The following is a 70,234-nucleotide window of genomic DNA, read 5'->3' on the forward strand; positions in this document are numbered from 1 at the left end:
CGCTGTGTCCCTCCCCCTCTATGTGTCCCCCTCTCTCTGGCTCTCTTGCTGTGTCATTCTCTCTCTCTGACCCACTCTCTCTCGCTGTGTCCCTCTCTGTCCCACTCTCTCTGTGTCCCACTCTCTCTGTGTCCCTCTCTCTCTGTGTCCCTCGCTCCCTCTGTGTCCCTCACTCTCTCTGTGTCCCTCGCTCTCTCTGTGTCCCTCGCTCTCTCAGTGTCCCTCGCTCTCTCAGTGTCCCTCGCTCTCTCTGTGTCGCTCGCTCTCTCTGTGTCCCTCGCTCTCTCTGTGCCCCTCTCTCTCTGTGCCCCTCTCTCTCTGTGTCCCTCGCTATCTGTGTCCCTCGCGATCTGTGTCCCTCGCTCTCTGTGTCCCTCGCTCTCTGTGTCCCTCGCTCTCTGTGTGCCTCGCTCCCTCTGTGTCCCTCGCTCTCTCTGTGTCCCTCGCTCTCTATGTGTCCATCGCTATCTCTGTGTCCCTCGCTCTCTCTGTATTCCTCGCTCTCTCTGTGTCCCTCGCTCTCTGTATCCCTCGCTCTCTGTATCCCTCGCTCTCTCTTCTATGTCCCTCGCTCTCTCTGTGTCCCTCGCTCTCTGTGTCCGTCGCTCTCTGTGTCCCTCGCTCTCTGTGTCCCTCGCTCTCTGTGTCCCTCGCTCTCTGTGTCCCTCGCTCTCTGTGTCCCTCGCTCCCTCGGTGTCCCTCGCTCTCTCTGTGTCCCTCGCTCTCTCTGTGTCCCTCGCTCACTGTGTCCCTCGCTCTCTGCGTCCCTCGCTCTCTGTGTCCCTCGCTCTCTCTGTCCCTCGCTCTCTGTGTCCCTCGCTCTCTCTGTGTCCTTCGCTCTCTCTGTGCCCCCCGCTCTCTGTGTGTACCCCGCTCTCTCTGTGTCCCCCGCTCTGTCAGTGTCCCCCGCTCTCTCTGTGTCCCCCGCTCTCTCTGTGTCCCCCGCTCTCTCTGTGTCCCTCGCTCTCTCTGTGTCCCTCGCTCGCTATGTCGCCCTCTCTCTTGCTTTGTCCCTCTCCGTCCCCCTCTCTCTCTGCCCCCCACAATCTCGGAGTGTCCCTCACTCTCTCACTGTGTCCATCTCTCTCACTGCGTCCCTCTCTCTCTCGCTGTGTCGCTCTCTCTCTCGCTGTATCCCTCTCTCTCTCGCTGTGTCCCTCTCTCTCGCTGTCCACCGTCTCTCTCGCTGTGTCCCCCTCTCTCTCGCTGTGTCTCTCTCTCTCTCGCTGTGTGCCTCACTCTCTCGTTGTGTCCATCTCTCTCACTGTGTCCCTCTCTCTTTCGCTGTGTCCCTCTCTCTCTCGCTGTGTCCCTCTCTCTCTCGCTGTGTGCCTCTCTCTCTCGCTGAGTCCCTCTCTCTCTCGCTGTGCCCCTCTCTCTCACTGCCCACCGTCTCGCTCGCTGTGTCCCCCTCTCTCTCGCTGTGTCCCTCTCTCTCTCGCTGTGTCCCCCTCTCAATCGCTGTGTCCCTCTCTCTCTCGCTGTGTCCCTCTCGCTCTCGCTGTGTCTCTCTCTATCTGTGTCCCTCGCTCTCTCTGTGTCCCTCGCTCTCTCTGTGTCCATCTCTCTCGCTGTGTCCATCTCTCTTGCTGTGTCCCTCTCTCTCTCGCTGTGTCCCCCTCTCAATCGCTGTGTCCCTCTCTCTCTCGCTGTGTCCCTCTCGCTCTCGCTGTGTCTCTCTCTATCTGTGTCCCTCACTCTCTCGCTGTGTCCATCTCTCTCGCTGTGTCCATCTCTCTTGCTGTGTCCCTCTCTCTCTCGCTGTGTCCCTCACCCTCGCGCTGTGTCCATCTCTCTCGCTGTGTCCCTCTCTCTCTCGCTGTGTCACTCACTCTCTCGCTGTTTCCCTCTCTCTCGCTGTCTCCCCCTCTCTCTCGTTGTGTCCCTCGCTCTCTCGCTGTGTCCCTCTCTCTCTTGCTGTGTCCCTCTCTCTCTTTGTGTCCCTCGCTCTCTCTGTGTCCCGCGCTCTCTCTGTGTCCCTCGCTCTCTCTGTGTCCCTCGCTCTCTGTGTCCCTCGCTCTCTGTGTCCCTCGCTCTCTGTGTCCCTCGCTCCCTCTGTGTCCCTCGCTCCCTCTGTGTCCCTCGCTCCCTCTGTGTCCCTCGCTCTCTCTGTGTCCCTCGCTCTCTCTGTGTCCCTCGCTCTCTGTGTCCCTCGCTCTCTGTGTCCCTCGCTCTCTGTGTCCCTCGCTCCCTCTGTGTCCCTCGCTCCCTCTGTGTCCCTCGCTCCCTCTGTGTCCCCCGCTCTCTCTGTGTCCCCCGCTCTCTCTGTGTCCCCCGCTCTCTCTGTGTCCCTCGCTCTCTCTGTGTCCCTCGCTCGCTATGTCGCCCTCTCTCTTGCTGTGTCCCTCTCCGTCCCCCTCTCTCTCTGCCCCCCACAATCTCGGTGTGTCCCTCACTCTCTCACTGTTTCCATCTCTCTCACTGTGTCCCTCTCTCTCTCGCTGTGTCGCTCTCTCTCTCGCTATGTCCCTCTCTCTCGCTGTCCACCGTCTCTCTCGCTGTGTCCCACTCTCTCTCGCTGTGTCCCTCTCTCTCTCGCTGTGTGCCTCACTCTCTCATTGTGTCCATCTCTCTCACTGTGTCCCTCTCTCTCTCGCTGTGTCCCTCTCTCTCTCGCTGTGTCCCTCTCTCTCTCGCTGTGTCCCTCTCCCTCTCGCTGTGTCCCTCTCTCTCTTGCTGTGTCCCTCTCTCTCACTGTCCACCGTCTCGCTCGCTGTGTGCCCCTCTCTCTCGCTGTGTCCCTCTCTCTCTCGCTGTGTCCCCCTCTCACTCGCTGTGTCCCTCTCTCTCTCGCTGTGTCCCTCTCGCTCTCGCTGTGTCTCTCTCTATCTGTGTCCCTCACTCTGTGCGTCTCTCTCTTGCTGTGTCCCTCGCTCACTCTGTGTCCCTCGCTCACTCTGTGTCCCTCGCGCTCTCTGTGTCCCTCGCGCTCTCTGTGTCCCTCGCGCTCTCTGTGTCCCTCGCGCTCTCTGTGTCCCTCGCGCTCTCTGTGTGCCTCGTGCTCTCTGTGTCCCTCGCGCTCTCTGTGTCCCCCGCGCTCTCTGTGTCCCTCACTCTCTCTGTGTCCCTCGCTCTCTCTGTGTCCCTCGCTCGCTGTGTCCCTCACTCTCGCGCTGTGTCCATCTCTCTCACTGTGTCCCTCTCTCTCTCGTTGTGTGCCTCGCTCTCTCGCTGTGTCCCTCTCTCTCTTGCTGTGTCCCTCTCTCTCTGTGACCCTCGCTCTCTCTGTGTCCCTCGCTCTCTCTGTGTCCCTCGCTCGCTGTGTCCCTCACTCTCTCGCTGTGTCCATCTCTCTCGCTGTGTCCATCTCTCTCGCTGTGTCCCTCTCTCTCTCGCTGTGTCCCTCTCTCTCTCGCTGTGTCCCTCACTCTCGCGCTGTGTCCATCTCTCTCGCTGTGTCCCTCTCTCGCTGTGTCACTCACTCTCTCGCTGTGTCCCTCTGTCTTGCTGTCTCCCCCTCTCTCTCGTTGTGTCCCTCGCTCTCTCGCTGTGTCCCTTTCTCTCTTGCTGTGTCCCTCTCTCTCTCTCTGTCCCTCGCTCTCTCTGTGTCCCTCGCTCTCTCTCTGTCCCTCGCTCGCTGTGTCCCTCACTCTCTCGCTGTGTCCATCTCTCTCGCTGTGTCCATCTCTCTTGCTGTGTCCATCTCTCTCGCTGTGTCCCGCTCTCTCTCGCTGTGTCCCTCACTCTCACGCTGTGTCCATCTCTCTCGCTGTGTCCCTCTCTCTCTCGCTGTGTCACTCACTCTCTCGCTGTGTCCCTCTCTCTCGCTGTCTCCCCCTCTCTCTCGTTGTGTCCCTCGCTCTCTCGCTGTGTCCCTCCCTCTCTTGCTGTGTCCCTCTCTCTCTCTGTGTCCCTCGCTCTCTCTGTGTCCCTCGCGCTCACTGTGTGCCTCGCTCTCTCTGTGTCCCTCGCTTTCGCTGTGTCCAACTCTCTCGCTGTGTCCCTCTCTCTCTCGCTGTGTCCCTCTCTCTCGCTGTCTCCCCGTCTCTCTCGCTGTCTCCCCGTCTCTCTCGCTGTGTCCCCCTATCTCTCGCTGTGTCCCTCTCTCTCTCGCTGTGTCCCTCTCTCTCTCTTGTTTTGTCCCTCTCTCTCTCTATGTCCCTCTCTCTCGCTCTGTCCCTCGCTCTCTCTATGTCCCTCCCTCTCTCTGTGTCCCTTGCTCTCTCTGTGTCCCTCGCTCCCTGTGTCCCTCGCTCCCTGTGTACCTCACTCCCTGTGTCCCTCGCTCTCTGTGTCCCTCGCTCTCTGTGTCCCTCGCTCTCTTTGTCCCTCGCTCTCTGTGTCCCTCGCTCTCTGTGTCCCTCGCTCTCTGTGTCCCTCGCTCTCTCTGTGTCCCTCGCTCTCTCTGTGTCCCTCGCTCTCTCTGTGACCCTCGCTCTCTCTGTGCCTCTCTCTTTCTCGGTGTCCCTCTCTCTTGCTGTGTCCCTCTCTCTCACTGTGTCCCTCTCCCTCGCTGTGTCCCTCTCTCTCGCTGTGTCCCTCTCTCCCGCTGTGTCCCTCGCTCTCTCTCGCTGTGTCCCTCGCTCTCTCTCGCTGTGTCCCTCGCTCTCTCTCGCTGTGTCCCTCGCTCTCACTCACTGTGTCCCTCGCTCCCTCGATGTGTCCCTCTCCCTCTATGTGTCCCCCTCTCTCTGGCTGTCTCGCTGTGTCCCTCTCTGTCCATCTCTCTCTGTGTCCCTCTCTCACTGTGTCCCTCTCTCTCTGTGTCTCTCTCTCTCTGTGTCCCTCGCTCTCTGCGTCCCTCGCTCTCAGCGTCCCTCGCTCTCTGCGTACCTCGCTCTCTGCGTACCTCGCTCTCTGCGTCCCTCGCTCGCTGCGTCCCTCGCTCACTCTGTCCCTCGCTCTGTGTCCCTTGTGTCCCTCGCTCTGTGTCCCTCGCTCTGTGTCCCTCGCTCTGTGTCCCTCCCTCTGTGTCCCTCGCTCTGTGTCCCTCGCTCTCTGCGTCCCTCGCTCTCTGTGTCCCTCGCTCTCTGCGTCCCTCGCTCTGTGTCCCTTGTGTCCCTCGCTCTGTGTCCCTCGCTCTGTGTCCCTCGCTATCTCTGCGTTCCTCGCTCTCGCTGTGTCGCTCGCTGTCTCTGTGTCCCTCGCTCTCTGCGTCCCTCGCTCTCTGCGTCCCTCGCTCACTCTGTCCCTCGCTCTGTTTCCCTTGTGTCCCTCGCTCTGTGTCCCTCGCTCTGTGTCCCTCGCTATCTCTGTGTTCCTCGCTCTCTCTGTGGCCCTCGCTCTCTCTGTGTCCCTCGCACTCTGTGTGTGCCTCGCTCTCTGTGTGTGCCTCGCTCTCTGTGTGTCCCTCGCTCTCTGTGTGTCCCTCGCTCTCTGTGTGTCCCTCGCTCTCTGTGTGTCCCTCGCTCTCTGTGTGTCCCTCGCTATCTCTGTGTCCCTCGCTCTCTGTGTGTCCCTCGCTATCTCTGTGTCCCTCGCTATCTCTGTGTGCCTCGCTCTCTGTGTGTCCCTCGCTCTCTGTGTGTCCCTCGTTCTGCGTCCCTCGCTCTGCGTCCCTCGCTCTGCGTCCCTCACTCTCTCTGTGTCCCTCGCTATCTCTGTGTGCCTCGCTCTCTGTGTGTCCCTCGCTCTCTGTGTGTCCCTCGCTCTGCGTCCCTCGCGCTGCGTCCCTCGCTCTGCGTCCCTCGCTGTGTCCCTCGCTCTGCGTCCCTCGCGCTGCGTCCCTCGCTCTGCGTCCCTCGCTCTGCGTCCCTCACTCTCTGTGCGTCCCTCGCGACTCTGTATCTCACCCCGTGTTGTCCCTGCCCTGGGAGTGTTTGATGGGGACAATGTGGAGGGAGCTTGACTCTGGATCTAACCCCGTGCTGTACCTGTCCTGGGAGTGTTAGATGGGGACAGTGTAGAGGGAGCTTTACTCTGTATCTCATCCCGTGCTGTACCTGTCCTGGGAGTGTTTGAGAGGGAAAGTGTAGTGGGAGCTTTTCTCTGTATCTAACCCCGTGCTGCACCTGTCCTGGGAGTGTTTGATGGGGACAGTGCAGAGAGAGCCCTGCTTCATATCTAAAACTGTTTTGTACCTGCCCTGGAAGTGTTTGGTGGGGACAGTGTAGATGGAGCTTTACTCTATCTAACCCCATTCTGTACCTGTCCTGGGAGTGTTTGATGGGGACAGTGTAGAGGGAGCTTTACTCTATCTAACCCCGTGCTGCACCTGTCCTGGGAGTGTTTGATGGGGACAGTGTAGATGGAGCTTTACTCTATCTAACCCCGTGCTGTACCTGTCCTGGGAGTGTTTTATGGGGAGAGTATACAGGGAGCTTTACTCCGTATCTAACCCCGTGATGTACCTGTCCTGGGAGTGTTTGCCAGGGACAGTGTCGAGGAATCTGTGTCTAACCCCATGATGTTGCTGGTCATGTTTGATGGAGTTTCAAAATCTCAAATAAATGTCTTCTATTAGTTTCTTCATCTCTCTGTTTCTACTTCTCTCTCTGTCTGTCTGGGAATATTGTCAAAACAAAATCCACGATCAGCAGTCAGCCATTTTAAGTTACTTAATGGTGGCCATTTTAGGTGAGCACAGCACAGTCATTTCTGACATTTGTACACGTTGGTATAACAAAATACTGATGGAAAGTGTCTGATTTAAACAGTGATTTGTTGGGGAATGTGGATGTAGAAAGAGAGCTGGCTGTCCTCGTACACCAGTCACTGAAAGTAGAGAGGGGGTGCAGCAGCAGTTAAGAAGACCAATGATATGTTGGCCTTCATTGCAAGAGGGATTTGAGTTCAGAAGTGGCGATGTCTTACTGCAGTTACACAAGGCCTTGGTGAGACCACACCTGGAGTACTGTGTACAGTTTCGGTCTCCCTAACATAGAAAGGATATAGTTGCCAGAGAGGGAGTGCAGCGGAGGGTCAATTGGCTGATAGTGAGATTGCCAGACTGTCCTAGGAGGAGATATTGGTTCAATAGGGCCCGAACGAGCCCTGTTTCTCCAACCTAACCCTGGAGATCAAATCCCACATTCCTGGTGATTTCTCCACTCTCAAAGATGGAAAGCTATTGATTAAGTTTAATGCAGAAATTGACTGATTTCTAAATGCCATTGACATAAAGGGATATGGGGATAGTGTTGGGGAAAAGACATTGAAGTGAAGATATTTCACAGCTGGATTCACAGAATACAGACAGCAAAGTATCATAAATTTTGGATGTGCCACAAATGTTGTCAAACATTTGGGAAATGATTGGAAACAGTTTGGACTGAGATCTCCTCAGTGACCTGTGTACAGACCCCACCCCCGACGTTCTGTCAGGAATGTCCCCCTCGGTGTGGTTCCTGTGTCTGCTAAGGAAGACACTTGTCCTGTCTATGGTTATGTTAATTCAGCAGTCAACAAGAGATTCAGCAATGTCCTGTCATTATTTCTGTCTTTGGTTTAACATTTGTTTCCCTCAGAATTTCTGATGTTTGGAATAACCATTCGTCTGTCGCCTTAGGAAGGCTTTCCATAGAATGAGTAAAAACCAGCAAGAAATCACAGAATGTGAGTTAAACACAACTTCATTTCTGCCTCCATTTTAAGAGAAGATTCCTGGCCACAAAAACAAAGCTCATTGCAAAGTTTCACTTCATATTTTACGTGTTGTTCACAGACAGATTTCTTCAATGAGTTGCTCTGTAAATATGGATTCAATTTGACTTTTTCACACTGTGAGATGTAAAGTTTATTCCTGAATCAATACACGGTCATCGGCAACAACATCATTTTATTAGACAAGGGGATGCAATGGGATTTTTCACTGAAATGCTCTGATGTCAATTCCTGAGATTAGAATTTACTGAAACAATTTGGATTCAATGAAAACGGTCATTTTGATAACCTCAATGTCCTGACTGCCTCACGTCCTGGCACCCTCACACCATCACACCCTCATGTCCCCTAACCCTCACATCCTGACCCACTCACGTCCCCGAAACCTCACATCCTGACCCGCTGTGTACCTCTTTCTCTGTGTGTCCCTCAATCTCTCTGTGTGCCCACCTCTCTCTGTCCCTCTCTGTATCCCTCTCTCCCTCTGTGTCCCTGTCTCTCTCTGTGTCCTCCTATCTCACTCTATCCCTCTCTTTCACTGCGTACCACTTTCTATCTGTGTCACTCTCTCTGTGTCCCTCTCCCTCTATGTGTCCCCCTCTCTCTGTCTCTCTCGCTGTGTCCATCTCTCACTGTCTCCCCCTCTCTCTTGCTGTGTCCCTCTCTGTCCCCCTCTCTCTCGCTGTGTCCCTCTCTGTCACACTCTCTCTCTCTGTCCCCCACAATCTTGGTGTGTCCCTCAATCTCTCGCTGTGACCAACTCTCTCGCTGTGTCCCTCTCAATCTCGCTGTGTCCCTCTCAATCTCGCTGTGTCCCTCTGTCTCTCGCTGTGTCCCTCTCTCTCTCGCTGTGTCCCTCTCTCTCTCGCTGTGTCCCTCTCTCTCTCGCTGTGTCCCTCTCTCTCTCTCGCTGTGTCCCCCTCTCTCTCTCGCTGTGTCCCTCTCTCTCCCTCGCTGTGTCCCTCTCTCTCTCTCTCACTGTGTCCCTCGCTCGCTCTCTCGCCGTGTCCATCGCTCTCTCTCTGGCTGTGTCCCTCGCTCCCTCTATGTGTCCCTCTCTCTCTGTGTCCCTCGCTCTCTGTGTCCCTCGCTCTCTGCGTCCCTCGCTCCCAGTGTCCCTCGCTCCCAGTGTCCCCCGCTCCCAGTGTCCCTCGCTCTCGTTGTGTCCCTCGCTCTCTGTGTCCCTCGCTCTCTGTGTCCCTCGCTCTCTGTGTCCCTCCCTCTCTGTGTCCCTCGCTCTATGTGTCGCTCGCGCACTCTGTGTCCCTCGCGCACTCTGTGTCCCTCGCGCTCGCAGTGTCCCTCGCTCTCGCTGTGTCCCTCGTTCTCGCAGTGTCCCTCGCTCTCTCTGTACCTCTCTCTCTCTGTCCCTCTCTCGCTGTGTCCATTGCTCTCGCTGTGTCCCTTGCTCTCGTTGTGTCCCTCGCTCTCGTTGTGTCCCTCGCTCTCTGTGACCCTCGCTCTCTGTGTACCACGCTCTCTGTGTCCCTGGCTCTCTGTGTCCCTCGCGCTCTGTGTCCCTCGCGCTCTCTGTCCCTGTCTGTGTCCCTCGCGCTCTGTGTCCCTCGCTCTCTGTGACCCTCGCACGCTGTGTCCGTCGCGTGCTGTGTCCCTCGCTCTCTGTGTGTCCATCGCTCTCTGTGTGTCCCTCGCTCTCTGTGTGTCCCTCGCTCTCTGTGTGTCCCTCGCTCTCTGTGTGTCCCTCGCTCTCTGTGTGTACCTAGCTCTCTGTGTGTCCCTCGCTCTCTCTGTGTTCCTCGCTCTCCGTGTTCCTCGCTCTCCGTGTCCCTCGCTCTCCGCGTCCCTCGCTCTATGCTTCCCTCGCTCTCTGCGTCCCTCGCTCTCTGCGTCCCTCGCTCACTGTGTCCCTCGCTCTGTGTCCCTCGCTCTGTGTCCCTCGCTCTGTGTCCCTCGCTCTGTTTCCCTCACTCTGTGTCCCTCTCTCTGTGTCCCTCTCTCTGTGTCCCTCTCTCTGTGTCCCTCTCTCTGTGTCCCTCGCGCACTCTGTGTCCCTCGCGCACTCTGTGTCCCTCGCGCACTCTGTGTCCCTCGTTCTCGCAGTGTCCCTCGCTCTCTGTGTACCTCTCTCTCTGTGTCCCTCTCTCGCTGTGTCCCTTGCTCTCGCTGTGTTCCTCGCTCTCCGTGTCCCTCGCTCTGCGCGTCCCTCGCTCTCCGCGTCCCTCGCACTCTGCGTCCCCCGCTCACTGCGTCCCTCGCTCTGTGTCCCTCGCTCTGTGTCCCTCGCTCTGTGTCCCTCGCTCTGTGTCCCTCACTCTGTGTCCCTCTCTCTCTGTCCCTCTCTCTGTGTCCCTCTCTCTGTGTCCCTCTCTCTGTGTCCCTCGCGCACTCTGTGTCCCTCGCGCACTCTGTGTCCCTCGCGCACTCTGTGTCCCTCGCGCACTCTGTGTCCCTCGTTCTCGCAGTGTCCCTCGCTCTCTGTGTACCTCTCTCTCTGTGTCCCTCTCTCGCTGTGTCCCTTGCTCTCGCTGTGTTCCTCGCTCTCCGTGTCCCTCGCTCTCCGCGTCCCTCGCTCTGTGCGTCCCTCGCACTCTGCGTCCCTCGCTCTCTGCGTCCCTCGCTCACTGCGTCCCTCGCTCACTGCGTCCCTCGCTCTGTGTCCCTCGCTCTGTGTCCCTCGCTCTGTGTCCCTCGCTCTGTGTCCCTCGCTCTCTGTCCCTCGCTCTGTGTCCCTCGCTCCCTGTGTCCCTCGCTCCCTGTGTCCCTCGTGCACTCTGTGTCCCTCGTGCACTCTGTGTCCCTCGTGCACTCTGTGTCCCTCGTGCACTCTGTGTCCCTCGTGCACTCTGTGCCCCTCGCGCACTCTGTGTGCCTCGCGCACTCTGTGTCCCTCGCGCACTCTGTGTCCCTCGCGCTCGCAGTGTCCCTCGCGCTCGTAGTGTCCCTCGCTCTCGCTGTGTCCCTCGCCCTCGCTGTGTCCCTCGCTCTCTGCGTGTCCCTCGCTCTCTGCGCATCCCTCGCGCTCTGCGCGTCCCTCGTCTCTGCGCGTCACCCAGTGTCTGAGTGTGTCATAGAGTGAGTGAGTGTAAGAGTGAGAATTGGTAAGAACTAGTGTGTGTGAGAGTAAGAGTGAGAGTGAGTGAGTACGAGTGAGTGTGTGTGAACAGTGTGTTTGTATAAGAGTGAATGAGTGTGGAAGAGTGAGCGTGTGAGTGAATGTGAATGAGTGTGAGTCTGTGGGAGTGAGTGTGTGAGCGTGGCGGTGTGTGTGAGTGATTGGTGACTGAGTGAGTGATTAGTATGTGAGTGTGAGTGATTGCAAGTGTGGGTGAGTGTGTAAGAGGGAGCAAGTTAATGTGTAAAAGTGAGTGAGTATGTGTGTAAGAGTGTGTGTGTATGTAAGAATGTGTGAGTAATAGTGAGTGTGAGTGAGGGTGTGAGTGAGAATGTAAGAGTGAGCGTGTGTCAGATCATGAGTGTGAGTCAGTGTGTAAGAATGAGTGAGTGTTTGTGTGAGTGTAAGAGGAGTGTGTAAGCGTGAGTGAGTAATTGTGTGTAAGTGAGTGTGAATGATTGTGTCTGAGTCTGAGAGCGAGTGATTGAGTGTGTAAGAGTGAGTGAGTGAGTGTGAATGTGTAAGAGTGAGTGAGCGTGTGAGTGTATGAGTGAGGATGTGAGTGCCTGAGTATGTGTGAGTGAGTGTGAGTGAGAGAGTGTGTAAGAGTGAGTGAGTGTGAGTGAGAGAGTGTGTAAGTGAGTGTGAATGAATGAGTCAGTCTGTGTCTGAGAGAGAGTGATTGATCGTGTAAGAGTGAGCGTGTGTGTGTGTGAATGTGTAAGAGTGAGTGAGCGTGTGAGTGTATGAGTATGTGTGAGTGTCTGAGTATGTGTGAGTGAGTGTGAGTGAGAGAGGGTGTAAGAGTGAGTGAGTGTGAGTGAGAGAGTGTGTAAGTGAGTGTGAATGATTGTGTCTGTCTGAGAGAGAGTGATTGAGCGTGTAAGAGTGAGTGTGTGTGAATGTGTAAGAGTGAGTGAGCGTGTGAGTGTATGAGTGAGAATGTGAGTGTCTGAGTATGTGTGAGTGAGTGTGAGTGAGAGAGTGTGTAAGAGTGAGTGAGTGTGAGTGAGAGAGTGTGTAAGTGAGTGTGAATGACTGTGTCTGTCTGAGAGAGAGAGTGATTGAGCGTGTAAGAGTGAGTGTGGGTGAATGTGTAAGAGTGAGTGAGCGTGTGAGTGTATGAGTGAGGATGTGAGTGTCTGAGTATGTGTGAGTGAGTGTGAATGAGAGAGTGTGTAAGAGTAAGTGAGTGTGAGTGAGAGAGTGTGTAAGTGAGTGTGAATGAATGAGTCAGTCTGTGTCTGAGAGAGAGTGATTGAGCGTGTAAGAGTGAGTGTGTGTGAATGTGTAAGAGTGAGTGAGCGTGTGAGTGTATGAGTGAGGATGTGAGTGTCTGAGTATGTGTGAGTGAGTGTGAGTGAGAGAGTGTGTAAGAGTGAGTGAGTGAGAGAGTGTGTAAGTGAGTGTGAATGATTGTGCCTGTCTGAGAGAGAGTGATTGAGCGTGTAAGAGTGAGTGTGTGTGAATGTGTAAGAGTGAGTGAGCGTGTGAGTGTATGAGTGAGGATGTGAGTGTCTGAGTATGTGTGAGTGAGTGTGAATGAGAGAGTGTGTAAGAGTAAGTGAGCGTGAGTGAGAGAGTGTGTAAGTGAGTGTGAATGAATGAGTCAGTCTGTGTCTGAGAGAGAGTGATTGAGCGTGTAAGAGTGAGTGTGTGTGAATGTGTAAGAGTGAGTGAGCGTGTGAGTGTATGAGTGAGGATGTGAGTGTCTGAGTATGTGTGAGTGAGTGTGAGTGAGAGAGTGTGTGAGTGAGAGAGTGTGTAAGTGAGTGTGAATGAATGAGTCAGTCTGTGTCTGAGAGAGAGTGATTGAGCGTGTAAGAGTGAGCGAGTGTGTGTGAATGTGTAAGAGTGAGTGAGCGTGTGAGTGTATGAGTGAGGATGTGAGTGTCTGAGTATGTACGAGTGAGTGTGAGTGAGAGAGTGTGTAAGAGTAAGTGAGTGTGAGTGAAAGAGTGTGTAAGTGAGTGTGAATGAATGAGCCAGTCTGTGTCTGAGAGAGAGTGATTGAGCGTGTAAGAGTGAGTGTGTGTGAATGTGTAAGAGTGAGTGAGCGTGTGAGTGTATGAGTGAGGATGTGAGTGTCTGAGTATGTGTGAGTGAGTGTGAATGAGAGAGTGTGTAAGAGTAAGTGAGTGTGAGTGAGAGAGTGTGTAAGTGAGTGTGAATGAATGAGCCAGTCTGTGTCTGAGAGAGAGTGATTGAGCGTGTAAGAGTGAGTGTGTGTGAATGTGTAAGAGTGAGTGAGCGTGTGAGTGTATGAGTGAGGATGTGAGTGTCTGAGTATGTGTGAGTGAGTGTGAATGAGAGAGTGTGTAAGAGTAAGTGAGCGTGAGTGAGAGAGTGTGTAAGTGAGTGTAAATGAATGAGTCAGTCTGTGTCTGAGAGAGAGTGATTGAGCGTGTAAGAGTGAGTGTGTAAGAGTGAGTGAGAGTGTGTAAGAGTGAGTGAGAGTGAGTGAGTAATTGTGTGTAAGTGAGTGTGAATGAGAGAGTGTGTAAGAGTGAGTGAGTAATTGTGTGTAAGTTAGTGTGAATGAGTGCGTCAGTCTGTGTGTGAGTGAGAGTGAGTGAATTTAAACTGAATTAAAATGACCTCCTGTGAATTTAATTTCACCCTCCATATTTATGTCTCGGCCTAAAACACAGGCTTCCTTCCAGAATTAAACCCTCTTCAAGTTAAGGGACTTTAATTCCAGGCAATCAAAATTACTTTACAGTCAATGGATTCATTTTAAAAGTGACCACACTATCGTTAATTTTGTGAATTCTGCAGGCAACCTGGGCACAGGGAGAGCCCAACAAATGATGACCACTTTCAAAATTGAGTTCAGAGTTTCTGATCTGAGATTTCTCTCTCTCTCTACCAGATTGCAGAGTATGTGTTAGCGTGTGGGAGTGAGTGTGTCAGAGTGACAGTGTGTAAGAGTATGTGAGTGTGAGTGAGAGAGTGTGTAAGTGATTGTGAATGAATGAGTCAGTCTGTGTCTGAGAGAGAGTGATTGAGCGTGTAAGAGTGAGTGTGTAAGAGTGAGTGAGCGTGTGAGTGTATGAGTGAGGATATGAGTGTCTGAGTATGTATGAGTGAGTGTGAGTGAGAGTGTGTAAGAGTGAGTGAGTAATTGTGTGTAATTTAGTGTGAATGAGTGAGTGTGTCTGTGTGTGAGTGAGAGTGAGTGAATTCAAACTGAATTAAAATGACCTCCTGTGAATTTAATTTCACCCTCCATATTTATGTCTCGGCCTAAAACACAGGCTTCATTCCAGAATTAAACCCGCTTCAAGTTAAGGGACTTTAATTCCAGGCAATCGAAATTACTTTACAGTCAATGGATTCATTTTAAAAGTGACCCCACTATCGTTAATTTTGTGAATTCTGCAGGAAACCTGGGCACAGGGAGAGCCCAACAAATGATGACCACTTTCAAAATTGAGTTCAGAGTTTCTGATCTGAGATTTCTCTCTCTCTCTCTACCAGATTGCAGAGTATGTGTTAGCGTGTGGGAGTGAGTGTGTCAGAGTGACAGTGTGTGAGAGTGAGTGTGTGAGAGTCAGTGAGTGTGTGAGAGTCAGTGAGTGTGTGAGAGTCAGTGAGTGTGAGAGTCAGTGAGTGTGTGAGAGTCAGTATGTAATAATGACTTTGTGTGTAAGAGTGAGTGAGTGAGTGACTGTGTAAGTGAGTTTGAGTGTGTGAGCGAGTTAGTGTGTAAGATTGAGCGTGTAGGTGAGTAAGTGTGTGTGTGTAATAGTGGGTGTGAGTGAGGGTGAGTTAGTTTGTAAGAGTGATTGTGTAAGAGAGAGTGAGTGTGTGAGGGAGTGTGAGTGCGAGTGTAGGAGTGTATGTGAGTGAATGTCAGAGTGTGTAAGAGTCAGTTAGTTAGTAAGTGAGTGAGAGTGTGTTAGTGAGTGATTGTGTAAGAGTGTGAATGAGTGATTAAGTCTGTGTGAGTGAAGGAGTGAGTGTGGAAGAGTAAGTGATTTAGTGTGTGTTTGAGTATGTGAGTGGGTAAGAGAGTGAGTGTGTAAGAGTGAGTCGGTGCGCGTGAATGAGTGTGTGTGAGTGAGTGTGTGATTGAGTGAGCATGAGGTAGTGAGTGTTCGAGTTAGTGCATGAGTGTGAGTGAATGCGAGTTAGAGTGTGTAAGGATGTGTGTGTGTGTGTGACAGAGACAGTGTGTAATTCAGTGAGTGTAAGAGTGAGATTTAGTGAGTACGAGTGTGCGAGTGAGAACGCGTGTCCAAAAGCGAGTGTAGGTGAGTGTAAGAGTGAGAGTGAATGTGTGAAAATGTGTGAGTAAGAGTGAGTATAAGAGTGACTGAGTGTGGAAGTGCGACTGTGTGTAAGAGTGCGTGTGAATGATAGTTAGTATGTGTTAGTGAGAGAGTGTAAGTGTGTGTGTAAGAGTGAGTTTGAATCAGTGAGTGAGCCTGAGTGAGTGTGTAAGACTGAGCGAGCTAGTGTGTGAGTGGGTATGTGAGTGTGAGTAACTGAATATGTAAGTGAGTGAGTGAATATCTGAGAGTGAGTGTGTGTTAGCGTGTGGGAGTGAGTGTGTCAGAGTGAGTGAATGAGTGTGTGAGTGACTGTGTGTGAGTGAGTGTGAAGGTGAGTAAGAATATGTAAGAGTGAGTGTGTGTGAGTGAATGTGTAAGAATGAGCGAGTATGCGAGTGAGTGAGTGTTTAAGTGTGAGTGAGTGGAAGAGTGTGTGAGTGAGTGTGGAAGACTGAGGGAGTGTGTAGGAATGAGTGAGTTTCCATGGACAGGTGAGTGTAAGAGTGAGTGAGCGCGTAAGAGTGAATGAGGGTGTGTAAGAGTGAGTGTGTGTGAGTGAGTGATTGTGTAAGAATGAGTGAGTGCATAAGAGTATATTTGTAAGAGTGTGAGTGAGTGTGTATGAGTGAGTTAAATCTAACCCCTCGATTAGATTCCAGTCTGTAACTCACTCCCGGGTATCTGTTATTCTATATATAAACCACCCTGAACACCACGATTAGATTCCAGTCTGTAACTCACTCCTGGGTATCTGTTATTCTATATATAAACTATCCTGAACCCCTCGATTAGATTCCAGTCTGTAACTCACTCCCGGGTATCTGTTATTCTATATATAAACCATCCTGAACCCCTCGATTAGATTCCAGTCTGTAACTCACTCCCGGGTATCTGTTATTCTATATGTAAACCATCCTGAACCCCTCGATTAGATTCCAGTCTGTAACTCACTCCTGGGTATCTGTTATTCTATATATAAACCACCCTGAACCCCTCGATTAGATTCCAGTCTGTAACTCTCTCCCGGGTATCTGTTATTCTATATATAAACCACCCTGAACCCCTCGATTAGATTCCAGTCTGTAACTCACTCCCGGGTATCTGTTATTCTATATGTAAACCATCCTGAACCCCTCGATTAGATTCCAGTCTGTAACTCACTCCTGGGTATCTGTTATTCTATATATAAACCACCCTGAACCCCTCGATTAGATTCCAGTCTGTAACTCACTCCCAGGTATCTGTTATTCTATATGTAAACCATCCTGAACCCCTCGATTAGATTCCAGTCTGTAACTCACTCCTGGGTATCTGTTATTCTATATATAAACCACCCTGAACCCCTCGATTAGATTCCAGTCTGTAACTCACTCCTGGGTATCTGTTATTCTATATATAAACTATCCTGAACCCCTCGATTAGATTGCAGTCTGTAACTCACTCCCGGGTATCTGTTATTCTGTATATAATCTATCCCGAAGCCCTCCATTAGATTGCAGTCTGTAATTCATTCCCAGATATAATTTATTCTGTGTATTAACCAACGATATGCCGGACTGAGATGAGGAGGAATTTTGACACTCAGATGGTGGTGAATCCTGGGAATTGTCTATCCCAGAGGGATGTGGAGACTCCGTCATTGAGCCGGCTCTAGACTGCGATTGATGGATCAAAAGAGGTACGGGGATAGGGCAGGAACACGGGGTTGAAATGGAAGAAGCTCCATGATCATATTGACTGGTGGAGTGAGCTGGAAGGGCTGAATGGTTCAGTCCTGCTCCTATTCCATGTGGTCTGTTATTGCTAATTATTTCTATGTTTATCTATTTAAGATTATCCGGAAAAGTGGGATGGAAATGAATTCTGCATCGTTTTTGATTTGGATATTGGAGTAATCATCATTTGGGGTAAGTTCTGTTATGTTGATAATTCCCAATCTTCTTTAAAAATAAAACCCTTCCTTTGGAAACATTGCCTCATTCCCTCAACTTGCTGTAAATATCCTGGCAGCTTCTGTTGTGGAAATTGTAGAGGAACATTTATTCCGTCTGTGACCCCATGCTGAACCTGACCTGGGAGTGTTTGCTGGGGACAGTGTCGATGCAGCTTTACTCTGTATCTAACCCCGTGCTGTCCCTGTCCTGGGAGTGTTGGCTGGGGACAGTGTCGATGCAGCTTTACTCTGTATCTAACCCCGTGCTGTACCTGTCCTGGGAGTGTTTGATGGGGACAGTGTAGAGGGATCTTTACTCTGTATCTAACCCCGTGCTGTACCTGTCCTGGGAGTGTTTGATGGGGACAGTGTAGAGGGAGCTTTACTCTGTATCTAACCCCGTGCTGTACCTGTCCTGGGAGTGTTTGATGGGGACAGTGTAGAGGGATCTTTACTCTGTATCTAACCCCGTGCTGTACCTGTCCTGGGAGTGTTTGATGGGGACAGTGTAGAGGGAGCTTTACTCTGTATCTAACCCCGTGCTGTACCTGTCCTGGGAGTGTTTGATGGGGACAGTGTAGAGGGAGCTTTACTCTGTATCTAACCCCGTGCTGTACCTGTCCTGGGAGTGTTTGATGGGGACAGTGTAGAGGCAGCTTTACTCTGTATCTAACCCCATGCTGTACCTGTCCTGGGAGTGTTTGCTGGGGACAGTGTCGATGCAGCTTTACTCTGTATCTAACCCCGTGCTGTACCTGTCCTGGGAGTGTTTGATGGGGACAGTGTAGAGGAAACCTTACTCTGTATCTAACTCCTTATTCATGGGTCACTAAACGCTAGCGTGCGGGTACATTAAGCAATCAGGAAGGCCAATGGTACGTTAACTTTCATCGCCCGGGGTTATTAGTACAGGGTTTAAGATGACTTGCTGCAATTGTACAGAACCTTGGTCACAACACACCTGGACCATTGTGTAGAGTTTTGTTCTCCATATCTAAGGAAGGATATACTTGCTGTAGAAGGAGTGTAATGGAGATTCACCAGACGAAACCCTGGGATGGTGAAGTTGTCTGATGAGGAGAGATTGAGGAAAATGTACCTGTGTTCCCGAGAGTGCCGAAAAATGAGAGGTGATCTTGAAACATACACAATTCATACGGGGCATCACAAGATAGATGTAGGTCAGATGTTCTCTCTGACTGGTGAGATTAGAACCAGGGGGAGGGGGCACAGTCTCAAACCATATGACCATAAGACATAGAAGCAGAATTAGGCCACTCGGCCCATCGAGTCTGCTCCGCCATTCAATCATGGCTGGTATTTTCTCATCCCCATTCTCCTGTCTTCTCCCCATAACCCCTGATCCCCTTATTGATCAAGAACCTATCTATCTCTGTCTTAGAGATACTCAGTGATTTGGCCTCCACAGCCTTCTGCGGCAAAGAGTTCCACAGATTCACCACCCTCTGGCTGAAGAAATTCCAACTCATCTCTGTTTTAAAGGATCGTCCCTTTAGTCTGAGATGGTGTCCTCTGCTTCTAGTTTTTCCTACTCGTGGAAACATCCTCTCCATGTCCACTCTATCCAGGCCTCGCAGTATCCTGTAAGTTTCAATAAGATCCCCCCCTCATCCTTCTAAACTCCAATGAGTACAGACCCAGTGCCCTCAACCATTCCTCATACAACAAGTTCTTTATTCCAGGGATCATTCTTGTGAACCTCCTCTGGACCCTTTCCAAGGCCAGCACATCCTTCCTTAGATACCGGGCCCAAAACTGCTCACAATACTCCAAATGGGGTCTGACCAGAGCCTGATACAGCCTCAGAAGTACATCCCTGGTCTTGTATTCTAGCCTTCTTGACGCGAATGCTCAGAATCAGGAGTAGACCATTGCGGACTGAGATGAGGAGGAATTTCTTCATTGAGAGGGTGGAGAATCTTTGGAATTCTCTGACCCAGAGGGTTGTGGAAGCGCAATCATTGAGCATGTTCCAGACACAAATCGACTGTGTATAATAAAATAGGAATGTGTGTGTGAGTGTGCGTGCGTCTGTGCGTGCCAGGATCTGTTTGAATGGTGGAGCAGGCTCGATGGGCCAAATCGCCTACACCTGCTCATATTTTCCTTTGAGACTTAAATGTGTATACACACACAAGTTCACAGATACACACACACATGCACACACTGACTGGTACATACACGGCAGCAGAGACATACAAACACACACACATGCGTGCACACACACATATATATTAGCCATTTAAGACAATTTGACAGAATGCTACACATCCTAGTTTGCCAATGACACCAAACATTAGACAGCATTGTAAACAGCACAGCTGGAAACATCAAATTGCAGGGAGATATTATCGTTTTGGCAGTAGACTGAACTGTGGACGTGTTTCTGTGTCAGGAAGATGATGTACTTTAGACTTAAAAAGAATAGAACCGTGATCTTTATAAATGATGAGAAGACAGAAACAATGGAAGTTTAAACTGTACAGATATTTCACAGCTGGATTCACACAATACAGACAATGTATCGTAGAATTTGGAAGTGCCACAAATGTTGTCAAGTGCAGTGCGAGGCGTACCTCAATGTTTCAGTCTTACTGAGAAACTGTCAGCCCACAGGACAACATTTCTGTAGAATAGAATGGAAGCACAAGTTCAAATAGTTTTGTTTCAAAGTTTAAAATAACCAGTCATTTTTCTGTGCAGCTTTCGGAATCTGTGGAATTTAAGTTATACAGGCAAGTGTTAACAAGAGTATTGGGAACTGATTAGAAGGTTTGATGGAGATATTCCTGCATTATGGAAATGTGTGAGATCTATTTAGGGTTGGGGAATGGATTGATGGTCAAAGGATGTAGTTTCTGTTATCTACATTAGACTGACAGCCTTGAAGATTCACAACTTCCATGTGCTGAGAGAAAGGATGATTAACCAAGGCCTATTATTCAAATACTTCAGACAAGTGACAAAACAACAGTAACAGAGAATATACAAACAGAGACAAGCAGACACCTGTAATCGGAGCTTAAACTTCATGTTTAAATGTGAAGGGCTGAAATAAACATGAGTCCACCCTGGGATTCGGTGCAATTTGAGTTCTGCTTTTCCAAAAAATAAAAATAACTATCTGCAATGAAAAATTCCTTGGACAGGACAGAGGGATTTTGACTCTGTATTTAAGCACAGACTGTATTTGGGTTGTGAGAGTTTGATGGACAGTGCAGATAAAGCTTGACTCTGAAACATTGGAATTTAGTTTGAGGGGTGATTTAATCACATGCTTCAGAATAATAATTGATATTGTACATCTCGTGTGTGTCTCAGTGTCAGCTGTGAAACATGCACAGCAAAATCACATCCTGTTTCTGTGTGTCTCTCTCTCTCTGAAATTAGCTGGTCCATTTCCTAAATAACCACTGACTAGATTTCAAAAGGGCTCCATTGCCTGTGAAGCAGTTTGTGATACCCAAAGGTTATGAAAAGTGCTTTAGAAAAGTCTGCCCGCAAGCTGTTGTGAGGATGTTCAGAGTCAGTGTGTAACTTGGGTCATACACAGGCCAGATACACCTCTCCAAGTTAAAGGTGGAGAATGGATCTCGCTCCATTTGAAAGCTGTATTGACGCAGCCTGTCTGAGTTTGTGTCTGTGTGTGAGTTTGTGTTTGTCTGTACACGTGTTTGTGTGTCTGGGGATGGGGGGGAGGTTGTGTGTGTGACTTTTTACGCGGCACGGTGGCACAGTGGGTAGCACTGTGGCTTCACAGCTCCAGGGTACCGAGTTCGATTCCCGGCATGTTCTCCCTGTGTCTGCGTGGGTTTCCTCCGGGAGCTCCGGTTTCCTCCCACAAGTCTGAAAGACGTGCTGTTGGGTAATTTGGACATTCTGAATTCTCCCTCTGTTTACCCGAACAGGCGCTGGAATGTGGCGACTAGGGGCTTTTCACAGTAACTTTATTGCAGTGTTAATGTAAGCCTACTTGTGACAATAAAGATTATTATACATGGTAGTCCCAAAGGCTCTTACCCTGGCTACATGGTAGTCAGCTCTCCAAAAGGGTTAATTGTAGTGTCCACAGCAGTATGGTGTAATGTAGTATTAACTGGGACAAGAGCTTATAGTATAAACAGTGACAGGGTCAATTGTAGTGATCACTGGGAAAGGAGCTAATGTGTTCACAATAGAGATATGGATGAGAACGGTTAAATATTACAAGGTAATATTCACAATGACATTCTCTAATGCAGTAATATTTCTGACATAGTGTAGAGCAGCATTTACAGCTCCCGATGCTGCTGGGAAATAAATTCATCCAGGGCTTTGTATCGGATTATTAAAATAGGTTATTGATTAAGGTGGTCTAGTCGCTAAGGCAGGCTCGATCAGCTGAATGGCCCACTCCTGTTCCTATGTACCTCTCCTGGGAGTATTTGATGGGTACAGTGTAGAGGGAGCTTTACTGTGTATCTACCCTGTGCTGTACCTGTCCTGGGAGTATTTGATGGGGACAGTGTAGAGGGAGCTTTACTGTGTATTTACCCTGTGCTGTACCTGTCCTGGGAGTGTTTGATGGGGACAGTGTAGAGGGAGCTTTACTCTGTATCTAACCCCGTGCTGTACCTGTCCTGGGTGTGTTTGATGGCGCAGTGTGGAAGGAGCTTTACTCTTTATCTAACCCCGTGCTGTGCCTGTCCCTGGGAGTGGTTGATGGGGACAGTGCAGAGGGAGCTTTACTCTTTATCTAACCTCGTGCTGTACCTGTCCTGTTGTGTTTAATGGGGACAGTGTAGAGAGAGCTTTACTCTGTATCTCACCCCGTGTTGTACCTGTCATAGTACTGTTTGATGGGGACAATGTGGAGGGAGCTTTACTCTGTATCTAACCCCGTGCTGTACCTGTCCTGGGAGTGTTTGTTGTGGACAGTGTAGAGGGATCTTTACTCTGTATCTAACACCGTGCTGCACCTGTCCTGGGAGTATTTGATGGGGTCAGTGTAGAGGGAGCTTTACTCTGTATCTAACCCCGTGCTGTACCTGTCCTGGGAGTATTTGATGGGGTCAGTGTAGAGGGAGCTTTACTCTGTATCTAACCCTGTGCTGTCCCTGTCCTGGGAGTGTTTGGTGGGGACAGTGTCGAGGGATCTTTACTCAGTACCTAACCCCGTGCTGTACCTGTCCTGGGAGTGTTTGATGGGGACAGTTTAGAGGGATGTGTAATCTGTATCTAACCCCATGATGTACTTTTGCTAACAGTGTTTGATGGAGATTCTGAATCTTGAATTAATGTATTCGGTTAGTCTCCCCATCTTCTCTCTCTCTGCAACTCTCTATCTCTCTCTCTAAACAAATCCACGATCAGCAGCCAGCCATTTTATGTTACTTAATGGTGGCCATTTTATGTGAGCACAACACTGAGACAATTCGGACAGTTGTCCAAGTTAGTATCAAACAAAAACTGAAGGAAAGATTCGTATTTAAACGGTGATATGTTGGACAATGTGGATGTACAAATGGAGCTTGTACACCAGTCACTGAAAGTGGAGAGGGGGGTGCTGCAGCAGTTAAGAAGACCAATGATATGTTGGCCTTCATTGCAAGAGGGATTTGAGTTCAGAAGTGGCGATGTCTTACTGCAGTTACACAAGGCCTTGGTGAGACCACACCTGGAGTACTGTGTACAGTTTTGGTCTCCCTAACATAGAAAGGATATAGTTGCCAGAGAGGGAGTGCAGCGGAGGGTCAATTGGCTGATAGTGAGATTGCCAGACTGTCCTAGGAGGAGATATTGGTTCAATAGGGCCTGAACGAGCCCTGTTTCTCCAACCTAACCCTGGAGATCAAATCCCACATTCCTGGTGATTTCTCCACTCTCAAAGATGGAAAGCTATTGACTAAGTTTAATGCAGAAATTGACTGATTTCTAAATGCCATTGACATAAAGGGATATGGGGATAGTGTTGGGGAAAAGACATTGAAGTGAAGATATTTCACAGCTGGATTCACAGAATACAGACAGCAAAGTATCTTAAATTTTGGATGTGCCACAAATGTTGTCAAACATTTGGGAAATGATTGGAAACAGTTTGGACTGAGATCTCCTCAGTGACCTGTGTACAGACCCCACCCCCGACGTTCTGTCAGGAATGTCCCCCTCGGTGTGGTTCCTGTGTCTGCTAAGGAAGACACTTGTCCTGTCTATGGTTATGTTAATTCAGCAGTCAACAAGAGATTCAGCAATGTCCTGTCATTATTTCTGTCTTTGGTTTAACATTTGTTTCCCTCAGAATTTCTGATGTTTGGAATGACCATTCGTCTGTCGCCTTAGGAAGGCTTTCCATAGAATGAGTAAAAACCAGAAGAAATCACAGAATGTGAGTTAAACACAACTTCATTTCTGCCTCCATTTCAAGAGAAGATTCCTGGCCACAAGAACAAAGCTCATTGCAAAGTTTCACTTCATATTTTACGTGTTGTTCACAGACAGATTTCTTCAATGAGCTGCTCTATAAATATGGATTCAATTTGACTTTTTCACACTGTGAGATGTACAGTTTATTCCTGAATCAATACACGGTCATCGGCAACAACATCATTTTATTAGACAAGGGGGTTCAATGGGATTTTTCACTGAAATCCTCTGATGTCAATTCCTGAGATTAGAATTTATAATGAAACAATTTGGATTCAATGAAAACGGTCATTTTGATAACACCAATGTCCTGACTGCCTCACGTCCTGGCACCCTCACACCATCACACCCTCATGTCCCCTAACCCTCACATCCTGCCCACTCACGTCTCCGAAACCTCACCTCCTGACCCGCTGTGTACCCCTTTCTCTGTGTGTGTCCCTCACTCTCTCTGTGTGCCCACCTCTCTCTGTCCCTCTCTGTATCCCTCTCTCCCTCTGTGTCCCTGTCTCTCTCTGTGTCCTCCTATCTCACTCTATCCCTCTCTTTCACTGCGTACCTCTTTCTATCTGTGTCACTCTCTCTGTGTCCTTCACTCTCTGACCCACTCTCTCTCGCTGTGTCCCTCTCTGTCCCACTCTCTCTGTGTCCCTCTCTCTCTGTGTCCCTCGCTCTCTGTGTCCCTCGCTCTCTGTGTCCCTCGTTCTCTGTGGTTCCCTCGCTCTCTGTGGTTCCCTCGCTCTCTCTGTGTCCCTCGCTCTCTGTGTCCCTCGCTCTCGCTGTCTCCCTCGCTCTCGCTGTGTCCCTCGCTCTCTCTGTGTCCCTCGCTCTCTGTGTCCTTCGCTCTCTTTGTGTCCCTCGCTCTCTCTGTGTCCTTCGATCTATCTGTGTCCCTCGCTCTCTGTGTCCCTCGCTCTCTGTGTCCCTCGCTCTCTCTGTGTCCCTCGCTCTCTCTGTGTCCCTCGCTCTCTCTGTGTCCCTCGCTCTCTCTGCGTCCCTCGCTCTCTCTGCGTCCCTCGCTCTCTCTGCGTCCCTCGCTCTCTCTGCGTCCCTCGCTCTCTCTGCGTCCCTCGCTCTCTCTGCGTCCCTCGCTCTCTCTGCGTCCCTCACTCACTCTGTGTACCTCGCTCTCGCTGTATCCCTCGCTCTCTCTGTGTCCTACGCTCTCTCTTTGTCCCTCTCCTGCTATGTGTCCCCCTCCCTCGATGTGTCCCCCTCTCTCTGTCTATCTCGCTGTGTCCCCCCCTCTCTCTGTGTCCTTCGCTCTCTCTGTTCCCCTCGCTCTCTCTGTGTCCCTCACTCTTGCTGTGTCTCCCGCTCTCGCTGTGTCCCTCGCTCTCTCTGTGTCCCTCGCACTCGCTGTGTCCCTCACACTCGCTGTGTCCCTCGCTCACTCTGTTTTCCTCGCTCCCCGTCTCCCTCGCTCCCCGTGTCCCTCGCTCCCCGTGTCCCTCGCTCCCCGTGTCCCTCGCTCCCCGTGTCCCTCGCTCCCCGTGTCCCTCGCTCCCCGTGGTCCTCGCTCTCTGTGGTCCTCGCTCTCTCTGTGTCCCCCGCTCTCTCTGTGCCCCCGCTCTCTCTGTGTCCCTGGCTCTCTCTGTGTCCTCCTCTCTCTGGCTCTCTCGCTGTGTCCCTCTCTCTCTCTGACCCACTCTCTCTCGCTGTGTCCCTCTCTGTCCCACTCTCACTCTGTCCCACTCTCACTCTGTCCCACTCTCACTCTGTCCCACTCTCTCTGTGTCCCTCTCTTTCTGTGTCCCTCTCTTTCTGTGTCCCTCTCTTTCTGTGTCCCTCGCTCTCGCTGTGTCCCTCACTCTCGCTGTGTCCCTCGCTCTCTCTGTATTCCTTGCTCTCCGTGTCCCTCGCTCTCCGTGACCCTCGCTCTCCGTGTCCCTCGTTCTCTGCGTCCCTCGCTCTGTGCGTCCCTCGCTCTGTGCGTCCCTCGCTCTGTGCGTCCCTCACTCTCGCTGTGTCGCTCGCTCTCGCTGTGTCCCTGGCTCTCTCTGTGTTCTCGCTCTCCGTGTCCCTAGCTCTCCGTGTCCCTCGCCCTCCGTGTCCCTCGCCCTCCGTGTCCCTCGCCCTCCGTGTCCCTCGCCCTCCGTGTCCCTCGCCCTCCGTGTCCCTCGCCCTCCGTGTCCCTCGCCCTCCGTGTCCCTCGCCCTCCGTGTCCCTCGCCCTCCGTGTCCCTCGCTCTCTGCATCCCTCACTCTCTGCGTCCCTCGCTCTCTGCGTCCCTCGCTCACTGTGTCCCTCGCTCTGTGTCCCTCGCTCTGTGTCCCTCGCTCTGTGTCCCTCGCTCTGTGTCCCTCGCTCTGTGTCCCTCGCTCTGTGCGTCCCTCGCTCTGTGCGTCCCTCGCTCTGTGCGTCCCTCGCTCTGTGCGTCCCTCGCTCTGTGCGTCCCTCGCTCTGTGCGTCCCTCGCTCTCTGCGGGTCCCTCGCTCTCTGTGTGTCCCTCGCTCTCTGCATGTCCCTCGCTCTCTGCGTGTTCCTCGCGCTCCGTGTCCCTCGCTCTCTGTGTGTTCCTCGCGCTCCGTGTCCCTCGCTCTCCGTGTCCCTCTCTCTCTCGCTGTGTCCCTCTCTCTCTCGCTGTGTCCCTCTCTCTCTCGCTGTGTCCCTCTCTCTCGCGCTGTGTCCCTCTCTCTCTCGCTGTGTCCCCCTCTCTCTCGCTGTGTCCTTCTCTCTCGCTGTGTCCCTCTCTCTCTTGCTGTGTCCCTCCCTCTCGCTGTGTCCCTCTCTCTCGCTGTGTCCCTCTCTCTCGCTGTGTCCCTCTCTCTCTCTCACTGTGTCCCTCTCTCTCGCTGTGTCCCTCGCTTTCTCTCGCTGTGTCCCTCGCTCTCTCTCGCTGTGTCCCTCGCTCTCTCTCGCTGTGTCCCTCGCTCTCTCTCGCTGTGTCCCTTGCTCTCTCTCACTTTGTCGCTCGCTCTTTCTCTCGCTGAGTCCCTCTCCCTCTATGTGTCCCCCTCTCACTGGCTCTCTCGCTGTGTCATTCTCTCTCTCTGACCCACTCTCTCTCGCTGTGTCCCTCTCTGTCCCACTCTCTGTGTCCCTCGCTCTCGCTGTGTCCCTCGCTCTCGCTGTGTCGCTCGCTCTCGCTGTGTCCCTCGCTCTCGCTGTGTCCCTCGCTCTCTCTGTGTCAAACAAAGAACAAAGAAATGTACAGCACAGGAACAGGCCCTTCGGCCCTCCAAGCCCGTGCCGACCATACTGCCCGACTAAACTACAATCTTCTACACTTCCTGGGTCCGTATCCTTCTATTCCCATCCTATTCATATATTTGTCAAGATGCCCCTTAAATGTCCCTATCGTCCCTGCTTCCACTACCTACTCCGGTAGCGAGTTCCAGGTACCCACTACCCTCTGCGTAAAAAAACTTGCCTCGTACATCTACTCTAAACCTTGCCCCTCTCACCTTAAACCTATGCCCCCTAGTAATTGACCCCTCTACCCTGGGGAAAAGCCTCTGACTATCCACTCTGTCTATGCCCCTCATAATTTTGTATACCTCTATCAGGTCGCCCCTCAACCTCCTTCGTTCCAGTGTGAACAAACCGAGTTTATTCAATCGCTCCTCATAGCTTATGCCCTCCATACCAGGCAACATTCTGGTAAATCTCTTCTGCACCCTCTCTAAAGCCTCCACATCCTTCTGGTAGTGTGGCGACCAGAATTGAACACTATACTCCAAGTGTGGCCTAACTAAGGTTCTATACAGCTGCAACATGACTTGCCAATTCTTATACTCAATGCCCCGGCCAATGAAGGCAAGCATGCCGTATGCCTTCTTGACTACCTTCTCCACCTGTGTTGCCCCTTTCAATGACCTGTGGACCTGTACTCCTAGATCTCTTTGACTTTCAATACTCTTGAGGGTTCTACCATTCACTGTATATTCCCTACCTGCATTAGACCTTCCAAAATGCATTACCTCACATTTGTCCGGATTAAACTCCATCTGCCATCTCTCCGCCCAAGTCTCCAGACAATCTAAATCCTGCTGTATCCTCAGACAGTCCTCATCGCTATCCGCAATTCCACCAACCTTTGTGTCATCTGCAAACTTACTAATCAGACCAGTTACATTTTCCTCCAAATCATTTATATATAATACAAAGAGCAAAGGTCCCAGCACTGATCCCTGTGGAACACCACTGGTCACAGCCCTCCAATTAGAAAAGCATCCCTCCATTGCTACCCTCTGCCTTCTATGGCCTAGCCAGTCCCACGCTCTCTCTGTGTCCCACGCTCTCTCTTTGTCCCTCTCCTGCTATGTGTCCCCCTCCCTCGATGTGTCCCCCTCTCTCTGTCTCTCTCGCTGTGTCCCCCCTCTCTCTGTGTCCTTCGCTCTCTCTGTTCCCCTCGCTCTCTGTGTCCCTCACTCTTGGTGAGTCTCCCGCTCCCGCCGTGTCCCTCGCTCTCTGTGTGCCTCGCACTCGCTGTGCCCCTCGCTGACTCTGTTTTCCTCGCGCCCCGTCTCCCTCGCTCCCCGTGTCCCTCGTTCCCCATGTCCCTCGCTCCCCGTGTCCCTCGCTCCCCGTGTCCCTCGCTCTCTGTGTCCCTCGCTCTCTGTGTCCCTCGCTCCCCGTGTCCCGTGTCCCTCGCTCTCTGTGTCCCTCGCTCTCTGTGTCCCTCGCTCTCTGTGGTCCTCGCTCTCGCTGTGTCGCTCGCTCTCGCTGTGTCGCTCGCTCTCGCTGTGTCCCTCGCTCTCCGTGTCCCTCGCTCTCCGTGTCCCTCGCTCTCCGTGTCCCTCGCTCTCCGTGTCCCTCGCTCTCCGTGTCCCTCGCTCTCCGTGTCCCTCGCTCTCCGTGTCCCTCGCTCTCCGTGTCCCTCGCTCTGTGCGTCCTTCGCTCTGTGCGTCCTTCGCTCTCTGCATTCCTCACTCTCTGCGTCCCTCGCTCACTGTGTCCGGCGCTCTGTGTCCCTCGCTCTCTGTGTCCCTCGCTCTCTCTGTGTCCCTCGCTCTCTCTGTGTCCCCTGCTCTCTCTGTGTCCCCCGCTCTCTCTGTGTCCCCCGCTCTCTCTGTGTCCCCCGCTCTCTCTGTGTCCCCCGCTCTCTCTGTGACCCCCGCTCGCTCTGTGTCCCTCGCTCTCTCTGTGTCCCCCTCTCTCTGGCTCTCTCGCTGTGTCCCTCTCTCTCTGACCCACTCTCTCTCGCTGTGTCCCTCTCTGTCTCACTCTCTCTCTGTCCCACTCTCACTCTGTCCCTATCTCTCTGTGTCCCTATCTCTCTGTGTCACTCTCTCTCTGTGTCCCTCGCTCTCGCTGTGTCCCTCGCTCTCGCAGTGTCCCTCGCTCTCGCTGTGTCGCTCACTCTCGCTGTGTCCCTCGCTCTCTCTGTGTCCCTCGCTCTCCGTGTCCCTCGCTCTCCGTGTCCCCAGCCCTCTGCGTCCCTCGCTCTGTGCGTCCTTCGCTCTCTGCATCCCTCACTCTCTGCGTCCCTCGCTCACTGTGTCCCGCGCTCTGTGTCCCTTGCTCTCTCTGTGTCCCTTGCTCTCTCTGTGTCCCTTGCTCTCTCTGTGTCCCTCGCTCTCTCTGTGTCCCTCGCTCTGTGTCCCTCGCTCTCTCTGTGTCCCTCGCTCTCTCTGTGTCCCTCGCTCTCTCTGTGTCCCTTGCTCTCTCTGTGTCCCTCGCTCTCTCTGTGTCCCTCGCTCTGTGTCCCTCGCTCTCTCTGTGTCCCTTGCTCTCTCTGTGTCCCTCGCTCTCTCTGTGTCCCTCGCTCTCTCTGTGTCCCTCGCTCTCTCTGTGTCCCTCGCTCTCTCTGTGTCCCTCGCTCTCTCTGTGTCCCTCGCTCTCTCTGTGTCCCTCGCTCTCTCTGTGTCCCTCGCTCTCTCTGTGTCCCTCGCTCTCGCTGTGTCCCTCTCTCTCGCTGTGTCCCTCCCTCTCGCTGTGTCCCTCTCTCTCTCTCACTGTGTCCCTCTCTCTCTCTCGCTGTGTCCCTCGCTTTCTCTCGCTGTGTCCCTCGCTCTGCCTCGCTGTGTCCCTCGCTCTCTCTCACTTTGTCGCTCGCTCTTTCTCTCGCTGTGTCCCTCTCCCTCTATGTGTCCCCCTCTCACTGGCTCTCTCGCTGTGTCATTCTCTCTCTCTGACCCACTCTCTCTCGCTGTGTCCCTCTCTGTCCCACTCTCTCTCTGTCCCTCGCTCTCGCTGTGTCCCTCGCTCTCGCTGTGTCGCTTGCTCTCGCTGTGTCCCTCGCTCTCTCTGTGTCCCTCGCTCTCTCTGTGTCCCACGCTCTCTCTGTGTCCCACGCTCTCTCTTTGTCCCTCTCCTGCTATGTGTCCCCCTCCCTCGATGTGTCCCCCTCTCTCTCTGTGTCCTTCGCTCTCTGTGTCCCTCGCACTCGCTGTGTCCCTCGCTCACTCTGTTTTCCTCACGCCACGTCTCCCTCGCTCCCCGTGTCCCTCGTTCCCCGTGTCCCTCGCTCCCCGTGTCCCTCGCTCCCCGTGTCCCTCGCTCCCCGTGTCCATCGCTCCCCGTGTCCCTCGCTCTCCGTGTCCCCCGCTCTCTCTGTGTCCCCCGCTCTCTCTGTGTCCCTCGCTCTCTCTGTGTCCCCCTCTCTCTGGCTCTCTCGCTGTGTCCCTCTCTCTCTGACCCACTCTCTCTCGCTGTATCCCTCCCTGTCCCACTCTCTCTCTGTCCCACTCTCACTCTGTCCCTATCTCTCTGTGTCCTTATCTCTCTGTGTCACTCTCTCTCTGTGTCCCTCGCTCTCGCTGTGTCCCTCGCTCTCACTGTGTCCCTCGCTCTCGCTGTGTCGCTCGCTCTCGCTGTGTCCCTCGCTCTCTCTGTGTTCCTTGCTCTCCGTGTCCCTCGCTCTCCGTGTCCCTCGCTCTCGGTGTCCCTCGCTCTCCGTGTCCCCAGCCCTCTGCGTCCTTCGCTCTGTGCGTCCTTCGCTCTCTGCATCCCTCACTCTCTGCGTCCCTCGCTCACTGTGTCCAGCGCTCTGTGTCCCTCGCTCTCTGTGTCCCTCGCTCTCTCTGTGTCCCTCACTCTCTCTGTGTCCCTCGCTCTCTCTGTGTCCCTCGCTCTCTCTGTGTCCCTCGCACTCGCTGTGTCCCTCGCTCACTCTGTTTTCCTCGCGCCACGTCTCCCTCGCTCCCCGTGTCCCTCATTCCCCGTGTCCCTCACTCCCCGTGTCCCTCGCTCCCCGTGTCCCTCGCTCCCCATGTCCCTCGCTCCCCGTGTCCCTCGCTCCCCGTGTCCATCGCTCCCCGTGTCCCTCGCTCTCCGTGTCCCTCGCTCTCTGTGTCCCTCGCTCTCTGTGTCCCTCGCTCTCTGTGTCCCTCGCTCTCTGTGTCCCTCGCTCTCGGTGTCCCCCGCTCTCTCTGTGTCCCCCGCTCTCTCTGTGTCCCCCGCTCTCTCTGTGTCCCCCGCTCTCTCTGTGTCCCCCGCTCTCTCTGTGTCCCCCCGCTCTCTCTGTGTCCCTCGCTCTCTCTGTGTCCCTCGCTCTCTCTGTGTCCCTCGCTCTCTCTGTGTCCCTCGCTCTCTCTGTGTCCCTCGCTCTCTCTGTGTCCCTCGCTCTCTCTGTGTCCCTCGCTCTCTCTGTGTCCCTCGCTCTCTCTGTCCCTCGCTCTCTCTGTCCCTCGCTCTCTCTGTCCCTCGCTCTCTCTGTTCCCCTCGCTCTCTGTGTCCCTCACTCTTGGTGTGTCTCCCGCTCTCGCTGTGTCCCTCGCTCTCGGTGTCCCTCGCTCCCTGTGTCCCTCGCTCCCCGTGTCCCTCGCTCCCCGTGTCCCTCGCTCTCTGTGTCCCTCGCTCTCTGTGGTCCTCGCTCTCTCTGTGTCCGCCTCTCTCTCTGTGTCCCCCTCTCTCTCTGTGTCCCCCTCTCTCTCTGTGTCCCCCGCTGTCTCTGTGTCCCCCGCTGTCTCTGTGTCCCCCGCTCTCTCTGTGACCCCCGCTCGCTCTGTGTCCCTCGCTCTCTCTGTGTCCCCCTCTCTCTGGCTCTCTCGCTGTGTCCCTCTCTCTCTGACCCACTCTCTCTCGCTGTGTCCCTCTCTGTCCCACTCTCTCTCTGTCCCACTCTCACTCTGTCGCTATCTCTCTGTGTCCCTATCTCTCTGTGTCACTCTCTCTCTGTGTCCCTCGCTCTCGCTGTGTCGCTCGCTCTCACTGTGTCCCTCGCTCTCTCTGTGTTCCTTGCTCTCCGTGTCTCTCGCTCTCCGTGTCCCCAGCCCTCTGCGTCCCTCGCTCTGTGCGTCCTTCGCTCTCTGCATCCCTCCCTCTCTGCGCCCCTCGCTCACTGTGTCCGGCGCTCTGTGTCCCTTGCTCTCGCTGTGTCCCTTGCTCTCGCTGTGTCCCTCGCTCTCGCTGTATCCCTCGCTCTCGCTGTGTCCCTCGCTCTCTCTGTGTCCCACGCTCTCTCTGTGTCCCACGCTCTCTCTTTATCCCTCTCCTGCTATGTGTCCCCCTCCCTCGATGTGTCCCCCTCTCTCTGTCTCTCTCGCTGTGTCCCCCCCTCTCCCTGTGACTTCGCTCTCTCTGTTCCCCTCGCTCTCTGTGTCCCTCACTCTTGGTGTGTCTCCCGCTCTCGCTGTGTCCCCCCGCTCTCTCTGTGTCCCTCGCTCTCTCTGTGTCCCCCTCTCTCTGGCTCTCTCGCTGTGTCCCTCTCTCTCTGACCCACTCTCTCTCGCTGTATCCCTCCCTGTCCCACTCTCTCTCTGTCCCACTCTCACTCTGTCCCTATCTCTCTGTGTCCTTATCTCTCTGTGTCACTCTCTCTCTGTGTCCCTCGCTCTCGCTGTGTCCCTCGCTCTCGCTGTGTCATTCGCTCTCGCTGTGTCGCTCGCTCTCGCTGTGTCCCTCGCTCTCGCTGTGTCCCTCGCTCTCGCTGTGTCCCTCGCTCTCTCTGTGTTCCTTGCTCTCTGTGTCCCACGCTCTCTCTTTGTCCCTCTCCTGCTATGTGTCCCCCTCCCTCGATGTGTCCCCCTCTCTCTGTCTCTCTCGCTGTGTCCCCCCCTCTCTCTGTGACTTCACTCTCTCTGTTCCCCTCGCTCTCTGTGTCCCTCACTCTTGGTGTGTCTCCCGCTCTCGCTGTGTCCCTCGCTCTCTGTGTCCCTCGCACTCGCTGTGTCCCTCGCTCACTCTGTTTTCCTCGCGCCCCGTCTCCCTCGCTCCCCGTGTCCCTCGTTCCCCGTGTCCCTCGTTCCCCGTGTGCCTCGTTCCCCGTGTGCCTCGTTCCCCGTGTCCCTCGCTCCTCGTGTCCCTCGCTCCCCCTGTCCCTCGCTCTCTGTGGTCCTCGCTCTCTGTGGTCCTCGCTCTCTCTGTGTCCCCCGCTCTCTCTGTGTCCCCCGCTCTCTCTGTGTCCCCCGCTCTCTGGCTCTCTCGCTGTGTCCCTCTCTCTCTGACCCACTCTCTCTCGCTGTATCCCTCTCTGTCCCACTCGCTCTCTGTCCCACTCTCACTCTGTCCCTATCTCTCTGTGTCCTTATCTCTCTGTGTCCCTCGATCTCGCTGTGTCCCTCGCTCTCGCTGTGTCCCTCGCTCTCGCTGTGTCCCTCGCTCTCGCTGTGTCGCTCGCTCTCGCTGTGTCCCTCGCTCTCCGTGTCCCTCGCTCTCCGTGTCCCTCGCTCTCCGTGGCCCCAGCCCTCTGCGTCCCTCGCTCTGTGCGTCCTTCGCTCTCTGCATTCCTCACTCTCTGCGTCCCTCGCTCACTGTGTCCGGCGCTCTGTGTCCCTTGCTCTCTCTGTGTCCCTCGGTCTCGCTGTGTCCCTCGCTCTCCGTGTCCCTCGCTCTCCGTGTCCCTCGCTCTCTCGCTGTGTCCCCCTCTCTCTCGCTGTGTCCCCCTCTCTGTCGCTGTGTCCCCGTCTCTGTCGCTGTGTCCCCCTCTCTCTCGCTGTGTCCCCCTCTCTCTCGTTGTGTCCATCGCTCTCTCTCGCTGTGTCCCTCTCTCTCGCTGTGTCCGTCTCTGTCTCGCTGTGTCCCTCTCTCTCTCTCGCTGTGTTCCTCTCTCTCTCTCGCTGTGTCCCTCTCTCTCTCTCGCTGTGTCCCTCGCTCTCTCTCGCTGTTTCTCTCTCTCTCTCTCGCTGTGTCCCTCGCTCTCTCACACTTTGTCGCTCGCTCTTTCTCTCGCTGTGTCCCTCCCCCTCTATGTGTCCCCCTCTCTCTGGCTCTCTTGCTGTGTCATTCTCTCTCTCTGACCCACTCTCTCTCGCTGTGTCCCTCTCTGTCCCACTCTCTCTCTGTCCCACTCTCTCTGTGTCCCTCTCTCTCTCTGTCCCTCGCTCCCTCTGTGTCCCTCACTCTCACTGTGTCCCTCGCTCTCTCTGTGTCCCTTGCTCTCTCTGTGTCCATCGCTCTCTGTATCCCTTGCTCTCTATTCTGTGTCCCTAGCTCTCTCAGTGTCCCTCGCACTCTCTGTGTTCCTCGCTCTCTCTGTGTCCCTCGCTCTCTCTGTGTCCCTCGCTCTCTCTGTGTCCCTCGCTCTCTCTGTGTCCCTCGCTCTCTCTGTGTCCACCGCTCTCTCTATGTCCCCCGCTCTCTCTGTGTCACCCGCTCTCTCTGTGTCCCCCGCTCTCTCTGTGTCCCCCGGTCTCTCTGTGTTCCCCGCTCTCTCTGTGTCCCCCATTCGCTGTGTCACCCTCTCTCTCGCTGTGTCCCTCTCTCTCTCGCTGTGTGCCTCTCTCTCTCACTGTGTCTCTCTCTCGCTGTGTCCCTCTCTCTCGCTGTCCACCGTCTCTCTCGCTGTGTCCCCCTCTCTCTCGCTGTGTCCCCCTCTCTCTCGCTGTGTCCCCCTCTCTCTCGCTGTGTCCCCCTCTCACTCGCTGTGTCCCCCTCTCACTCGCTGTGTCCCTCTCTCTCTTGCTGTGTCCCTCGCTCTCGGAGTGTCCCTCGCTCTCTGTGACCCTCGCTCTCGCAGTGTACCTCGCGCTCAGTGTCCCTCACTCTCGCAGTGTCCCTCGCTCTCGCAGTGTCCCTCGCGCTCTCTGTGTCCCTCGCTCTCGCAGTGTCCCTCGCTCTCGCAGTGTCCCTCGCTCTCGCAGTGTCCCTCGCTCTTGCAGTGTCCCTCGCTCTCGCAGTGTCCCTCGCTCTCGCTGTGTCCCTCGCTCTCGCTGTGTCCCTCGTTCTCGCAGTGTCCCTCGCTCTCTGTGTCCCTCGCTCTTGCAGTGTACCTCGCGCTCTGTGTCCCTCGCATTCGCTGTGTCCCTCGCTCTCGCTGTGTCCCTCGCTCTCGCTGTGTCCCTCGCTCTCGCTGTGTCCCTTCCTCTCCCTGCGTCCCTCGCTCTCGCTGTGTCCCTCACTCTCGCTGTGTCCCTCGCTCTTGCTGTGTCCCTCGCTCTCGCTGTGTCTCTCGCTCTCGCTGTGTCCCTCGCTCTCACTGTGTCCCTCGCTCTTGCAGTGTCCCTCGCTCTCGCAGTGTCCCTCGCTCTTGCTGTGTCCGTCGGTCTCGCAGTGTCCCTCGCGCTCTCTGTGTCCCTCGCTCTCGCAGTGTCCCTCGCTCTCTGTGTCCCTCGCTCTCGCTGTGTCCCTCGCTCTCGCTGTGTCCCTCGCTCTCGCAGTGTCCCTCGCTCTCTGTGTCCCTCGCTCTCGCAGTGTACCTCACGCTCAGTGTCCCTCGCTCTCGCAGTGTCCCTCGCTCTCGCAGTGTCCCTCGCGCTCTCGCAGTGTCCCTCGCGCTCTCTGTGTCCCTCGCTCTCGCAGTGTCCCTCGCTCTCGCAGTGTCCCTCGCTCTTGCAGTGTCCCTCGCTCTCGCAGTGTCCCTCGCTCTTGCTGTGGCCATCGCTCTCGCAGTGTCCCTCGCGCTCTCTGTGTCCCGCGTTCTCGCTGTGTCCCTCGCTCTCGCAGTGTCCCTCGCTCTCTGTGTCCCTCGCTCTCTGTGTCCCTCGCTCTCGCAGTGTCCCTCGCTCTCGCAGTGTCCCTCGCTCTCGCATTGTCCCTCGCGCTCTCTGTGTCCCTCGCATTCGCTGTGTCCCTCGCTCTCGCTGTGTCCCTCGCTCTCGCTGTGTCCCTCGCTCTCGCTGTGTCCTTCGCTCACGTAGTGTCCCTCGCGCTCTGTGTCCCTCGCATTCGCTGTGTCCCTCGCTCTCGCTCTCGCTGTGTCCCTCGCTCTCACTGTGTCCCTCGCTCTCGCTGTGTCCCTTGCTCTCCCTGCGTCCCTCGCTCTCGCTGTATCCCTCGCTCTCGCTGTGTCCCTCGCTCTCGCTGTGTCCCTCGCTCTCGCTGTGTCCCTCGCTCTCGCTGTGTCCCTCGCTCTCGCTGTGTCCCTCGCGCACTCTGTGTCCCTCGCGCACTCTGTGTCCCTCGCGCACTCTGTGTCCCTCGCGCTCGCAGTGTCCCTCGCGCTCGCAGTGTCCCTCGCGCTCGCAGTGTCCCTCGCTCTCGCAGTGTCCCTCGTTCTCGCAGTGTCCCTCGCTCTCTCTGTCCCTCGCTCTCTCTGTCCCTCGCGCTCTGTGTCCCTCGCATTCGCTGTGTCCCTCGCTCTCGCTGTGTCCCTCGCTCTCGCTGTGTCCCTTGCTCTCCCTGCGTCCCTCGCTCTCGCTGTGTCCCTCGCTCTCGCTGTGTCCCTCGCTCTTGCTGTGTCCGTCGCTCTCGCAGTGTCCCTCGCGCTCTCTGTGTCCCTCGCTCTCTGTGTCCCTCGCTCTCGCAGTGTCCCTCGCGCTCTCTGTGTCCCTCGCTCTCGCAGTGTCCCTCGCTCTCGCTGTGTCCCTCGCTCTCGCAGTGTCCCTCGCTCTCGCAGTGTCCCTCGCTCTCTGTGTCCCTCGCTCTCGCAGTGTACCTCGCGCTCTGTGTCCCTCGCATTCGCTGTGTCCCTCGCTCTCGCTGTGTCCCTCGCTCTCGCTGTGTCCCTCGCTCTCGCTGTGTCCCTCGCTCTCGCTGTGTCCCTTCCTCTCCCTGCGTCCCTCGCTCTCGCTGTGTCCCTCGCTCTCGCTGTGTCCCTCGCTCTTGCTGTGTCCCTCGCTCTCGCTGTGTCTCTCGCTCTCGCTGTGTCCCTCGCTCTCACTGTGTCCCTCGTGCACTCTGTGTCCCTCGCGCACTCTGTGTCCCTCGCGCACTCTGTGTCCCTCGCGCTCGCAGTGTCCCTCGCGCACGCAGTGTCCCTCGCGCTCGCAGTGTCCCTCGCTCTCGCAGTGTCCCTCGTTCTCGCAGTGTCCCTCGCTCTCTCTGTCCCTCGCTCTCTCTGTCCCTCGCGCTCTGTGTCCCTCGCTCTCGCTGTGTCCCTCGCTCTCGCTTTGTCCCTCGCTCTCGCTTTGTCCCTCGCTCTCGCAGTGTCCCTCGCTCTCGCAGTGTCCCTCGCTCTCGCTGTGTCTCTCGCTCTCGCTGTGTCTCTCCCTCTCGCTGTGTCCCTCGCTCTCGCTGTGTCCCTCGCTCTCACTGTGTCCCTCGCTCTCGCTGTGTCCCTCGCTCTCTGTGTCCCTCGCAATCTTGATGTGTCCCTCGTTCTTGCTGTGTCCCTCGTTCTCGCTGTGTCCCTCTCTCTCGCGCTGTGTCCCTCTCTCTCGTGCTGTGTCTCTCTCTCTCGCGCTGTGTCCCTCGCTCTCGCGCTGTGTCCCTCGCTCTCGCGCTGTGTCCCTCGCTCCCTCTCGCTGTGTCCCTCGCTCTCTCTCGCTGTGTCCCTCGCTCTTTCTCCCGCTGTGTCCCTCGCTCTTTCTCCCGCTGTGTCCCTCGCTCCCTCTATGTGTCCCTCTCCCTCTATGTGTCCCCCTCTCTCTGGCTCTCTCGCTGTGTCCCTCTCTGTCCCTCTCTCTCTCTGTCTCTCTCTCTCGGTGTTCCTCGCTCTCTGCGTCCCTCGCTCTCAGCGTCCCTCGCTCTTTGCGTACCTCGATCTCTGCGTACCTCGATCTCTGCGTACCTCGCTCTCTGCGTACATCGCTCTCTGCGTACCTCACTCTCTGCGTCCCTCGCTCTCTGCGTCCCTCGCTCTCTGCGTCCCTCGCTCACTCTGTCCCTCGCTCTGTGTCCCTTGTGTCCCTCGCTCTGTGTCCCTCGCTCTGTGTCCCTCGCTCTGTGTCCATCGCTCTGTGTCCCTCGCTCTGTGTCCCTCGCTCTGTGTCCCTCGCTCTGTGTCCCTCGCTCTGTGTCCCTCGCTCTCTGTGTCCCTCGCTCTCTGTGTCCCTCGCTCTCTGTGTCCCTCGCTCTCTGTGTCACTCGCTCTCTGTGTCACTCGCTCTCTGTGTCCCTCGTGCTGTGTCCCTCGCTCTGTGTCCCTCGCTCTGCGTCCCTCGCTCTGCGTCCCTCGCTCTGCGTCCCTCGCTCTGCGTCCCTCGCTCTCTCTGTGGTCCTCGCTCTCTCTGTGGTCCTCGCTCTCTGTGCGTCCCTCGCTCCCTCTGTGGTCCTCGCTCTCTCTGTGGTCCTCGCTCTCTCTGTGGTCCTCGCTCCCTCTGTGTTCCTCGCTCTCTCTGTGGCCCTCGCTCTCTCTGTGTCCCTCGCTCTCTGTGTGTCCCTCGCTCTCTGTGTGTCCCTCGCTATCTCTGTGTCCCTCGCTATCTGTGTGTCCCTCGCTCTCTGTGTGTCCCTCGCTCTCTGTGTGTCCCTCGCTCTCTGTGCGTCCCTCGCTCTCTGTGCGTCCCTCGCTCTCTGTGCGTCCCTCGCTCTCTGTGTGTCCCTCGCTCTCTGTGTGTCCCTCGCTCTCTGTGTGTCCCTCGCTCTCTGTGTGTTCCTCGCTCTCTGTGTATCCCTCGCTCTGCGTCCCTCGCTCTGCGTCCCTCGCTCTGCGTCCCTCACTCTCTGTGCATCCCTTGCGAATCTGTATCTAACCCCGTGATGTACCTGTCCTGGGAGTGTTTGATGGGGACAATGTGGAGGGAGCTTTACTCCGTATCTAACCCCGTGATGTACCTGTCCTGGGAGTGTTTGCCAGGGACAGTGTAGAGGAATCTGTGTCTAACCCCATGATGTTCCTTTGCTGGTCATGTTTGATGGAGTTTCAAAATCTCAAATAAATGTCTTCTATTAGTTTCTCCATCTCTCTGTTTCTGCTTCTCTCTCTGTCTGTCTGGGAATATTGTCAAAATAAAATCCACGATCAGCAGTCAGCCATTTTAAGTTACTTAATGGTGGCCATTTTAGGTGAGCACAGCACAGTCATTTCTGACATTTGTACACGTTGGTATAACAAAATACCAATCCACCTAACCTGCACATCTTTGGACTGTGGAGGGAGACCGGAGCACCCGGAGGAAACCCACGGAAACACGGGGAGAACGTTCTGACTCCACACAGACACTGCCCCAAGGAGGGATCGAACGTGGGACCCTGGCGCTGTGAAGCAACCCTGCTAACCACTGTGCTATCGTGCTGCCCGTTGTGCTACCATGCTGACCGTCTCAGCTCTGCACTCCTGCTGCATCCAGCCGTGAATGATGGTGGACAATCATGTACCCCATTCTCAATGATGGAGGAACCCAGCACATCTGTGCAAAATGCAAGGCCAAAACCTTCGCAACAGTCTACAGCCAGAAATTCAAGTGAATGCTCCATCACGGTCTCCTCCAGAGGCCTCCAACGTCACAGATGTCACCCTTCAGCCGATACGATTGACTCCACGTGATATCAAGAAATGGCTGATGGCAACAGACACTGCAAAGTTTATGGACCCTGACAATATCCCAGCAATTGTACTGAAGGTTTGTGCTCCAGAAGTTCCCACATACCAAGCCAAGCTGTTCCAGTACATGTACAAGACAGGCATCTACCTGTCAATGTGGAACATTAGCCATGTGTGGCCTGTGTCATGTGAGAGTACCTTTAAGAAATGGATGTTTAAGCAATATACCTTTAAGAAATGGAGCTGATCAAATTACTGAAGTGATGTCAGAGGGTGGGGGGAGCTGAGCTCACTTCTGCTTTTGGTTTCAGTTTGAGGAGAAAGCTGGGAGTGTCTGTGTGTTTTGCTGAGAGCTGCAGGAAGACACAGAGCTGGTCTGCTGATATCTGCAAATCCAAAGACTATAAATATATTGACTGTAACCTCATGTCTGTTTTTGTAGGTTGAAGACGTTTGGCTGTTTAAAGGAACAGGTTGAAGGATTAAAACATAGAACATAGAACAGTACAGCACAGAACAGGCCGTTCGGCCCTCGATGTTGTGCCGAGCATTGTCCGAAACCAAGATCAAGCTATCCCACTCCCTGTCATTCTGGTGCACTCCATGTGCTTATCCAATAACCGCTTGAAAGTTCCTAAAGTGTCCGACTCCACTATCACAGCAGGCAGTCCATTCCACATCCTTACCACTCTCTGAGTAAAGAACCTACATCGGACATCCCTCCTATATCTCCCACCCTTAATCTTACAGTTATGCCCCCTTGTAACAGCTACATCCACCCGAGGAAATAGTCTCTGAACGTCCACTCTATCTATCCCCCTCATTATCTTATAAACCTCAATTAAGTCGCCTCTCATCCTCCTCCGCTCCAAAGAGAAAAGCCCCAGCTCACTCAACCTTTCCTCATAAGACCTATCCTGCAAACCAGGCAGCATCCTGGTTAATCTCCTTTGCACCCTTTCCAATGCTTCCACATCCTTCCTATAATGATATGACCAGAACTGCACACAATGCTCCAAATGTGGTCTCACCAGGGTCATGTATAGTTGCAGCATAACCTATTGGATTCAATTTCGTGGAGGGATCCTTGATCCGTACAATCGGTCAAAAATGTTCTTGATGTGAAGGGCACTGATTCTCACCTCACTACTTGAATACAGACTCTTTGACTATGAGTAGACCAAGACTCTATGGAGGTTATAATGCAATAGGAACTGGAAGAAACCAAGCTACCGATCCATTTGCAGGTTGTTGGTGCAAATATGCAGCTTTCTGGTACTGTCAACAACACCTTCCATCATCGTATGACTGATGGACACTGGCCTCCTTGGGTGGTAATTATTCGAATTGCTTTGGGCGGTGCTGTGGATCCATTTTTAATGGTAATTGAAGTCCCCCATCCAGGATACATTCTGTATTCTTGCCATCCTCGCCCCATTTTAGAAGTGATGTTCAAAGTGGAGGAGTACTGACTAATTCGACTATATGGGCTGCTGGGACAATGTTTCGGAATCACAGTTGAACTATGCATCCATCCGGGATCGGTCTGTCCCACTAATGGGGCAAAACATATCCAGGAATTGTCATTGTGGCGTCTGAGACCATTGCTTATAATGTATGTTTGGTCAGTATGACGCTGCAGTCTGTTGGCTATCTACACGACAGACTTCTATCACATTTTTCACAATTCCACAGATCTGATTATGCATGAGTTTACAGAACCGATTGGACGTAGTGTGAAGTTGTCAATTCCAGCGTTTGGCCGATGGAAGATGGTTAACCGCTTTTTACTGATCTTTCAAGTTTCTCTAGCTGTGCAGCTGGCCATTTCAGAAGACTGTTCAGAATCAACTGTGTACAGTTGGAGACCGATTCATCGCATCAGCTGGGAGGACAGGCATACTACCATCAACATCGTTGAAGGAGCCAAAAGCACCAGCACCGAGGTCATGATCATCCAATACCAACTGAGCTGGCCACGTAGGTATGATGCCAGATCCAAATTGGGTTCGTTCAGCTGAAATATGGCACCCAAAAAAAGAGGATGAGAAAGGAAGCGATTCGAAGACACCCGCAAGACATGGCAATGTCTGGTAAATAAATGGACGAGTCTCCTGAATGAACGGACATACTTCTTCAACCACCCGTCGATAATAGGAGCTCTGGAAAAGGAGCCGTCGAAAGAAATACCTTTGATGCCAGTGCTGTCAGTGGTGTGGCTCATCAGCCACCCAAGGACCCACGAACCCATGACGACTAACGTGGAGTTTATTCGGTGGACAACCATATTTCTTAGCGAATGTTCACCGAAGAAGAGATGGTTGTTGTAAAGACGCTGCTTGGTGGCACTGTCAACAATAATTCCCATCATCTCGCTACTGATAGAGACTATACTCTTGCAGAGGTAATTAATCAGATTGGATATTGGAATGGAGTCATTGTTAATGGTAATTTAGCTCCTCCATCCAGGATAGATGCATTCTGTATCCTTGCCATCCTCACTCCTTATTTGGTGATGCTCAAAGTGGAGGAGTTCTGATTGATTCAGTCGCTGAGAAAGGATGGCAAGTGAGAATTATATGGAGGACACATTACCCTCGTTATTCCTGGGATAACTCGACTTCATGGGGAACCGATTCTATGATCAGGACACCGACACCGAGTTGAAATGTGCAGCTATACCTATTGGCTCTGGCCTACAGATGAAGCAGGAAATTCCCAGGATGTTCATGGTAGCGACTGAGATTGGTTGCAATACATGATTTGATGAGTTTAACCCTGCCAGCCTTTCTCACTATCATTCACGACAGCTGTCCAACATTTAGCACAATTCCCCAGATCCGAGTAAGCAGGAGTTCACAGAGCCGATTGAGCGTGGCGTGGAGCTATCAATTCCAGAGGGTTTTTTGCCGATGGCAGATCGTTCATCTCCTATTGTTGATATTTGTAGTTTCTGTAACTGAGCAGATTGCTGGTTTATTTCCGACGACAGCTCAGAGCTAACCATATAATTGGCTCTGGAGTCACTTATAAGTCAGACTGGATAATGTTGGCAGCTTTTCTTCCATAAAGGACATTGTGAAACTAATATATTCTGTGTCGATCGATGATGGTTTCAGTTATAATTACCGAGGCGAAGGGGCGACACAGTGGCGCAGTGGCTAGCACTGCTGCCTCAAACCGCTCAGGGCTCGGATTACTGTCTCTGTGTAATTGAGACATTGTCTTCCTGTTTGTATGGGTTTCACCCCACAACACAAATATGGGCAGGGTAGGTGAATTGGCCACGCTAAATTGACCCTTATTTGGTAAAAAAAAAGGATTGCGGTCCTCCAAATTTATTTTTAAAACAACATTACTGAGCATATCTTTATATTCCAGATGAATTATTTAATTGAATTTCTATTCCAGAATCAGGAAGGATTTAATTCTCTGACATGGATTGCTCCTCCGCTGAGAATACCATCATGCCTCTGTATGTCGAATGTGCAGCTAGCTGTCCGTGAATGTAGTTCTTACAGCTCCGCTCAGATCATTCAGTCGAATCTGGTCAAATCAGTGTGATCCCCGTCTGCTGTTCCCCTGTAGCTCATTAGAATTTCGTAAGGAAGATATATAAGCGCCTTTTGCTCGAAACGGTACACGTGGTTGTGTAAATTTGCTTTCATGAATTAACTGTCTATTTAATCATCTCCTCAGGTTATGGAGGAACCAATTCAGTTCAGATGGGCAGAAGCAGCTCAGATCGTTGAGAGAATCCCGGGCTGGATTACGAGTCTTTGTGTGAACAGTGGGAAGAAAAGATTGTTAACACAGCCTGAAATGTATGTTCATAATTACTAAAATGTTTCAGTAAAGCGAATCCAGGAAAGGAATTTATTGAAATCTAAAATAAAACTGAAACTATTCGAAGTGGTGGAATAATGATTTCAAAGAGATAAAAGCTATGTTAATCTAACACTCCCGGCGGGGGATTGAAAATGAGGCACATTTTTTTCATCTAGCAGATTTCACTGTTAAAGGAAAGAAAACATGGTCAGGTATAAAACCTGTGCTCCAGCCGTTCCTATACATTAATTTACCTCAGCATTAGCTACATATCTGTCCATGTTTCTGATGTCAATCTTCAGCAATTTATATGCAAAGATGCCAGACAAGACAGCTGTCCCGTGTCGGGACTTGGAGATCTCAACCTTTGATCGCCGATGAGGTACGTTTGAAACTTGTAACAAATGGCATCTGGAAGTCTATTTAACTAACATCCAGAGATATTTGATTGTCCACCAATTTAGTCACTTCTTCAAAAACAATCAAACAGGTTAGGCAGGTAGGGTCTACTGTTTCAATTGGATGCTGGTTCGCTCTGACCAGCTAAAACAATCATTCTGTTTACTAAATAAATCAGAAATTTCTGATCTAGTAATTTCTGAATAAAATATGTTTGGCTCACTGAGCGATTCCTGATCAGAGCCTGATCTGTTTCACCCCTCACTTTTATGAAATAGCGATACTTTCTCACTCTGCCTCACTCGTGTTTTGAGGAGCTGCTTTTGATCCACACTCAGCCTTATCCAGGGAGACCTCTGAGAGGTCATCTGGATGAACAATTTACCAATTTACGATGGGTAAGAAAATCTGAGATGTGTTAAAATAGTGTACCATTTAATTCAACATCACAGGATCACAACTCTGATTAGTTCCCTTACATAATCCAGGGGACAATGATAGAGTTCCCGTGCAACGAAGTAAGAAACATCTTCAATCGTACATCAATGAGCAAAGTCACGTGAATACAGTTAGCAGCAAGTTCGCATGTTCCACCGGTCTCATTTGAAAAATTCAGTCCACAGTAGGTGTTCGATGTTTAATGTTCTAGGTGACACCATACCTGCACAATCTTGGGATTAGAAACAAAGATCGTCGAGAGGGTATAAACACTATAAAAGGACTTGATCGCCCATACCATAGGATGTCCACCAACACAATCGCTATTTCTCTTTTCGGGGCGTCATACCAATCTCAGGGGTTTGCCACAAGGAATCACTCTCGGTGATTCCAGGTACTGGGTCGAAGGTCCGATTCGACGTTTGGATCCATCAGCTGAGAGAAACGTTCTCATCCTGAAGCCACGCATGTTATCTTTCTGGAAGGATCACTGGGCACAGATACTGAGGACGAACCTAGGAATACTGAGTGTAATTGTAAGTGTCCCATTGCAATCCAGATTGAGGCCCATCTTATGTCCTTCCTGTCTGTCCATTTCCCCAGTGCCCCATGGGGAACATTCATCCCTGGATATCCTGTGGAAGCGGAGCTTCCGGAGTTCAGCCACGTGACCCTGCTGCTGGGCCTCTGACGTCACAATGGGAGATGACACTAAGCTCCAGCAACAGACCTTTTGAACTTGTAAATGTCGGAGATCCTGCCCATTCGGTAGCTCCCGTCTCTCCATCAGCTCGTCCAGGATTGCGAGTCTGTCCCCCATGTAGAAGATACACCCTGCACTTCCGGTGACGTCTATGAAGGAGTAGGTCGCACATTTAGTGGCTCACGCCACCGGTCAGAACTTTGGACCTTTTCCCCCGATTTTTTTGTCGGATCTTTAAGTGCAAAATTGATGTTGGACGCAATTGTGAAGAGGAATCCTACATCAGTGCATGTGAAGCGGTCAGAAGGGCTCGCAAAGGAAGAAATAGGCGAACGGAGAGGGCTTGGAACGAGGCTTCAACGGGAGAAGGCATGGTGGAGGACCGGAGTTCTGGGTTGACGACCCAGCGGTCGACGGAGCTGTTGATGCAGTTGATCCAGGAGGGCTTCGCCAAGCAGAAGCAGGAATGCTTGGACCCGATTAAGGAGTCGATAGCGCAACTGGAACTCAGACTGGGTGCTCGAGATCGGGCAATCCAGAAAGTGGAGAAGGCGCTGACTGAGCAGGAGGAGCACCAAGCTGCAGTGGAGTTGGAGGTGGGAATGTTGAGAGACCAACAGAAAAGGCTCCAGGAGAAGGTGGACGATCTAGAGAACAGGTTCCGCTGGCAGAATCGTGGCTCTCCTGGAGGGATCCGAAGGAACGGTGCAGGGGCGTACATAGCGGCTGTGACTGAGAAGCTACTGGGGGAGGGGACGTTCTCCCGACCCTTGGAGGCGGATAGGGCGCACAGAGCGCAAGCGAGGAAGCCACATGTTGGTGACCAGCCGAGAGCAATTGTGGTGGAATTCCATAGGTTCCTGGGCAAGGAGAGCATTCTATGGTGGGCCAGGCAAACGCGGAGCTGCAAATGGGGGAACAGTGACCTGCGTATATATCCGGATCTGAGCGCGGATGTGGCCAGAAGAGCAGGGTTCAACCAGACAAAAAAAGGTCAGAGATGGGGACTGGTCGGAGATTCAGCTGGGGTCAGTAAGGCATTCGAGGAATTCTAATGCAGACTGTACGAGTCTGAAACCCCTGCTGGGCCGGATGTGATGAGGCAATTCTTCGGGGGGCTGAAGTTCCCGAAGGCTGATGAAGACTTGGTAGAAGGGCTGGGGTCCCGATTGGGTTAGAAGAGATAGGAGATGAACTGAAAGCCATGAAGTCGTGGTAATGCCAGGGCCGGAAAGGCACCCCGTGGAGTTTTACAAAACATTCTCTGGGATATTGGGGCCACTGCTGATGAGGACATTCAACGAGGCAAGGGTGAGAGGGGGGCTGCCCCCGACGATGTCACCGACTACTATATCATTGATCCTGAAATAGGATAAGGACCCGGAACTATACGGGTCCTACAGACCGATCTCCAGACTAAATGTAGACGCCAAATTGTTGGCTAAGGCCTTGGCCTCAAGGATTGAGGACTGCGTCCTGGACGTGGTTGGGGAGGACCAGACGGGATTTGTTAAGGTGACGCAGTTAGCGGCCAATGTAAGAAGGCTGTTGAATGTTATCAGGATGCCCAACAGGGTAGCGATGTAGAGGTAGTGGTTGCAATGGACGCAGAGAAGGCATTTGAACGGGTGGAATGGGATTATCTGTGTGAGGTATTGAGGCAGTTTGCATTTGGGCAGGGCATCATTGACTGAGCCAGGCTGCTGTATAAGGCACCGTGGCAAGTGTTCGGATGAACAGGTTGTCATTGGGCTATTTTAGGCTGCACCGGTGGATGAGGCAGGGATGCCCCCTCTTCCTGCTGCTGTTCGCACTGGCCAGAGAACCGCTGGCAATTGCGTTGATAGCCCGAGATTCCTGTTTGTGTTTCAGTGTCTCCCCATCTTTATTGCTCGGTCCTTTTTTAAACGGATCAACAAGGTGATCTCGGGCCTTGTATGGGCTGTTAAGACCCCGCCAGTTAAAACGGGGATGTTGGAGCGCAGCTGGGGAGAGGGCGGGCTGGCACTCCCGAACTGCAGTAATTATTACTGGGCGGCGAATATAGCCATGGTTAGGAAGAGAATGGTGGGGGGAGGGGAGTGGGGGGGGGGCGATGGTCCGTTTCGGAGCGAGAAGAGGCAGCATCTTGTAAAGGCACTAGTCTGGGGGCATTGGATACGGCGGCGCCCGCCGGCACGTGACTCCACCAGCCTCGTGGTGGTCACGGCCCTGAGAGTCTGGGGGCAATGGAGGAGACACGTGCGAGCAGAGAGAGCATCAGTCTGGTACCCAATTTGCAATAATCACTGGTTTGCCCCGGGTAGGTTAGATGGAGGGTTCCGGTGATGACAGAGAGCAGGGGTCGAGAGGATGGGCGATATGTTTATAGCGGGGAGCTTGATGGAGCTGGAGTTGAACTTTGAACTGACAGGAGGGAATGAATTTACGTACCTGCAAGCGCACGACTTCCTACGAAGGCAGGTCTCAACATTCCCGCTCCTACCACCAAGGGGGATACAGGACAGGGTAATTTCCAGAGTGTGGGTGGGAGAAGGGAGGGTTTCGGACATTTACAAGGAGCTTATGGGGGGGTCAAAGGAAAGGCGGACGGATGAGCAGAAACACAAATGGGAAGAGGAGTTAGGTGGAGAGTTGGAGGATGGTCTCTGGGCGGAGTAGAGTCCACGCATTCACAACATGTGCCAGGCTCAGCCTGATACAGTTTAAGGTCGTTCACCGGGCTCACATGACAGTGGCCCCGATGAGCAGCTTCTTTGTGGTGGAAGACAGGTGTGCAAGGAGTACGGGAGGACCAGCGAACCATGTCGATATGTTCTGCGCATGCCCGAAGGTTCGGGGATTCTGGCAGGGGTTTGCGGACGTCATGTCCAAAGTATTGAAAACAAGGGTGGCACCGAGTCCAGATATGGTGGTTTTCGGAGTGTCGGAAGACTCGGGAATCCAGGAGGAGAAAGAGGCAGACGTTCTGGTCTTTGCTTCCCAGGTAGCCTGGAGATGGATATTATTAGCTTGGAGGAAATCAAAAGCCTTGAAGTTGGAGACCTGGCTATCTGACATGGCTAACTTTCTCTGTTTGGAGAAAATCAAGTTCGCCCTGAAAGGGCCGTTTCCCGGGGTGTTTGTTCGCTGTAACCTATTTTGATAAATGTTTGTAATAAAATACATTTTTAAAAAACCCTTTACAGTCAGATTTATGTTCTCACTGGGTTAGTTTCATATTGTATTTCCCCTTCTCAATCAATCCCGTGGTTTGCTTTTGCTCAATTTTAAACTGTTCTGAATCCTCAGGTCTATTGCTTTGTATTGCTAAATTGCATGCCACTTCTTTGTGCGGAATACTGTCGCTCATTTCCCTTGTAAGCCATGGTTTGGCCAGGGTTCTCTTCTACTCTTGCCGCAAATAGAAATAAACAACTTTTGGAGTTCAACTGTTTGTCCCGTGAATGTCTGCCATTGTCTGTCCACTGTCCTTCGGTTCAGAAATGTTTGCCAGTCCATCAGAGTCAGCTCCTGTCTCATACCATCATATCTACATTTGCTGAGATTCAGGCCGCTTGTCTCAAAATTAACTATCTCACTGTACACCTTGATAACGAGTTCTATCAAACTATAGTCACTTATCCCCAAGGGTTCTCTCACAAATTAATTGCCAACGAATCTTTCCTCGTCGCACACCACCCAGTCCAAGATGGCCTTCATCCGTGTTGATTTCTTGACCTATTGGTTCTGAAAACCATCTCATATTCACTTCAGAAATTCCGCATGTGTGATACTATGACTCATTTGACTCACCCACTCTTTATGCAGATTATCTTCACTCATAATCGCATGCATCTTTGTGTTTCTATCTAACAATATCCGCAATGTTATCACTGCAGCTTTGTGGTCTGTATACCACCCCGACAAATGTTTTATGCCCCTTGGTGCTTCTTAACTCGACCCATGCAGAATCCACATCGGATGTTCTAATATCTTTCCTCAATATTGTATAAACATTTTCTTTAATAAACAATGCACCTCCACTACATTTCCCTTTATGCCTGTCCATCATAAAAACGGAATAGCCCTTAATGTTTCATTCCCATCGTCGGTCACCTTCGAGCCACCGGTCCGTTATCCCCACGATATCATACCACCTTACACCTGACAAGATTCGCAGTCTCAGAATACTGGGTCGGCCATTTACAACTCAGATGAGGGGAAATGCCTTCACCCAGAGTGTAGTGTACCTCCGGAATTCTCCACCACAGAAGGCTGTGGCGACGTTGGGAATGTGTTCAACAAGAAATAGATAAACTTATTGACACAAAATGCGTGAAGGGACATGGGGAGAGTTGGGATTCGGCGTTGAGTCAGCGGGTCAACTGTGACCATATTAAGTATGGTGGAGTAGGCATGAGGGGACACAAATCCTACTTCTGCTACATGTATGTTTCTATGACTGGACACGTAGATGGAGAGAGTAAAGGGTCTAAAATCTAATAACCGCAAATTCAATAATCCATATTGGGCAGGACAAGAATGAATGGTGGGAAAGCCTCTTCCCTTGAAGATCTGAGACATGATGCAATTCGCAGAGACAGAATTTATTCAAATCACAAAATGAAGCGAATATGTAGATAAATAAAAATGGCTAGTTGATGTTGGAACAAGATGGGAAACATTATTGGGGTATTGACTTCGTTGGAAGATCCACAATGTTTATCTTGTCTCAATCATCTGCTCACTGTGCCAAAGTACCAACATCTTCAAGACTAATCGAGAACTGCAACATGCAATCTAATGTCACATTGGTGGGCCAAGTTCCTGCTGTCTCCAGTATTAGCTCCTGATTTGAGACAAGACCTTTTTCTGTTGCTCCTGGAAAATGGAGTACAGTTGACATGAAACACATGGCATTAAATTCAGGAAATAATTTCTGTTGTCTGTTCATTTTCAAAACAACAATCCCTTTACGAGCTAACGGACAGGCGACCATTCCATATGACATCATGGGTCGTGCCTAAACAATTTAGTGGAATTTTTTGAGAACATTGCCAGTGCCGTAGACAATGGGAGCCAATGGATGTGGTATATCCGGATTTCCAGAAAGCTTCCGACAAGGTGCCGCACAAAGGGCTGCTGCATGAGATAAATACGCATGGCGTTAAGGGTAAAGTAGTAGTATGGATAGAGAATTGATTAATTAATAGAAAGCAAAGAGTGGGGATTAATGGGTGTTCTCTGGTTGGCAATCAGTAGCTAGTGATGTCCCTCAGGGATCAGTGTGGGGCCCACAATTGTTCACAATGTACATCGATGATTTGGAGTTGGGGACCAAGTGCAATGTGTCTAAATTTGCAGACGAGAGTAAGATGAGTGGTGAAGCAAAAAGTGCAGAGCATACTGGAAGTCTGCAGAGGGATTTGGCTAGTTTAAGTGAATGGGCTAGTGTCTGGCAGATGGATTACAATGTTGACAAATGTGAGATTATCCATTTTGGTCGGAATAACAGCAAAGGGGATTAAATGATAAAATATTAAAACATGCTGCTGTGCCGAGGGACCTAGGTGTCCTTGTGCATGAGTCGCAAAAAGTTGGTTTACAGTTGCAACAGGTGATTAAGAAGGCGAATGGAGTTTTGTCCTTCATTGCTAGGGAGATGGAGTTTGCGACTAGGGAGGTTATGCTGCAACTGAAAAATGTGTTCGTGAGGCCACACCTGGAGTAATGTGTTCAGTTTTTGTCTCATTACCTGAGAAAAGACGTACTGGCACTGGAGGGCGTGCAGAGGAGATTCACGAGTTTAATCCCAGAGTTGAGGGGGTTGGATTACGAGGAGAGGTTGAGTAGACTGGGATTGTACTCGTTGGAATTTAGAAGGATTGCGGGGGGGGGGGGGGGGCGGAGGCGGAGGGGGAGAGATCTTACAGAATCATATAAAATTATGAAGGGAATAGATAGGATAGATGCAGGGAGGTTTTTCCACTGGCGGTTGAAAGCAGTACTAGGAAGCATAGCCTCTAAATAATGGGAAGTAGATATAGGACAGAGGTTACGAGGAACTTCTTCACCTAAAGGGTTGTGAATCAGTAGAATTCCCTGCCCAGTGAAGCAGTTGAGGCTCCTTCATTAAATGTGTTCAAGATAAAGATAGATAGTTTTTGAAGAACAAAGGGTTATGGTGCTCCGGCGGAAAAATGGAATTGAGTGCACAAAAGATCAGGCGGAGCAGGCTCGAAGGGCCAGATGGCCTACTCCTGCTCCTAGTTCTTATGTTCTTATTGTATAGTGCTCTAAGTAGGACAAGACGTTTGGGTTAGATTATTCATTATTTTAACATGTGATAAAATAAATACCCAAGGCGATTTCACGAGTTTGACGAGTTCTCCCCTGAACTTCGTTTGTGTGGCTGCATAAATGCACGTGTTTGTACAAGACTTCAATTGGGTGAGCATATATCCGGCTTCCGTGGCAATGTATGCAGCATCTGTATAAACAGGCCGGATGCGGAGAAGCAGGGCGTCAGTCCACTGACTCACCACCGATGGCAGACTCAACAATATAAAATTAGCCGACACAGCGAAGAGCAAAATAATGGATTTCCTTCGGCTCTCCATCTCTGGATCGCACTTACTCCCAATCCCGGGAGCCCGGAGTCTCCTGCGGGCAATATTGGTTACAACAATGCGTCTGACTGTTAAACAATTAAACAGCAATATCAAAGCAAAGGGGATCAAGGAAAATAAAATACTTTGTAATCTGAAGTAGGCCCAACCTGCAGGAGCACTCAGAAAGGCCGCACTGGGAATAAAACCCCAGGGAACATTATTAATTATTTGTTTATGTTCAAATGCAAACCAAAAAGGAATGGTCTCTAAACACATTAGCACAGAAAGAATGGTTATAACAATGGACGCACTTCTCACTGTGCAATACCTGGTTTTCAGTTTCTGACAACATATAGCTACAAATCGGTCAAATGTGAAGGCAACTGTAAGCCACACCGACAGACCGATGGTGATCATAGTCAAGTACAACATAAGCTTACAAATGACAGTATAGGAAAGAAATGAATGTGGAAAATGTTCCCTGAATATCTGATGAGCAATTCTGTGGTTGATTGTGGCCAGCAGATCCACTGCCGTCATGGCCACCATATAGATAGAGATACTTTTGGAAAGGTGGCAATTTCCTCTGCAGAGGGTCACTATTGTCAACAGGTTCACTGTAAGAAAGAGAAAGGCATTCCATCAGATTGACACTCAGATAACTATCAGCATATATTGAGGGACGCTGCAGAGATATGTTCCGAATTATAATTAGGGGAACCGTTTATTTTTAGAAAATTAAGTAAAGATTCATGGCATTGCTTTCGAACCAAATGAATCAGTGAACACTGAGTATCCTTCGTGCATGTTTCATTCAGAGGGGACCAGGGACTCTGATTGATTAATGCTAAAGGAGGACGACACACAGCCTACTGGAAACCTAGATTCTGATGACTAAAGATGGAAAAGAAAGCGTGAGAATTGTTGATGGTGCACAACATGTCCAGTCTTAGAAGTCAAGGGTAGGTTTTATATTCTGATGATTGTTTTCTCCTCTTCCTGATGCTCGCCCTGGAGGACTAAGGTGTCCGAACTGGTCGAGTCATCTCCCCTCGGCAGAGGTAAACGCTTCCTGCATTCTTGAGCGACGGCATGGTGGAAGTAATGGTGCGTCATGCTTTGATTGTTGGGTTCAATGTAAGGTCCAGAAGAGTGCTCGATCTTTGAGCCGGCTGTCTATCTGCGTCCATGAAGTATTATTTATCCTGAGATTGCCCTGTATTTCAATAGTTGTCCTGAACATTGCTCCCTGTTGCCCCGTGTTGTTCTTTCCTTCATGTTGTATTTTATTTTCAGGGGCGTGTATAATAGGGGTGTTATCACCGTTACCGTTGGTTATCGGTACTTGGGACTACGATGTGGTGGCTATCACTGAAACTTGGATAGAAGAGGGGCAGAAATGGTTGTTGGAGGTTCCTGGATATAGATGTTTCAATAAGATAAGGGAGGGTGGTAAAAGAGGTGGGGGGGGGGGTTGCATTGTTAATTAGAGATAGTATAACAGCTGCAGAAAGGCAGTTCGAGGAGGATCTGCCTACAGAGGTAGTATGGCTTGATGTCAGAAGCACCCAATAGCAGCAGAGATGTGGAGGAACACATTGGGAAACAGATTTTGGAAAGGTGCAGAAGTCACAGGGCAGTAGTCATGGGTGACTTCAACTTCCCAAATATTGAGTGGAAACTCTTTAGATCAAATAGTTTGGATGGGGTGGTGTTTCTGCAGTGTGTCCAGTAAGCTTTTCTAACAAACTATGTCGGTTGTCCGACCAGAGGGGAGGCCATCTTGGATTTGGTACTTGGTAATGAACCAGGGCAAGTGATAGATTTGTTAGTGGGGGAGCATTTTGGAGATAGTGACCACAATTCTGTGACTTTCACTTTACGAATGGAGAGGGATAGGTGCGTGCAACAGGGCAAGGTTTACAATTGGGGGAAGGGCAAATACGATGCTGTCAGAAAAGAACTGAAGTGCATAAGTTGGGAACATAGGCTGTCAGGGAAGGACACAATTAAAATGTGGAACTTGTTCAAGGAACAGATACTACGTGTCCTTGATATGTATGTCCCTGTCAGGCAGGGAAAGGATGGTCGAGTGAGGGAACCATGGTTGACAAGAGAGGTTGAATATCTTGTTAAGAGGAAGAAGGATACTTATGTAAGGCTGAGGAAACAAGGTTCAGACAGGGCGCTGGAGGGATACAAGATAGCCAGGAGGGAACTGAAGAAAGGGATTAGGAGAGCTAAGAGAGGGCATGAAAAATCATAGGCGGGTAGAATCAAGGAAAACCCCAAGACCTTTTACACATATGTGAGAAATATGAGAAGGACTAGAGCGAGGGTAAGTCCGGTCAAGGACAGTAGCGGGAGATTGTGTGTTGAGTCTGAAGAGATAGGAGAGGTTTTGAACGAGTACTTTTCTTCAATATTTACGAATGGGAGGGGCCATATTGCTGGAGAGGACAGTGTTGAACAGACTGGTAAGCTCGCGGAGTTATTTGTTCGAAATGAAGATGTGTTGAGCATTTTGAAAAACCTGAGGGTAGACAAATCCCACGGGCCTGACGGGATATATCCACGGATTCTATCGGAAACAAGAGATGAAATTGCAGAGCCGTTGGCAATGATCATTTCGTCCTCACTGTCAACAGGGGTGGTACCAGGGGATTGGAGAGTGGCGAATGTCGTGCCACTGTTCAAATAAGGGAATAGGGATAACCCTGGGAATTACAGGCCAGTTAGTCTTACTTCGGTGGTGGGCAAAGTAATGGAACGGGTACTGCGGGATAGGATTCCTGAGCATCTGGAAAGACACTGCTTGATTAGGGTTAGTCAGCATGGATTTGTGAGGGGTAGGCCTTGCCTCACGAGTCTTTTTAATTCTTTGAGGAGGTGACCAAGCACGTGGATGAAGGTAAAGCAGTGGCTGTCGTGTACATGGATTTTAGTAAGGCATTTGATAAAGTTTCCCAGGGTAGGCTTATGCAGAAAGTAAGGAGGCATGGGATAGTGGGAAATTTGGCCAGTTGGATAACAAACTGGCTAACCGATAGAAGTCAGAGAGTGGTGGTGGATGACAAATATTCAGCCTGGAGCCGTTACCAGTGGCGTACCGCAGGGATCAGTTCTGGGTCCTCTGCTGTTTGTGATTTTCATTAATGACTTGGATGAGGGAGTTGAAGGGTGGGTCAGTAAATTTGCAGACAATACGAAGATTGGTGGAGTTGTGGATCGTGAGGAGATCTGTTGTAGGCTGCAAAGAGACATAGGTAGGATGCAGAGCTGGACTGAGAAGTGGCAGATGGAGTTTAACCCTGAAAAGTGTGAGGTTGTCCATTTCGGAACGATAAATATGAATGCGGAATACAGGGTTAACGGTAGGGTTTTTGGCCATGTGGAGGAGCAGAAAGATCTTGGGGTCTATGTTCATAGCTCTTTGCAATTTGCCACTCAAGTGGATAGATCTGTGAAGAAGGCTTATGGTATGCTAGCGTTCACTAGCAGAAGGATTGAATTTAAGAGCCGTGAGGTGATGATGCAGCTGTACAAAACCTTGGTAAGACCACATTTGGGGGGTGCAGTTCTGGGCGCCTCATTTTATAAATGATGTGGAAGCTTTGGAAAATGTGCAAAGGGGATTTACCAGGATATTGCCTGGAATGGGTCTTACGAGGAAAGGTTGAGGGTGCTAGGCCTTTTCTCATTGATCGGAGGAGGATGAGGGGTGACTTGATCGAAGTTTATTATATGATCAGGTGAATAGATAGTGTAGACAGTCAGATACATTTTCCCCGAGTGGATCAAACCATTACAAGGGGACATATATTTAAAGTGAATGGCGGGAGATATAGGGGGATATGAGAGCTAGGTTTTTTACCCAGAGAGTAGTGGGGGTATGGAATGCACTGCCTGTGGAAGTAGTTGAGTCGGGAAAATTAGGGTCATTCAAGCGGCTATTGGATAGATACATGGATTACGGTAGAATGATGGGGTGTAGATTAATTTGTTCTTAATCTAGGACAAACGTTCGGCACAAAATCGTGGGCCGAAGGGCCAGTTCTGTGCTGTATCTTTCAATGTTCTATGTCCTATCCTGATTTAAGAAGTTCATATCATGTTGGGCCGAATGTGGGGCGTGGAATTTGTTCCAAATTTCAGTCCTAGAGGTAACAATGCCTCCCAATGTCTGGTAAATCCTGTGCTGGTGGGATAGTGGTGTTCCTTCTTCTCCCCCCCCCCCCCCCCCCCCCGTGTTTCATTTGAAGGGAAGATGCGCAGAGGCGGAACTGGGAGAGGGGTGCAAGGTTGGGGTTGGGAAGGTTAGTTCATCGATGCTGCATCTGAAAAAGTCCTCCGCCCCCCCCCCCCTCATTCCTCCTTCCCCATCCAGAAACGCTGCACAGTTAGGGATAATCCATTTCGATTTTTTCTTTTTTTTGTCGGTTTTGGTTTTACGAATCCGTACTTTCATCCTTCTTTGTCCCATACAGGGTTTTTGTTGCACTGTGAAGGGTTGGGTTCTGTTTGGCTTTTCCTTCGGAACTCATTTCTTTTTTCAGTTAATACAGGTCTCTCTTTAACTGTTGTCTATACTATTGCAAGTACTAGTGTGTCTGGTCCGCTATTCGAAAAGCGGAGTTGCTGACCATGGCATGGGACGGGGGAATGAGGGGGACCTTGATGTCTTTTGTACGGCAGTTGATGTGGTGCGGATGTCCCCTCCCTGGGATTTTATCCCTTCCAACTGGGGGAGCACGTTTCTGTTACTGGTTCTGGTCTGGCCTGGTTGGATGGGTGGAGCTCTTAGTGTTCGGGAGGCAGAACTGGCCTCCCTCCCCCTGGACGCCTTTTTTTATTGGTCTCTTGACTGTTCTTCGTCCTCTGGACTGGGAGCCCCTCTTGGCTACGACCAGAGGGTCTGTTAAATTTTTCTTGCGTCTTAGGCTAGTGTCTTGCCCTGGATATGATTGGGCAGGTGTAGGCTCGGCGGGTGAAGGGGTTGGGTTATGTCGGTGATCTGGGGGTTACGTTCTTCTAAGTTTCTTTTTAGGACGCTTCTGGACTAGGCCCGGGGCGGCGCGGTTCATTCGGCTGGGAACAAAAGGCGACACGGAGGCACAGTGGTTAGCACTGCTGCCTCACAACACCAGGGAGCCGGGATCAATTCCAGCCATTTCGCGTGTGTCGTGATGAATCTGGACCTGGGATCCGATGGGTTGGTCCCAGCACTCCGAATTTTCCTCTTTTCTACTCTGAAAGACCCTGGGTCTGAGAATAATTTGGACTCGTTGGCGCCGGTCCTCTCTTCAAAATATTGTAGTTGTAAGATTGATGTTGGCTATGTTCTGAGCCTGGATGGGTGTTGGATTGCGTTTTACAGGTTAAATGTAATTTCTCCCATAGTGCACGAGTTCTTCTGGATTTTCATTTCTTTTTAATGTTGGGTATGATGTACCTTTATGTAGTTGACGAAATCCTGCATTGGTGTAGACAGGTCTTATATGCGTGGAAGCATGCTGGGGATAGGGTCCTGAACGTACCCTGTCTTATATCTTCTTATGTTTACAATGATTCTTGTTCTGTGTTTACCTGGTTTGCAGTGATTATTATTTCCTTTTTCATTTTGTTGCGGAATTTGTTTTGTTTTTTTAAATTAAAATTCAATAAAAATACTTTTGAAAAATTCAACAAGAGAAGTCTTTGTTTCTTCCATAGCAGTGCGATTCAGGAAACCTGCAGAGTAAGCAGCAACAATTGAGGAGAGACGGGATTCCCATGTAGGGTTGGCTGTCATCAGGGGTACATGTGAAAACAATCGATGTGTATTTGGATGATGTCGATGTGGAGCAGCTTGCACATGGGAAAACGAAGGACATGGAAACGCACATAGTCTGCGGTCGACATCAGACATAACGGTGCAGAAGTAGAAAGTGAACCCACTGCCATAAAAAATTTGGTGATCATTAAAAAAATAAGAATCGCAGATGAGTTGCGACATGGAAATAATCCATATGGATCAACATGTCTGAATGGGTTCTCCAAATTACCGATTTACCTTGTATCATTCTGCACCTCCTCTCTGTGAACGTAAATATTCATACGTGTGAAAGGGAAATTAACATAAACCAACTTAGAAGCATGCTGGGAAATGCTTGACTATAGTTCAACACTGCTTTTGGGCTAAAATAAGTAGGTCAGGTAACAGAAACAAAATACTGCTCAATATTCTGGTCTCGGCCTTATTATGAAAACACATTGTCCTCCGAAAGATAACAAAGTGTGTACTCGAGTTGTTTTTTGCCAAGGGCAAGAACATACGTACCACGTATTTCATCTTATGTACTTTCCAAGGTCTATATAATATAAACATGCCTGTTTACTTCAAGCTGTTATTTCAGACGATAAAATATGCATTCTTCAATCGAATCTCAGAGTGCAGTGCACTGGCTTTTGTAGCTGGAACACTCTCTCTCCGCAAATATATTTGTGTAAATAAATTTCCTTAAATCGAACCTCGAGGAATTTGTCTTTATTATGATTTCCATGACAAATTGGTGTAGTCGTTGCAGTTTCCCTAATTTAACGGGAAGTGAACCCCGAAACGAATCTCTAAACAGGACTCTCTCAGCTGAAAGGGAGTGAGCCAGAATGCGACCCTAGCTGAAAGGAGGGGGGGGGGGGTCTGCGGATCGGCAGCCTTAATTGTTGGCCAGTAACTCATGCTGGGAGAGTTATCTTCATTAATTAATTAATAATAGCTGCACGAGAAGAAAAAATGTGCCTTAGAGACTAAAATTTAAAAGCAAAAGACTTCGTGGTTCGTGAAAGGATAACCACGGACGTGCGCTCCCTGTAGTATTTGTAAATGATTTCCGTGGGCGTTGTTATTGTTACATATATGTTCTAATGTATTTTGCAGAAGGAACGATGAGCAATAAACTCGACGCCCCCTCACAGGTCGTCCCGAAGCCTCGTAAAGACATCCGGAGCAAGAAAGAAGGTGAACTCCTTCAAGAAGTCAGATAAGAGAGTCAAAATGAGTACGGAAATGAAAAGAATCAACCGTAAAACAATGGAATGAGGTAGGAAAACCTATGTGTCCTGCAGAGGAATCTAATGAAGCTGCCCGCCTCTCGAAAAAAAAGCAGGGGAGTAAAAGTAAATAGAAGATTAAGGTAAAAGTGTAACAGATGAGTTCCTGTAGAAAAAGGTAATTCAGATTTGTCTGTAGCCGTGAAATAAGGCTACCGGTTAACTGTGATATTTGTGAGCTGTGAGAATCTGTGTGTTTTGTTTAACAATTAATTTTAGTCCAAGCATGAAGTGCTAAGTGGGTTGTATTTTTTATCGTCTGTCATTGTGAGTCAGAGATTATAACTTAAGTGATTTTTGTTGAGATTTCTCTGATGAACTGAAATATTGGAAATTACGATCAGTTTAAAAGAAAGAAAATGCCTTTACGAATAAAAGTCACTGAATATGAATAAGGTTTTACATTACGTGAAAATATGTAAATTGCATCATTCCAAGTTCTCCGCCCCTTAGTTTCTGCAGGAAACATTAACCATTTCAGCAAACAGTTGACCTTTTCTGAATTGACAAGGAAAGATATACATCTCTAAGAATAGCTAATGCCTATAAAATCGATCATCGGAAATTTACTTAAATGTGTGCTATTTATAGCCCCCTCCCAGGGGATGTTTTGATGCTTCTAAAATACTCTTGTGGGACATCTTGCTCAGCTTTGAAGGATGAGATTGCAGTCCCACCCTGCATAAATGGGGGCTGGGTTCCCAATAATGATAATCATTTGAATGAAGGAAATGGTCCCTCGAACACTGGTTAGCAAATTGAGGGAAAGAGGCTATCATGCGAGAGGCCAAGAAGCATTTAACCCCCAGGAAGGATGTACTGCAACTAGTGACACCTGACCCTATTAGTCAGACAGACACTCTGCAAATTAGGAGCGGTAATACATTGCATTGATAATGGAACTTTTATAGAATGTCTCAAATTCGAGCTCACCAGCTGCAAAATGCAATAACCTCGGAGCCTGCGCCCGATCGCTCTGTGTCTGTGTTGTATGCTGGCAGCTGAACGTTAACCCTTACAGTACCACTTAAAAAAAAATTGAAAACTGCAGGAAGTCTTACGAAAGATTGAAGAACCTTGGGCACAGCTATTAAAACACCTGACAAGTCCAGATGGGAGAATATACTGTCACATTGCACGGCTTGGTCGGCTTGTAAGGAGGAGCACGCATACAATTTACAAACGCAAAGTCACTTAAGACAACAGACAGCGTTGCATTTCACTCCTTTTTATTTTTCGGTGTTGTGGGATTAGGAATGTTATTACCCTCTGTCAGAGTACTCATAGTCAGAGGGACATTTTAGGATGGGTTTAACTTCAGAACCACATTTAACATTGGCCGTAAGACATCCCGCTGAGGTAAAGCAAATAGGAGAAGTGATCAAAGAGACCAAAGGAAAAAGTAATTCCTGGGATTTATATTGAAATGGGCGGACGAAATTGCCTGATCGAATTTTATGTCAAACAGGAGGCCAAAGTGACCTGGAAAGAGGAGCAATGACCCGCTACATTTGAAATACAACAACCTCCCCGAGAGAGCCATCATTTACTCCCTTCAATCCTGGCCCAGGTACTGGCACATCTATGGGCCCAACATACAAATCATGTTGGAAAAGTAGATTCTGCCCGAGCGCATAGGGTGCAGTTACAGAAGAACGTTGCCCTGCCCTGCTTAAAACTTTACAGGTTGGCACCGGAAGCAGATAAAGGGATAGAGGGAGTGATCAATGCACTATTACGGCAAGGGGTGCTGAAGAGAGCACAAAGCCCCTGTAATATCCCTATACGCCCCATTCCAAAGGCAGAAAGATCCAACGAGTGGTCGTTTGTGCAAGATTTTAGAGCCATCACTAAAATTGTTATCACTGTTGCTCTATTGGTGGCGGACACAAATACCATTTTGTCTTCTGTACCACCAACAACGGATACTTTCTCAGCCTTTTTCTCCATACCATTGCACCCAGAAAGTCAATATCTATTTGCCTTTACATATCCGAATTAATAGTATTATAAGAGACTTGGACGAGTGCCAGTTGTCTGCTGGCTCAACATTCCCTCAATATGATAGCCTCAGAGGGTACCTGAGCTAGAGACCTAGCTGTTCAAGTGGAGACCAGCAGAGGGCAGTAGAGCGGAGCTGCTGATTGTGTTGCAAGGGAAATTTGCATACCTCCGTTGTGGTCACCCTAACTTGGAGGTGGTTTGTGGAGGAGCTGTTGTCAAGTGACACTTAAACCCAAAATACTTCTTCAGTGTTTCCCTCCCTACCCCCTCCTCTAACCAGAAAAAGCGTACGCTGTAAAGATCAAGAGGAAGGCTCAAGGGCAGGTATAAGTTGAACCGTGATGTCACAGCCTGCAGGTAAGGGATTGGCTGCTGACTGGTAAGTAGTTTTTCTTTTAATTGCCTTCAGGTGTTATCGTGCAGGGCGCAAACGTTGCTGAGTGAGTGCTTGCTGAGAAGGGGGGCGAATAACAGGTAAGCTCTTTCTTTCTTCTTTTATGATAGCCTCAGGGAAGGTAGTGCAATGTTCCTCCTGCAGAATTTTTGACGTGAGGGACGCCGACAGTGCCCCTGCTGATTTCATCTGTGGGAAGTGCACCCATCTCCAGCTCCTCAGAAACCGCACTAGGGAACTGGAGCTGGAGCTGGATGAACTTCGGATCATTCGGGAGGCAGAGGTGGTCATAGATACAAGCTTCAGGGATGTAGTTACTCCGAAGATTAAAGATAGATGGGTGACGGTGAGAGGGGCTGGGAGGAAGCAGTCAGTACAGGGATCCCATGTGGTCGTTCCCCTTAGTAACAAGTATACCGCTTTGGATACTGTTGGGGGGGGGGTGGGTGTGCGACAACTTACCAGGGGTAAGCCATGGGGTGCAGGTCTCTGGCACAGAGTCTGTCCCTATTGCTCAGAAGGGAAGGGGGGAGAGGAGTAGAGCATTAGTCATTGGAGACTCCATAGTTAGGGGGATAGATAGGAGATTCTGTGGGAACGAGAGATACTTGCGGTTGGTCTGTTGCCTCCCAGGTGCCAGGGTGCGCGATGTCTCGGATCGTGTTTTCGGGATCCTTAAGGGGGAGGGGGAGCAGCCCCAAGTCGTGGTCCACATAGGTACCAACGATATAGGTAGGAAAAGGGATAGGGATGTAAGTCAGGAATTCAGGGAGCTAGGGTGGGAACTTAGATCTAGGACAAACAGAGTTATTATCTCTGGGTTGTTACCCCTGTCACGTGGTAGCGAGACGAGGGATAGGGAAAGAGAGGAGTTGAACACGTGGCTACAGGGATGGTGCAGGAAGGAGGGTTTCAGATTTCTGGATAATTGGGCCTCATTCTGGGGTCGGTGGGACCTCTACAAGCGGGATGGTCTATACCTAGACCAGAGGGGTACCAATATCCTGCGGGGGGGGGGGTTGCTAATGCTCTTCGGGAGGGTTTAAACTAGTTGAGCAGGGGCTTGGGAACCTGAATTGTCGCTCCAGTGTACAGGAGGTTGAGAGTTGTGAGGTCATGAGTAAGGTTTCAAAGTTGCAGGAGTGTACCGGCAGGCAGGAAGATGGTTTGAAGTGTGTCTTCTTCAATACCAGGAGCATCCGGAATAAGGTGGGTGAACTTGCAACATGGGTTGGTACCTGGGACTTCGATGTTGTGGCCATTTAGGAGACATGGATAGAGCAGGCAAAGGAATGGTTATTGCAGGTGCCGGGGTTTAGATATTTCAGTAAGCTCAGGGAAGGTGGTAAAAGAGGGGGACGGGTGGCATTGTTAGTCAAAGACAGTATTAGGCTGGCAGAAAGGACGTTTGATGAGGACTCGTCTGCTGAGGTAGTATGGGCTGAGGTTAGAAACAGGAAAGGAGAGGTCACCCTGTTAGGGGTTTTCTATAGGCCTCCGAAAAGTTCCAGACATGTAGAGGATAGGATTGCAAATATGATTCTGGATAGGAGCGAAAGCAACAGGGTAGTTGTCAAGGGGGACTTTAACTTCCCAAATATTGACTGGAAACGCAAAAGTTCGAGTACTTTAGATGGGTCCGTTTTTGTTCAATGTTTGCAGGAGGGTTTCCTGACACAGTATGTAGATAGGCCAACGAGAGGAGAGGCCGTACTGGATTTGGTACTGGGTAATGAACCAGGACAGGTGTTAGATTTGGAGGTAGGTGCGCACTTTGGTGATAGTGACCACAATTCCATTACGTTTACATTAGTGATGGAAAGGGATAGGTATATACCGCAGGGCAAGAGTTATATCTGGGGGAAAGGCAATTATGATGCGATGAGGCAAGACTTAAGATGCATCGGATGGAGAGGAAAACTGCAGGAGATGGGCACAATGGAAATGTGGAGCTTGTTCAAGTAACGGCTACTGCATGTCCTTGATAAGTATGTACCTTTCAGGCAGGGAGGAAGTGGTCGAGCAAGGGAACCGTGGTTTACTAAGGCAGTCGAAACACTTGTCAAGAGGAAGAAGGCGGCTTATGTAAAGATGATATATGAAGGTTCAGTTAGGGCGCTCGAGTGTTACAAGTAAGCCAGGAAGGACCTAAAGAGAGAGCTCAGATGAGCCAGGAGGGGACATGAGAAGGCTTTGGCAGGTAGGATCAAGGATAACCCTAAAGCTTTCTATAGATATGTCAGGAATAAAAGAATGACTAGGGTAAGAGTAGGACCAGTCAAGGACAGTAGTGGGAAGTTGTGCTTGGAGTCCGAGGAGATAGGACAGGTGCGAAATGAATATTTTTCGTCAGTATTCACACAGGAATAAGACAATGTTGTCGAGGAGAATACTGAGATTCTGGCTACTAGACTAGAAGGGCTTGAGTTTCATAAGGAGGAGGTGTTAACAATTCTGGAAAGGGTGAAAATAGACAAGTCCCCTGGGCTGGATGGGATTTATCCTAGGATTCTCTGGGAAGCTAGGGAGGAGATTGGTGAGCCTTTGGCTTTGATCTTTAAGTCATCTTTGTCAACAGGAATAGTGCCAGAAGACTGGAGGATAGCAAATGTTGTCCCCTTGTTCAAGAAGGGGAGTAGAGACAACCCCGATAACTATAGACCAGTGAGCCTTACTTCTGTTGTAGGCAAAATCTTGGAAAGGTTTATAAGAGATAGAGTGTATAATCATCTGGAAAGGAATAATTTGATTAGAGATAGTCACTACGGTTTTGTGAAAGGGAGATTTAGCTGTTTGGATCAGAAATCGGCTAGCTGGAAGAAGACAAAGGGTGGTGGTTGATGGGAAGTGTTCAGACTGGAGTCCAGTTACTAGTGGTGTGCCACAAGGATCTGTTTTGGGGCCGCTGCTGTTTGTCATTTTTATAATTGACCTGGAGGAGGGCGTAGAAGGATGGGTGAGTAAATGTGCAGATGACACTAAAGTCGGTAGCGTTGTGGACAGTGAGGAAGGGTGTTACAAGTTACAGCGGGACATAGATAAGCTGTAGCGTTGGGCTGAGAGGTGGCAAATGGAGTTTAATGCAGAAAAGTGTGAGGTGATTCATTTTGGAAGGAATAACAGGAAGACTGAGTACTGGGCTAATGGTAAGATTCTTGGCAGTGTGGATGAGCAGAGAGATTTCGGTGTCCATGTACATAGATCCCTGAAAGTTGCCACTCAGGTTGAGAGGGTTGTTAAGAAAGCGTATGGTGTGTTCGCCTATTATTGGTCGAGGGATTGAGTTTCGGAGCCATGAGGTCATGTTGCAGCTGTACAAATCTCTAGTGCGGCCGCATTTGGAGTATTGTGTGCAATTCTGGTCGCCGCATTATAGGAAGGATGTAGAAGCATTGAAAAGGGTGCAGAGGAGATTTACCAGAATGTTGCCTGGTATGGAGGGAAGATCTTATGAGGAAAGGCTGAGGGACTTGAGGCTTTTTTCGGTAGAGAGAAGAAGGTTAAGGGGTGACTTAATTGAGGCATACAAGATGATCAGAGGATTGGATAGGGTGGATAGTGGGAGCCTTTTTCCTCGGATGGTGATGTCTCGTACGAGGGGACATAGCTTTAAATTCAGGGGAGATAGATATAAGACAGATGTCAGAGGTAGGTTCTTTACTCAGAGAGAAGTAAGGGCGTGGCATGCCCTGTCTGCGACAGTAGTGGACTCGCCAACACTAAGGGCATTCAAATGGCCATTGGATAGACATATGGACGATAAGGGAATAGTGTAGATGGGCTTTAGAGTGGTTTCACAGGTCGGCGCAACATCGAGGGTCGAAAGGACTGTACTGCGCTGTAATGTTCTATGTTCTATGTAATGTTCTATGTTCTATGAGGGAGGGCTAGTTTGTCAACAGAATACCCTTTTGTTATTATCACATCTGGCAGAAAGAGGGCATAGGGTCTCAATGGGCAAACTGCAATTCTGTCAGGAAACAGTTCAGTATTTGGGATTTCAGCTGCAGCAAGGACAGTGGTGGCTTGGGTCTGAAAACGTACAGACTGTAGCAAGGGTTCCAACTCCACGCAGGAAAAAGGAAACCCTTACCTTCTTCGGCATGGTGGGCTATGGCAGGCAGTGGACACCGGACTATAGGGAGATGGACGCAGTATTGGGCAAGGCTAACCAACAGGATGCCCCTTCAGTTGTTACCTGGATCCCAGAGAGGGAGCAAGCATTTCGTAATTTGAAACAAGCCATGATTCGCGCCCCTGCCTTGGGACTTCCTAATTTCAGCTTGCCCTTTACTGTTTATGTGAATGAAGCAGGGGGATTTGCAACAGGGGTCCTGGCGCAAGAGCATTGAGGAGGAAAAATACCCCTTGCCTATTACTCGGTAGCTCTATGTGCTGTGGTAAAGGGTATGCCAAATTGCTTAAGATCAGTAGCAGCCACAGCGGCCAGAGTAGTAAAAAATCAGTTTTGCTGCCGCTTAATTCATCCGCAACGTAGCATTTTACTGCTGCTCGACACACTGGGCACTAAGTAATCCTCTCTAAAACCAACTTTACCTGCAAGCGAGCGCCAGCTGTCAACTCTGCTACACTCTTACCTGTGCCCTCGGAAGCAGAACATATGTATGATCATGACTATTTACGATGTGGAGATGCCGGTGTTGGACTGGGGTGAGCACAGTAAGAAGTCTTACCAGGCTAAAGTCCAACAGGTTTGTTTCAAACACTAGCTTTCGGAGCATTGCTCCTTCCTCAGGTGAATGAAGAGGTATGTTCCAGAAACATATATATAGACAAATTCAAAGACGCAAGACAATGCTTAGAATGCGAGCATTTTCAGGTCATTAAGTCTTTACAGATCCAGAGATAGGGGTAACCCCAGGTTAAAGAGATGTGAATTGTCCCAAGCCAGGGCAGTTGGTAGGATTTTGCAAGCCCAGTTCAGATGTTGGGGGATGAATGTAATGCGACATAAATCCCAGGTCCCTGTTGAGGCCGCAATCATGTGTGCAGAGCTTGCCTATAAGTTTCTGCTCGGCGATTCTGCGTTATCGCGCGTGCTGAAGGCTGCCTTGGAGAACGCTTACCCGGAGATCAAAGGCTGAATGTTCTTGACTGCTGAAGTGTTCCCCGACTGGAAGGGAACATTCCTGCCTGGTCATTGTTGCACGATGTCTGTTCATTCGTTGTCGCAGTGTCTGCATGGTCTCGCCAACGTACCACGCTTCGGGACATCCTTTCCTGCAGCGTATGAGGGAGACAACGTTGGCCGAATGGCACGAGTATGTACCGCGTACCTGTTGGGTGCTTTTCTTACGTGTAATGGTGGTATCCATGTCGATGTTCTGGCACGTCTTGCGGAGATTGCCATGGCAGGTTTGTGTGGTATCGTGGTCGCTGTTCTGAAGACTGGGTAGTTTGCTGCAAACAATGGTTTGTTTGAGGTTGCGCGGTTGTTTGAATGACTATTTACAATTGGTTGAAGCCACCTCGACCTGATTTATTGAGTCACCCACTGGAGAATCCAGACATCATCTTTTTCACCAATGGGTCAGCAAATCGACCAAATGATACGACCCCCCTGGCCGACTGTGCAATAGTAACTCCATTCAAGATAGTGGAAGCTTTTGCTCTGCCTTCGGGAACGTCTGCTCAAGCGGCAGAATAGTTTGCCCTTACTAAAGCATGTATTCTAGCTAAAAATAAAACAGTCAATATATATATGATTCCTGATCCGCTTTTGGGGTAGTACATGATTTTGGCCAATTATGGAAAAACAGGGGATTCACAACTTCCTCCGGCCAACCAATTAAACACGTTCAATTGGTTTTAAATTGAGTAGATGCTTTTCAGCTGCCCAGCAAGATAGCCGTTTTAAAGTGTGACGCGCATACCACTGCAGACGATGAAGTCTCATGCAGAATAGATAAATATTCTGTTAAAGGAAATAATACCTAAGTTTGGGATACCAATGGTATTAACAGTGACAGGGGAATTCATTTCACTAGCAAATTGACCAAAGCCCGAACAGAAGGCTTGGGATTTGATTGGAAATTGCATATGCCATATCAGGCACAATCCTCAGGAATGGTGGAAAGGGCGGATAGAATAATTAAAACTGCAGTTACAAAAGTGTGTCAACAAAACGGGCCGCTATGGCCAGATGCCATACCCATAGTAAGGTATGCCCTGAGAAATCAGAGAAATCGTAATACGGGTTTAACCCCGTATGATATATTAATGGAACGTCCCATGACAACTGGAACTAAACCCCCAATGACTCCAGCGGCAGTAGCCTTAAAACGGGCAGATGAGGCATCACTAAAATCAGTCACCAAAATTATGAGGGGCATAGACAGAGTGGATAGTCATAGGCTTTTCCCCAGGGTAGAGGGGTCAATTACTAGGGGACATAGGTTTAAGGTGCGAGGGGCAAGGTTTAGAGTAGATGTACGAGGCAAGTTTTTTTACACAGGGGATAGTGGGTGCCTGGAACTCACTACCGGAGGAGGTGGTGGAAGCAGGGACGATAGTGACATTTAAGGGGCATAAATACATGAATAGGATGGGAATAGAGGGATAAAGACCCAGGAAGTGTAGAAGATTGTAGTTTAGTCGGGCAGCATGGTTGGCACGGGCTTGGAGGGACGAAGAGCCTGTTCCTGTGCTGTACTTTTCTTTGTTCTTTGTAACATATGCCCAGGCCATGTGTGAAACCGTTGAAAATAAAAAATTAAATTGAAAAAAACATGAAATGGTGCGACAGGCTCAGGTGCATCCAAAAGAGGGAAATACACACCCTTTAAAACTGGAGATCAAGTATATGTGAAAGCACTAAACAAAGATTATTTTTTCCTAGGTGGAATGGACCCCACCAAGTGCTGCTAACAACCCCATCAGCCGTTAAAGTAAAATAAAAGCCAGATTGTATTCACGCAACTCGTGCAAACTACATCATGCGGAACTTTGAGAGTACTAGCGAAAAGCTGACCTGGAGAGAATGACGTCGTTGATTTTTTTATATTATCATATTAATGCAACATCATGTAGAGGGTAAACTGCATACTAACACCTTAATATACATGTCTCGCTCATACGCAGAGAGGGTAAATAAATTCAATTGTTGGGTTTGTACTCAAATTCCCAGATGCTTGGGGGAGGGCCTCTCTGTACGACCTATCCCATTCACCAGTAAAGAGATAGCTGAATGAGCTGTGAGAAAAGATAGTACGGGATGTGGTGAAGATACACAGAACATGTTAGATTGGAGATTAGCTGGATACGATTTGTATAGGTTTGATGAATGGTGGGGGTCTAGGTTTAATGTAACACGTTAACCACCCTGGTTGATCCTTCCCAATTATGCTGGGGTCCCAAAAGGAAGTATATGCTTTAATAATCATAAAACATAGGGGACCCACTCAGTCGGCACGAGTCAGTGTGACCAGACCTTGAATTGGCATCCCCCTATGCTCCGCCTTACAGTTAAAGAGCTATTCATTTTTGACTGGTCAGCAGTTGAAAATCGTACTAGTGGAGGCCCCTGGGGAGGGGATCTGATTAGACTAATGATGACTGACAGTAAAGGAAACCTGACCGCATGTAACGGCATGTATTTTATCTCTGGCCATACCAGAAAATTGGGAAGGCTCCTGCTGTTCGGGATTATGTAGTCACTTAAGTGCATTACATTCAGCCAGTGCAGGACCATCCCCATCACAGGATGACACAAAGTATTATGACATGGGAACAAATGCTGGGAATAATGATACCACCATTAGGAATAGCCACTAATGCATAGGAACTACGCGAACTACGAGACATCCTTCAGCAGGTAGCTAATGACATTGCAGAACCTGTTAACCAGATAGAAACTGAGATGGTTGCTATAAGAGCGGTTGCCCTGCGGAATAGAACGGCTCTTAATTTCTTGTTAACTGAAAAGGGAGGCACTTGTGCCCTGATTGCAAGTGACTGTTGCACGTTCATCTGGTGGATCACATTCGTAGTGAGGTGCCAAGATTACATGAAATTGAGGAATTTGAGGAATTTGCCTTTGGGTGGTTAGGATCGACTGGAGAGAGGATTGTGTCCTGGATTGTAATCGCCATTGTAATGGTGATTGTCGTATGGTTATTGGGATGCACAAGATATTTTTATTGTACTAACACGGGAGAACAGCCCTAGCCGCCTTTCCTCCTTGCTACCAGGCTCATAACACGCAGGAAACTGTCATAGGCCCATTCCTCTTACATTATAAACCATCCTTCTCTACGGAGGACACGATAATTTACTAAAAGGTGTTGCTCAAAAGATCAACAAGGAGGGAATTGTGGAAGGAAAATTAACATAAACCAACTTAGAAGCATGCTGGCAAATGCTTGACTATAGTTCAACACTGTTTTTGAACTGAAATAAGTCGGTCAGGTAACATAAACAAAATACTGCTTAATATTCTGGTCTCGGCCTTATTTTGAAAACACATTGTCCTCCGAAAGATAACAAAATGTGTACTCGAGTTGTTTTTAGCCAAGGGCAAGAACATACGTCTTACGTACTTTCCAATGTCTAGTTAATATAAAAATGCCTGTTAACTTCAAACTGTTTTTTCAGACTATTAAATATGCATTCTTCAATCGAATCTCAGCGTGCAGTGCACCGGCTTTTAGAACATAGAACATAGAACGATACAGCGCAGTACAGGCCCTTCGGCCCACGATGTTGCACCGACATGGGAAGTCAAAAAACAAAAGCCATCTAACCTACACTATGCCACTATCATCCATATGCTTATCCAATAAACGTTTAAATGCCCTCAATGTTGGCGAGTTCACTACTGTTGCAGGTAGGGTATTCCACGGCCTCACCACTCTTTGCGTAAAGAACCTACCTCTGACCTCTGTCCTATATCTATTACCCCTCAGTTTAAGGCTATGTCCCCTCGTGCTAGCCATTTCCATCCGCGGGAGAAGGCTCTCACTGTCCACCCTATCTAACCCCCTGATCATTTTGCAGTTGGAACACTCTCTCTCCGCAAATATATTTGTGTAAATAAATTTCCTTAAATCGAACCACGAGGAATTTGTCTTTATTATGATTTCCATGACAATACGTTTCATATAACAGTCTAATTCTACTTTGAATACTTGATTTGAACTTGCCTCCACCACAACGCCAGATAGCGCACTTCGACCCCTAATCACACTGAATATAAACGAAGTTTCTCCGAATATCACTTTTTCTTCCTTTACGAATTACTTCAAATCGATACCCTCTGAGTCACAATTCTTCCACAAGTCAGAGCAGATTCTCCCAGTCTACTGTCCAGATTCCATATGTTGTTGAATGTCAAGCAAATCCACCAGCACACACCCCATCCCTCTCCCACCAGCACTTTCTCGCAGCAAAACATTTCTAACTTCTTCAGTCTGCCTTAATAACTGAAGTTGCTCCTTCCTGGAAACATTCTCGTAAATCTGTTCTGTTCCATTTCCAATGCCTCCACATCCTTTCTGAAATGCTGTACTGAGAACTGGACAAAATCCGGCTGAGGCGGAAGTTTTGACTTACAAAAATTCAACATAATCTCCTTGCTCTTTTACTCAGTGCGCCCATTAATAACGTCCAGCAAACACCCATTAATCACTTTATTTTTCCTTTCGCTCTTCAAATTATGTATCCACGTTGCTACTGTCCCTTTTATTCCATGAGCTACAACCTTACTCACAAGTTTAATGTGTGGCCTTGTCGCAAACGCGTTTTGCATGTCCACGTGCACAACTTAAACAGCGTTAACCACAAAACCGTGCCTGCTGCCTCCTCAAAAAATCGCTGGCAAGATATTTGAACATGATTTTACCGTAATGTCCATTAACGTCGTTTGGAGCGAGGAGAATACTGTCTCGGGCAGCGATACCACATTGTGGAATGTTCGAGGACGATAACTTGGTCCACTTTTTTAAAGACTGCAGATAGACAGCGAAGGGAACCATAGATTCAAAGAGTCGTACGGAGTGCGATTTGTTTCTTTGATCAAATCCATTTTCCTATTGCAGCTAGAGTTGAACAT

The 70,234-nt window shown here is 50.4% G+C and overlaps 2 long non-coding RNA genes across 2 annotated transcripts; both read left to right on the plus strand.

The window, feature by feature from the left end:
* Positions 1-7,410: 7,410 nt before the first annotated feature.
* On the plus strand, positions 7,411-23,195 carry LOC140411605 (uncharacterized). Its single transcript, XR_011940897.1, has 3 exons — positions 7,411-7,494; positions 16,725-16,799; positions 23,124-23,195. It is a non-coding gene; the product is annotated as an uncharacterized lncRNA (long non-coding RNA).
* A 19,013-nt stretch (positions 23,196-42,208) lies between these two features.
* On the plus strand, positions 42,209-42,629 carry LOC140411604 (uncharacterized). The gene is made up of 2 exons (XR_011940896.1): positions 42,209-42,319; positions 42,417-42,629. It is a non-coding gene; the product is annotated as an uncharacterized lncRNA (long non-coding RNA).
* The last annotated feature ends 27,605 nt before the right edge of the window (positions 42,630-70,234 follow it).

The sequence above is a fragment of the Scyliorhinus torazame genome, chromosome 4, assembly GCF_047496885.1.
Source record: "Scyliorhinus torazame isolate Kashiwa2021f chromosome 4, sScyTor2.1, whole genome shotgun sequence".
Taxonomy (NCBI): Eukaryota; Metazoa; Chordata; class Chondrichthyes; order Carcharhiniformes; family Scyliorhinidae; genus Scyliorhinus; species Scyliorhinus torazame.